This window comes from Tamandua tetradactyla, chromosome 12, assembly GCF_023851605.1.
Source record: "Tamandua tetradactyla isolate mTamTet1 chromosome 12, mTamTet1.pri, whole genome shotgun sequence".
In the NCBI taxonomy this organism is placed as follows: domain Eukaryota; kingdom Metazoa; phylum Chordata; class Mammalia; order Pilosa; family Myrmecophagidae; genus Tamandua; species Tamandua tetradactyla.
In genome coordinates this window covers 83815733-83887821 of record NC_135338.1, presented here as the reverse complement: position 1 = coordinate 83887821, position 72089 = coordinate 83815733, and the positions used below count along the sequence as shown (strand labels likewise).

Below are 72089 nucleotides of genomic sequence, written 5' to 3'. Positions count from 1 at the left end.
AAGGCCTCCCAGGGCCATGTGCCACTGAGACAAAGCTTCCAATACAAGCCCCAAACTATAAGAAGAGCCTGTGGGAAATTTCACACAAAATCAAGATTTCTAATTTCTGTTGAAAAGTCAGAAATCATGTTTAAATTCAATGCATTCCCATGTGGATCAGTGGGTTGGGCTTGGGCTCCCTTAGACGAGGCCTGGCTTGGCCCCAACCACCACGGCCTTAGTGATCTGAATCCTTCCCTTCTCCCTCCACCAATCTCCATCTGCATACCTGCCTGCCATATTTCAGATGGATGCTTTCATTCTCCTTGATGGCTCAAGTAAATACCATGCAATGGGTTGGCTCAAACAATGGCAAATTATTAGCTCACGGTTTTGAGGCTAAGATAAAGTCTGAGTCAAAGCATCATCAAGGCAATGCTTTCTTCCTGAAGACTGGCATTTTGGGGCTGGCTACCTCTGACCCTCGGTCCTGGGCTCCTTTGTCACATGGGAAGGCTCATGATGGCCTCTCCTGGCCTTTTCCTTTTCTTTGTTCTGTTGATCTTCAGATTCTTGTTTCCTCTGGCTTTCTTTCTGAATTTCACTCTGCATATGCAGGACTCCAGTAATAGGATTAAGACCCATCCTGATTGGATTGGGCCATACCTTTACTGAAATAGCTTCATCAAAAGGTCCTCTTTGCAATGGGTTCACATCCACAGGAATGGGTTTGGTTTAAGAACATGTTTTTGGGGGGTATGGACAGTTCCAAACCACCACAATGGATGATTAAGATTGTCTCACTCTTTCACAAAGTGCTAGACAATTTCAACCTCGAAGCTCCTCTTTCTCACTTGTGTGCCACCCATACCCTTCCTTTAAAAAGGCTCTAAAATGGCCCCTGCCAGGGGACTCCCTGAGAGGAGATTCTGTTTTTCCACAGCCTCAAGGAGAGCTGCCTTTGGGTGAAGGGGCTTCTCCAGCTCCTGGAAATCACCCAGGCATTTCCTTGGGGTCTTCACTCTCTTAGTCAACAGAATTTCTCAGAATGGTCCAGGATGCCATCCTACTTTCCTGGGAAGAGAGTTGGACACCACCAGCATCCTCATCTGCTATCACTGGTGACTTCTTGCCTGAGCCAGACAATGACTCCAACAGAAACCAAAAGCACTAATAAAGGAAAAGAAATGTAAATCAAACATTTGGGGAAACTCCCACTGTAGAGACTGCTCAGCTCCGATGGCAGAGGTGCAGACCTCAAGTTCTCTAAAATAGGGCCCCAGGGTTCAACTCCAGTGTGCACACCACTCACTGCCACTGCTTTTTAAAAACACAGATCCTGGAATGGGCATGACAGGTTCTGATTCAATCCCTCTTGGGAGTTGGGGGTGGGACCAAATAACTTCATTTACAGCAAGTAAATGCTGCACCAAATACCCTAGTGATTCATATCCAGGGAGTCAGAGGCCACACTGGCCAAACCCTAGAAACCAAGAGGCAAAGCCATCCCCTTCCAGGCACCGGCCTTCTGCTCAGCTGCAGTGACAGAGGGGACCTATTTGAAGAGGAAAGTCTTTCTGTGAGGTCCCCAAGAAGAGATCTGTGTCTACAGCTGGTGTGTACTGGGCTGTGTCAGCAAGTTTCTCCCAGGGCCAGAGAAAATGAAATTTGAAACATGAGTCAGGGCCTTCATGAGATTGGTAAAACTCCTTGAAGCCAAATTCTGGCTGTTTGTCCACTCTGTGACCCCTCTGAACCAGTGGTCTCCAGCACTGGGGTCTGGATTAAGAGAGAAGAGGAATATATGAAATTAGCAAGAGCTGAGTGACCATAGGCAAGCTGCTTAACCTCTCTGAACCTCAGTGTTTGTATTTATAAACTGGGAATGGTAACTTACCTCAAAAAGATTTTGCAAGTGTTAAATGAGAAAAGGAACATACATGCCCTGGTGATTAGCGAACATTAATGCAAGTTCTCACATTTGTTCCCAGTGTTTTAGCACTAAAGTTGGGGAATTATGTCTGAAACTTTCATCTCCATGCCCTTGTCTCCTGCAGTGTTTGAACATTGCTGAGCATGGTTCTTTCATTGGCCGATAACAGAAACCCATTAAATCTGGCAATAAATAGAAAGAGGTGTAAATAGGTGTGTTTATTATAAGGACACCAGAATCCAAAAGAATGTCTGGGCTCAGGCATGGGGAAGGCCCTGAGAACCCTGGCAGGACCCTTCCCCTTTCTTTCCCAGACCCCATCTCATTGCTTCCCTCTCCACATGGATCTCTGTGCAGACCTGTAGTCAGGTCCGTGGGAAAAGGTGACCATATGCAATTCCCTTGCTTACAGGTAGCAACAGTTAGTTTTGTGTGTTAACTTGGTTAGGTTATGGTGTCCATTTGTCTGGCCTCGTTGTTGCTACGGAGGTATTTCATAGATGGAATTTACATCTACAATCTGTTGATTTTAAGTAAAGGAGATGACCCTTGATAATGTGGGTGGGCCTCATCCATTCAGTTGAAGACCTTAAGAGCAAAGAACTGAGGGTTTTCAGAAAAGAAGAAATTCTGCCTAAAGACTACAAGATCAACTCCTAGCTGACTTTCCAGTCTGCTGGTCTACCCTTAGATTTTGAAATTGTCAGTCCCCACTATCCCAAGAACTAATTATTTGAAATAAATCTATTCATGTTTATGTGTGTGTGTGTGAGCACGTGTGTGTATATCCCTTATTGATTCTGTTTCTCTGGAGAACCCTGACTGATACACATATCTTCAGTTCAATGATACACATATCCTTAATTCAAATGACCAGCGTGGTCCATCAGGCAATTCCAGTTCCATCCCCCAAAGTCTGAACTTGGAGGTCTTCATCCACAGACCAACCAGCTGTGAGGAAGGGTCCCAGTTCAGCCCCAGCATGCTGTACCAGCCAGTGAGGTTGTCTCAGAAGAAGAGGGTAAGAGGCTATGGACACCAGTAAAGTTGTTTCTTAGTTGTTCGCCATGGATGCATAACAATTAGTTAGGGCCTTGTAACTTTTATGGCCTGTTTGAAAGTGTCTGGGGGTGGTGAAGCAAATTTAGCATTCATATTGCTTTTTCAAGAGAGGATAAACCTTGTCTGAGTCTTGCCTGTAGCTCCTATGTGGGAATACAAGAGGGCAATGCAGGAGAAAGGGTCACAGTGGCTTGGGAGGCTTGGGATGAGTTCTTGGGTGGAGTTCTGAGTGAGGGAGCTTGCCCTTAGAGGAATCTGGTATATTGGTAACCAGGCCTTGGCTAACTTAAGATATTTAGGTGGAATGACATTTGTACCTGAGGCTAAAGCCTGGTGCTACCAAGGCTTTATTTCTAGGAGAACTTGTCAAATGACTTCCTAAGAATAGGCTGACTGTAATTTTATTTTCATCCTTTCAAAAGTTTCCCACAGCCCAATGCCTCTGAATGCTAGGAGAATTTTAAGCTAGGTTCAGATCCAGAGGGTACTCCATTCCCAGCTCCTGTTGGGAGAAAGCTTGCTGCTTCCCATTTAATTAGACTCTTGGATCTTGTTCTTTTCATCTCCAGGATTGCTGGGACTGGCACCCCTCTACACCAAGAAAGGCAAGGGCATAGAGTTGCTATTATGCTGTAGAGAAAAGCCAAATGTTGGTTGCTTCTCTAAGGAGCACGGCCTTAGATAGAGTGTTTACAGACCAAAAGTTGGCACTGCAGAGGCATAAATACTTGGCACCAGCTCCTGCTTATTCCAGACCAACACATTCCATAGGAGGCAGGAAATTGCCATTCTGGGACAGTTTGCCTCTGCCAGCCAGGGAACTAGCGACAGGTTCCCCATCAAGAGGACATCTTATGGGAAGGTTGGTGTGGAATCCTTAGAGCCACAGGAATCCAGGTAGCACTTCCTTGCTCGGCTCACAAGGCCTCCTGTGCATACTCCTCTTGAACCTTTGCAAAACCCTGAGAGGAGGGTAAGTAGTCGCTGAGCTGACCAGGGCCAACACACTGCACAAACTAGGGGTACATTCACTTCGTAGTCTAAGTGAATGGCATCTCTAGAGTTGTGCAGTGCACTAACTGTGCAGCTGTATGTGCTGGCCCTATAGTCAACAAGTGACAGAGCCAGGTGGGACTCAAACTTAGGCCATTGGCCTCTAATTCCATCTTCTTTCCGTTGCTTTCTCTTATTTATCGTCAGCCCTTTTGTTGTGTGGGAAACCAGCTCATGTTTAATTGTGATGTTTTAAAACTGTACAATTGTCCTTGCCCACCCTAGCCCCCACATTTAGCCTCTTAAAATGACAAGAAAAGAACAATCACAGGTATAGTGTGTTTACTAAATCTACCCCATCAGTTCCTATTCATAGCACCCAATATTCCTCTGAAATCCCAGACAGACATGGCAGTGGCCAATGGAGTTCTCAGATTTTGAGGTTAGGTTCTCTGACCATTCGGTATTGCAACGGCACTTGTCCAGAACTGGTATCTCCCCACATTTGGGGAAACTTTAAATGAAAAAAGCTTTTTCCCCTTCGAGGGGAAAAAAGACACTCACCCCTCAAAACTCAGCAGATCTGGCTGGGAGGATTTTCCTATCCCATGTATTCAGGGTCAGGATTTTTGGTTTTTGTTTTTTGCTTTTATTGCAGTGGAGCAAGAAACCAAAACCAAACCTGAGTTACAAGAAACAAGACAGTGATGGCTATAAAGGGAGTGACCAGGAACAATTCCTTTAGCCCTGATGTATGTGCTTCACAGGGGGGAAAAACCCACAAATTACAACAGCTAGATTTACAAAACCCATTCACCCAAGGGTGGTGGAAGTCAGGAAGGGGAGGTAGAAGGGTAAATGGCACAGGGAGAAAAGCAAAATATTCTAATCAATCCAGACACAAGGGCTGGCCAACGCTAGAAAATAGCTGCAGAAAAAGCGCTGGTCCTTTCAGACTCACAGTGGTTTTAAAAATCCACATACTGGTGGCAGGAGAGTCTGGCTCACATGCAACCAGAGACAAAAATTCCAATTCCTCAGAGAAAAGAAGATCTGCAGGGGGCCCTTGGAGAGTGGGTCCTGCCCTCCCTGGGTAGGGGAAGTGAACAGGGAAAACGCATCTGCCACAGCCTCCTGCTAATCCCACCCACCCCTTGGCATGGCAGGAGATTCCGTGGCCTGCAGCAGGCATCAGCTTGGCGGGCAATGGATGTGGCGAACAGAACTCCTCTGCAGAGGTTGAGCTACTCAGGGCAGAGACTGCAGATAGACCGTCTTGTGGAACAGTTGGTTGCTTAAGATCACCAAGGATAAGAGGCACAACTGGAAAAGGTATGCATTGCCAGGGGGGTTTGCTTCATTGGTGAATAATGAATGAAAGAAAGAAGATAGAGGAGAGGCGGCCACGGGTAATGGATGAGGACCACATTGCTCTGAGAAAGGCCAGGGGTAAACTAAGTTCAAAGTAGTAAGGCTAGTTCCTTTCTAGATCTGACAACTGCTGGTGCATTTCAATTCCTTTATTGAACCTGCGATATTCAAAGCAGTAAAGAGAGTAGAGAAGGGCCATATACGAGAGGCTAACCAGCTGGCCAACGAGACTGATGGGAAAGAGGCCCCCAAACATCCCCTGGACATGGAAAATAGGCTGCAGCACAAGGTTGAAGAGCATGTCAACAATTATTTTGCTGACACTAGGGAATGGATGAGGCTTTCTGCCTGATGACACAAAAGCCAGATCAGCAATGTTCTGAAACCAAATGGCACTGACGACTTTGCTAAGCACACATTGACATAAGGAAGAATTTCAGCCACCACCAAACGTCTCCATGTAGTGATGGATCACAGTAATTTGTGCTGTTACTGACTGAAGCACAGGAATAAACACTTGATAAAACAAGAGGAGACTGAACCAGAACATTCCACCATTCCAAGCTCAGCACTGGAAAATTCTACCAACAATACGGGGTCCACTCTCCTGCTTCCGTTCTGGGCTCTGCACTGGGCCAAGCCACCACCCACTCCTGGCCGCCGCTGCTCCTGCCTCTGTCACTGGATTCGCGCACCCAGCTTTGAGACGGTGCAAGTGCCCCAGATGGAGTCTGTGACTCCCCTGCCAAGGTCCCAGAGGAAGGTTTTGACACTGTCAGCCATCTCATCACCACCCAAACTACCAACTGCGCAGAGGGAGAAGCACCCCCAAATCTCTCATGGTGAAGGAGCAGCTCCACCCCCACCCCGCATGGGCCCGCTTGGCTGCTGGGCGCCCGTCCCCATAGGGGCTGTCCCCAGCCACCTCCACAGCCCTTCTGACGTCCCTCATTGGATTCGAAAAGATGCCTCATGGCCAAACTCTCTAAAGTCACCTCTTCTGTAAAACAGAGCTAACATGTCTACTTCTTAGGATTGGGTGATGAGTAGATGACATAATGCAGAAGCCATGCCGGACCTGAGGGCCTCGGTCTTAGTGTGCACCGAGGGGGTGCAAGTGGCTGCGGCCACCATTACTGTTGCTGCCGTGATAATAATAGCCCTTGTGATTTTCATTATTATTATTATTATTATTATTATTATTATTATCTCTTCAATGCACATAAACACCCCTCCTCTTGGGACACTGGAGCCCAGGGAGCCTGGCACCATGCCTGCACAGGCTGCGTGCTTCCTTTGTCTTCCTCTTCCTTTCTTAGATGGGGATTGCTGGGTGCTACCTGAGGGTGTGAATGAGATGCTGAAGGAACAAGCTCACCCTTTCCTTGAGGTCAGCTGAGGGAGGAGGAGAACCTCGGGGACACATGAGCGAAATGGCGAACTTGCCCCAGACCCCTCCGCAGCCTTGTCCTCTTTCTGCTTCTTCTGAGCTCCTGGCAAGTCAGGAGCTTCTTGCTTCCCCCAGCATTTTATAAGGTGCTGGACGAGCCTCACTTCCTCCACTAAGCTGGACACGATGCTGTGCCCCTCCTTCCCTTCCTCTCCCCTTCCCACCCCTCTTTGCCTGGAGCAGGCCTGGTGCATGCAAAAAATGCCGGGAGGATACCCGCTCCCCACCGCCGCCGTACAGCGTGGCTGCACTTCTCTCCAGCAGGCACTTAGGGGTGTGTCTGCTCTGTGCCAAGTGCCCTGTCTGGGCTTGTAGGGGCTAAGGGGCCTGTCCCAGATCTGGGAAAAGTGTGTCTTCCATAGCAGAGAAAAATGAGCACCCCAAAAAACACACAAACCCAACAAATGTCAGCAACTCACGACTGCATGAGCCTCGTCCATGCAGGCCCAGGGCCATTAAAGGGGCTGGGGCCCGATGGTACAGACCAGGCTCCTCCCGCCTCCCCTCTCACACGCCTCTGTCCAGTTCGGACAGCTGCCAGGAAATGCCCAGAACACGAACACCAGCGCCATGAGGGGCCAGAGGCCCCCAGCGAGAGGCCGGCAGGCTCAGGCGGGTAACAACTGAGAGGGGGCTGGGGGACGGGGCTGGGTGGGTAGAGTGCCCGTGGGGCGGGAGGGGGGGTGCTGGGCTGTGGGAAATGGAAAGCTGGGGCCCCACCTCAGCGGCCCGCATGCCCTAATCAGTAGCCCCTGGAGGGCTTCTTAGAACTCAGACCGCGGGGACCCGCCTCCTGCGTTTCTGATACAGCAGATCTGGAAAACTTGCATTTCCAGCAAATGCTACAGGGGGCGCTCCATCCGCAGCCCCAGCCCCTGTGACCATGGGGAATAAAACCCGTTGTTGCCAGATCGCCCCATTTTCCAAGAAAAGCCAGAGTGTGAGTTTTAATGTAAGATGTCCCAATTTTTAGAATGTGCAACTAAATCTTTTTAAAATCCAAACCGTCTCGGGGGCTAAATAAAATATTCTTAGGTTGGAATAGACTCACAGACTCCCAATTGGTGATCCGGCTGGGTATGTGCATACAGGGTGGGGATCCCCAAGATAAGTGCCCTGAGAATCCACTATTGTCACAGGTCCCCCAGGCACTGGAATCCTCATTTGAACCTTTGCATCAGCCTCTTTGAGTTGCTGCTTAAAGAGGAAAAGAAGACAGTTTGGCCCGTCTTCCAAGCCTCTCTCACGGTGCTAAGAGAGGGGGGCGAAAAAGCCACCCATTTACAGAAGGATTATGGCAGACTGCTAAACCATGTATAATTCAATGGTGGTACGTCGTACCACGGGGAACCCAGGGCTGAGCTAAGCAAGGAGCCAAAAGGGACCAGTCAAGCGAGGGGCTCCAATGCCTCTGCAGTAACAGCAGCCCCAATAAAATGGCAGGCAGCTCAGCTTTCAGGCTCTAAGGAGCTGTGATGGTCTGAACACCAGTCCAAGAAAAGTCTCCTCCCAGGTTTAGAACTGCTGCACATTGCACCTTCCAACTCCACTTGCCTAAGGCAGTTCATTGGCAAGGCCATGCAGTGGCTTTCCCTGCCTGGGAGCTCCCTTCTCTTCAGCTCTTCCCCTACCAACTTCTTTTATTGTATGCTAGAACCAAAAAAATGGAGTTAATAGCTATGAATCTATTTAGGACTTTTAGGGTCTTTCAGAGTTTTTTGAGCCTTGATTTCTTTTGAGTGATGATTCTCTCCAAGGAAGAAAATACCCAAAATATAGTATTTGGGGGCCTCCTCCAGTTTCCCTCTACTCCGCGCCCCCCCCCCCCCCCACTCCATCCCTCACCCCTGCCCCCTGCCGAAGCCAGCTGGGTGCTGGGTCTTCTGACTGCCTGAGCCTGACAGATCAATTGTGCAGAAATCAGATCCATTTTATAGGCGAGCTTAATAAGAATTCCTTAGTTCTAGATTGTTGGTTTTTTGTATTGGTCTGTTTGATTTTAGCCTTAGGTTTCATACTGAAGCAGGTTAAGGTGGAGAACGAGAGGGAACCTTCCATTCTTCAAAATGTCTGTGAGCAAACCACAGTCTGGCTATGGCAACCTCACGCCACAGTTATCCGTTGCCCGGTGAATTCATGTTTCCCTCTGTTTCGGTGCCATCAAAAGGGATACAAGGACTTGAGAACAGCTTGATCCTGGACATTTTCTCACCCTGGTGCTATAGAGGTTTGTCTTTGGAGAGCAGGACCTCATGTTCCTAACAAAAGTTTCAGAGAGTTTGAGGGGTTTTGAGATTGATGAAAACATGGGCTCCTCCAAGTAAACCTGACAGAGGGAAAATCGGCCACCAGACCCCAGAGGACACATTTTGGCAAGTAAGACCAGAGGGCAGGAACTCGGTGATGCGTGGGGAGGGGACCTCCCAGGGCACTCGGGGAAGCCCAGACATCCTGGCTGGTCCTAGGGGGCTGTCTCACCAGAAGCTGGGAAGTCTTGGGGGAGGAGCCTCAACCAGACCCTTGAAAGTTGCACCCCTGGATCCACACTTGGGCTCTGGGTGCAACATTTTGATACCCACCATCCCCATCTTTCTGAAACGTTCACTCGTGACATAAGTACACCCAGGAGGCACACAGAGGCAGTCACATGGCAACCCAGGGACCACAGGGCTCCTCACTGGCTGCATGGCCTGGAGGTCTGGTTCCATGGTCACCCCTTAAGCAGAAGTGCCAAGGGAGGTACCATTACATCACTTTCCCTTGAATGGGGACCCAAGGTGACCCCCAAACATTTGCCAGAACGGCCCTCAGATGATGTCCAAGGGTACTCATCTAGTCGGTTTAGAGTCATGACGGCCACCCCTTGAGTCACCCCTGATGGCTTAAGACTTGCATCCATTCTTGGGTGCTCCCACCACATCCTGAACCTCCCCATAGAGCAGCCACCCATGGTTTGGTAACTTGCACCATGATGGTTTAATGCTCAGAGGCCCGTGTTTCATTTTTGTTCTGTTTTTCCTTCAGTGCCTGTTCCACCCATCTGTCCCTGGTTCCACTCTGTCTTGGTCTCCAATTCACCACATGGAAGGCATCAAATACCCTTGAGCACAAAAGAAATAAGTTTTTGCTTTTGAGTATCTTCTCATTCATAGAGAGAGAAGCATGCACAGGGGACGGGTCGGTTTGCTCACCCTCCAAGCTAGGTAAGTCTCCTGAGGGCTGGAGGGGGAAGGACGTCCCTAGGAGAGAGCAACAGTCTCCGATCCAGGCATGAGTTTCTGAGGAGGGAACGAGAAGGTGAAGGGCAGGGTCCTGCAAGTGTTGGGAGCTCTGAACACCGTGGGGACCCAGGTCTCCGCCTTGGATGAAGTTCGAAGTGGCTTAGGATGGGGAATAGCTGCGAGATTTAAAAAAAAGAAAAAAATAGCAGTTTGGACTTCTCCCACTGAGCTTCCACAGCCCCAGGAGGGCATCTGAGATCACTCGTGCACTGGCCTGTCTTAGTCATGATTATACCCTTAGCACAGTATCGGGCACTCTGTAGGCCTGAATAACTATTTGTGGAGGAGAGATATTGGGTGAATAAAAAATGTGCTTGTCCAAGGGTCTGGTCCCACAGAAAGCCAACCTCTGTGGTAGATGGTGGTGGCCAAGGGAGTCTGGGGGGAACCTTGTTTTCTCCAGAGGGCGCCCATCTTTCTGTCCACTGAACTCAAAGAAGGTGAAAAGTCTGCTTTTGAAGGACCATGGGGTGATCTCCTTTCTGTCTGTGCAGACACCTGTGGACAGCAATTCCCTAACCAAATGCTCCTTGAATGTCCCTCTACCTATGGGTTCATCCAAAGTGGTGTGTGGAAGTGCAGGGAGATGACAGCTGGTGACTCCTTGCCCCACACAAAGAAGCCCATTGCCCGGGTCTTTGAGTGTGTCTCATGGGAAGCTTCCTTGTTGCCTGATTTAGCGCAGCCTGGAGACCTCAGAAGGCACAGTTGCCAAGATGGGGAGATAGCAGAAGCCAAAGACAAAGCTCTCCTCTTCCAACTCACCAGATGTTGAGTCCTTCTGGTTTGCTCACTTCCCTAGGATGGGCTGTTTCCTAAGCAAGAGGCAAGAGCCTTATTTTTCCAGCCTTTTTCCTGGGAAGTTCTACTCACTGCAGGCAGAATATAGGAGAGAAAGAATCATAAGAGACTGCCAACCACAGCTTTTGCAAGCTCTTGTTCACTTCCCAAAACCATCTGGGAGAGAGGGTAAAAGTACCACAGCTGGAGGCAGCAAGGGGTGGTAGGAAAACCCAGAAGCTTGCAAAAGCCCAGACTTCTCTACCCAGCAGTGAGTCAAGCTGCATCTCCATGACCTCATCTGTGAAGTCGGGGCACTGTGCAAGCCACCTTCCATGGGACAGTGGGCTACACAATTATCCAAGGAAGATCTCTTGCCTCAGGGAGCCTACACTCCACTCGTGACATCTGGTTTCTTGAAGGAACACATGCAGTTCTGGTTAGCTGAGATTCCGCTGTCTTTTTTATGATCTGTTTGTTAGCTTTGACAAAATGTCTATTTAGCATTACTCTCTTTTAGGCATTTTATGTCTTCACATTTTAATGTCACATTGCTCAGCTAATTTTTTTTTTTAATCCTTACTGCATTCGAGGCATTTTGTTAAATGCTGGCAATACCAAGGCGAAAATGTGCAATCTTAGCCCTAGAGTAGCCATCCTCAAATCGTTTGCTTGCAGGATCTCTTTACTCTCTAATTCAATTTTCCAAGACCGGGAAAAGATTTAATGAGAAGAGTGATATCGCTATGCACTTTTGCATATGTAAAAGAAATTTCACTAATCTTTTTCTATGTGCATTTTAATAGAAGACAGCTGGATTCACATTTCTGCTTCTGCATTCAGTGTATTGTGATAAATCACATCATGTAGTCTTTGGAGAAAATGAGACTGAGAAAGGCAAATAACGTCTTAGCATTATTATGAAAATAGTTTTGACCTGTTAGGGACCACCAGGGGTCCCCAGCTGAAGCTTTGAGAACTGCTGGAGTAGAATAATGGTTACTAACATGGGAAAAATGTATGTCCCCTTAGGGGCCACTCAAGTGTGAGAAGAATTTCTGGCTGTCATAATATTTGGGAGAACCATTATCTGAGCCTAGAATGTAGCTCCATTTTATACATAAACACAAAGTAATTTTTGCATACTTTTAATATACATGACATTTTCTGGGAATGCAACTACTATATCAGTAGAGGGAAGAGTGAATGTTGTTTTGTTCAGTTCTTTACTATGAGTTGTTAATCCTTTTGGAAATCATGGGACCACAGTTTGTGATATTTAGATTTCCTACATAACACTCCTGGATCAGCCTGTACCAGAGTTCGTCACTGTTGACTCTATCAATCCATCCCATAGATGCACATACCATGTCCATAACTGTATATGTAGCTTGCATGTTGATTTTTTTTAATTAAGCTCTTTAGTTTGAGAAAATTTTAGATTAATGTGCAATTGTAAGAAATAATACAAAGAGATCCCATGTACCATTTACCCAGTTTCCCCAGTGATAACATTTTGCAAAACTATAGTACACTATCACAACCAGGGTATTGATATTGTTGGAATCAAGATACAGAACATTTCCATCTCCACAAGGATCCCTTGGGTGGCCCTTTAATAGCCACACCTGCTTCCTTCCTGGTCTCACTCCCTTCTTAACTTGTTCAACCACCAAACTGTTTTTCATTTCTATAATTTTGTCATTTCAAGAATGTTATAGGAATGCAATCATACAGGATGCTACCTTTTGGGATTGGCTTTTCTATTCAGCAGAATTCTCTGGCTGGTTATTGTATGGATCAGTGGTTTATTCCTTTTCATTGCTGAGTGGTACTCAAGGTATGGGTATAGCACAGTTTATTTTATTCATTCACCCACTGAGGGATAACTAGGTTGTTCAGTTTTTGGCTCTTATGAGTAAAGCTGCTATAAACACTCATGTGCAGGTTTTTGTGTAAACATAAGTTTTAATTTCTCTCTGATAAATGCCCATGAGTGCAATTGTTGGGTCCTATGTCAGATGCATGTTTAGGTTTTAAAGAAATAGTAAAACTGTTTTCTAGAATGGTGCTACCACCTTACATTCCTGCCAGTAATGCATGAGTGATACAGCTTCTTGGCATCCTCACCAGCTTTTGTTGTCACTATTTTTTAATTTTAGCCATTCTGATAAGTGTGTAGTGATAGCTCATTGTTATTTTGATTTGCATTTCCCTAATGGCTAATGATGTTGAACATCTTTTCATGTGCTTATTTGCCATGTGTATATCCTCTTGGGTGTAATGTTTGTTTATGTCTTTTGCCCATTTCAAAGGATTGTTTTTGCAAATGTTTTCTCCCAATCTGTAACTTGTCTTCTCATGCCTCTCCCATTGTTTTTCACAGAGCAAACTTTTTTTTATTTTGATGCAGTTCAATTTATTAATTTTCCCTTGTATAGAAGTGCTTTTGATGTCAAATATAAGAACTCTAGGCCTAACCCTAGACCCCTAAGATTTTCTCCAATGCTTTTTCTAGAAATTTTATAGGTTTACATCTCACGTGGAGATGATTTAAGTTATTTTTTTGTTATTTTTAATCTCACATGATTTAAGTTATTTTTTTGTATTAAGACACATTGTACTTTCCTTCCTTCCTTCCTTCCTTCCTTCCTTCCTTCCTTCCTTCCTTCCTTCCTTCCTTCCTTCCTTCCTTCCTTCCTTCCTTCCTTCCTTCCTTCCTTCCTTCCTTCCTTCCTTCCTTCCCTCCCTCCCTCTCTCCCTCCCTCCCTTTCTGTACCTCCTTTCCTCTTTCTCTCTTTCTCTCCCTGTCAATAGATAACCAATCGCTTTAGCACCATTTCTTTCCTTTTTTGTTTGTTTTTTTTCTTTTGTTTTTTTTCCCCACCATTTGTTTTAAAGGCTATCTTCATACCACTGAACTGCTTTCTACTTTTTGTCAAAAACCAGTTGGGCATATTTGTGTGGGTCTGTTTCTAGATTCTCTATTCTGTTCCATTCATCTATGCAGATATCTCTCTGACAGTGACGCACAGTCTTGATTACTGTAGCTCTATAATAACTCCTTAAGATGGATAAATTGATTCACCCCCACTTTCTCCTTTTTCAAAAATTTGTTTCAATTATCCCAATTTCTTTATTTTTCCTTATACTTTTTAGAATAATCTTGTCCATGTCTAAAAAAAAATCTTACAGGAGTTGCAATAACTCTTTGTGTCACTTTGGGAAGAATTGACATCTTTACTAAGTTGACCCTTTCAATACAGGAACAGGGTTTATAAATGGAGACATTTATTTAGATCGATTTGAATTTCATTCATCAGCATCATGTATTTTTCTGCATGTAAATCCTATACACGATTTGTAGATCACACCTTAATGTTTCATTTTTCTTTGAGAGATTCTAAGTGGTATTTTATTTTTAATTTCAGTGTCTGAATGTTCATAACTAGAATATAGAAATGTAATTGATTTTTGTGCATTTGTATGTATCCTGTAATTTTATCATGCTTAGTGCTATGGCTCTAACTTCCCTTGGGTATGAAACACTGCATAGATCTATTCAACACTAGCCATAGCTTAAGTTATACTTGCTCCAAAAAGATACTTGCTCCAAAAAGCTTGATACAGAAAATTATGGGTGACTTTGGGTTCATCTTTGGCCATAGTATGACACTTAATAGATGGGGGTAATGAATTTAAGTGTGTGTCCTGACTTTTGATAGAGAAATAATGGTTTTCGAATTGAAAGCTACACACAAAAATTATCCTCTCATTACTCCAGATAAGTTGTGTTATGGTTATTTGCCATTTTGCTCTCAAATTCATCTCCCATCTTACCTGGGACTTCAGGTACTTGGGTGTTTCATTTTCCCCCAGCTATATAATTTACACTTACATGTGAGCCATATAGATGCTACTTCTATTTTTTAAAGTCCTGACCATGAGGTTCTGGCATAGAGGAAGAAGGAGAGGTGGCCAGAAGGCTGAGTGCTTTCTGCAGGCTCTAACCAGTGTTCTCCATAGATGGGGAGTCTATGGCTTCGCATCAGGTACCTGGAGACTGCTGAGATGTTAAGCACAACAATGTTATTTTATTTGAGGTTAGATTTGTAAACATTTTGTTAGGAAAAAGTTTGACCATACAAACCAACAGAGAAGTATAGTGAATAATATAATGAACATCCATCACCAACCCTCAACAATCATCAGGTCATTGCCTATCTTGATTCATCTCCACCCTGAATAGCCTCCTTCTTCTCCCCAGCAGATCGTTTCAAAACAAATCCAAGATATTGTGTCTGTAAATCTATGAACACTTCAGCATGTTGAAGTGTTTAAAAGATAAGACTTTTAAAAGATAAGACTCTTTTAAAAATATGTAACTATGCTACTACAAACCTAAAAATATTCACAATAAATTCCCGATATTAACAGTGGTCACATGCCCTCAACTCTCTCATAATTCATCTTTACTGTTGACTTGTTTGAATCAGGGTCCAAATGAAATTCACACATTATATTGGTTGATGACTCTTAAGCCTCTTTTAATCTGCAAATTTCCCCTGCTCTTTAATTTATCTATTGAAGATTCAGGTCATTCATCCTGTGGAGCATCTTACATGTGGGATTTTGCTGATTGCATCCTCCTGGTGTATTTAACATGTTCTTCTGTCTATAGTGTTCCTCTTACATTTGTGTTTCTAGTGACTTGCTTATAAATGGGTTGGATTTGGAAGGCAAGAATACTTCACCGTGGTATTGTGTACTTCCATCAGGAGACACATACTATCTGGTTCACCGATGGTGTTGTGAACTTCCATCAGTAGACACAGGGTATCTGGTTCTTTATCTCTCTGTGTTATTAAGATTGACTAATGATTTGAGATATTACCAGATTGATCCATCAATTTAAAAGTTCCCCATCGGCTTATCACTTCATGGTTTTATCAGATATTGGTGATCATTAGAGGTTGCAGAATGGGAATATTCTAATCCTACCATTCCTTCTACATTTATTAGCTGGACTACTTCTCTAAAGCAAAATTTATTTTTATGAACAGCTTGATTATCCTGAGGTACAATTCATACAGGAAACGTTGGTTCTTTGTTTACCAATTTTCAGAATAATGAGTTAGCCTTCTATTAGCCCACGAATATGTTTTAGTTTGCTAGGCAGCTGAAAGCAGATACCAAAAAATGGTTGGCTTTAACAACGGAAATGTGTTAGCTTACAAGCTTATGGTTTTGAGGCCGTGAGAGTGCCCAAATCAAGGCATCATCAAGGTAATGCTTTCTTCCCAAAGACCGGCAGCCAGTAATCCTTGGTTCCTCTACCACATGGCAAGACATATGGCAGCATTCGCAGGTCTCTCCCTTCTCTTCTGGATTTCATTGCTTTCAGCTTCTTGCTTCCATGGATTTATATATATATATATATATATATTCATCCCATTTATAAAAGACTCCAGTAAGAGGATTAAGACCCACCCTTGGTTACACTTTAACTGAAGAAACTTCATCAAAAGTCCTACTTTCAATACGTCTACACCCACAGGAATGTATTAGCTTTAGGAACATGATTTTCTGGGGGTACATGCAGTTCCAAACCACCATAAGTGGTAACAATGAGCTTGGACTTTTTGCTTTGTTTGTTAGTTTGAGAATCATTACAAGCTCATGGCTTAAACATGTTTGATATGTTTCAATTCGTTGACGTTACTATTATTTTTGGTGCTCACATTTTACCATATTTGGCTAAAGGGAGCCTTCTCAGTTTGGTTCCTAAGTCCTGTCAACACAACAATAGTCATCTAAGATTACTTCATTGTCCTTAGGTTTGACAAGATGTTTCAAGTTCCTTTTGTACATTTCCTATACCAAGCCTGTATTCCACCATTTCTCCAAGGAGTCTTGTTCCTTAGTGGGAAATGGTGTTTAGAGACCAAAATCTGGGCATTAGGAGAGCTCATTGCTCCTGGGTTGGACATTGTTTCTATATCTTTGTTAGTAAACAGACCTAGGAAATACATTTTTTTTAAGAAAGCACATCATGAGTTTATGCTGATATTTTCCAATTAAATTTTTAGATTACAGAGATGTTATATGGTGCCTCTTTTCTTTTATACTTAAAACCTTGGTTCCTAAACATGAATACAATTATTTATTTGCTTCTTCCTAATACACATACACACACACACATTTATATAAGCTTTAGAATATAAAAATTACTTCTAACAATATGATTACTTACAGTTGATTTCCTTACAGTTATTTTTTTTATCCTTAGTGTAGAACTCACAAGAGATGCCCAATTGAATTACTGGGTTTTAAAATAATTTGTAGTTATACACCTCCACCAGCTCAATATGCATATTTATTTGTTTCAGTTTACTTTTCTATTTTTAGAATTTTTTTAATGTTCATATTTTATTTTATATATATGTAAAACATTTACATGGGTCTGAAATAAATCTACAAAACAAGGTATATTTAGATAAGTCTAGTTTTCATTTCTGTCTTTTCCATTCTGTCCCCTCACCTCCTGTAGGCAATTACACATATGTTTTAAAATCTATTCTTCAAGTGTTTTTCTTCACATAATATATTCTGGAGATCATATCTAGCAATGTATAGAGATATTCCTCTTCCTTTTTAACAGCTTCATTATACTACATTGAATGGAAATTCTATAGTTTATGCAATATTTTATACATTCCCCTATTGATGGGTGTGTGGGCTGTTTCTAGTCTTTCACTATGAAAAGCATTGTGCATATATTTTTTCATATTTTGTCAGTATATATTTAGGAAAGATTTCTAGAAGTGAGATTGCTGGCTTAAGTGCTTATGTAATTTTACTTTCTTTTCCAAATTTCTTTCCATAAGGTTGTACCAATTTTACTCCCACAAGCAATGAGTTTGTTGCCATACTTTTGGATTTTTGTCCAAATATTCAGTGTAGTTTTCATTTATGTTTATCTCATTATGAAGGAGGTTGGGCAATATACATGCATGTGATGGTCACTTGTATTTCTTTTCTGATTTGTTGATAGCTCTTGCCCGTATTTTTTAATGGGATGGTTGGCCTTTTCCTTCTCTATTTTGTTAGAATCTCTTTTTCATAGGCTTACTCCTGGAATTTTCACCTATCTCTGGATTTTCTATTCTTTTCTATCAGTCTGTCTATTCTTGTACCAATTCCATATGGGTTTTTCGCTTGCTTGTTTTGGCATGGGTATGCTCCAGGAATTGAACCTGGATCTCTGGCATGATAATCAACAATTTTGCCACTGAGCCACCATTGTACTGCCCTAAAGAAAAGATTTTTTAATTGTAATTTTTTTGTGTTTTTTTTTTCTGGCATGTGCAAGCTCCAGGAATCGAACCTGGGTCTCAGGCATTGCAGGTGAAATTTCTACCACTGGGCAACCTTTGCATAGCCCCCAACTCCATATTATATTAACATTAAAGATTCTACAATGTGTTTTAATATCTAGTGAGGCCAATTTCACCACATTGCTTCTTACAAGGTTTCTCAGGCTATTTCTGCTTATTTGTTCTTCAACTGAACTTTTAGATCAACTTGTCTAACTCCAGAAAACAAAACTGACAATGCTTATTGGGATCATGTTAAATTTATAAATTATTCTGGGATGAATTGACACCTTTTTGTTGCTTAATCTTCCTATCGAGAACATCATCTGTTCCTCCAGTTCTTCAAGTCTACTTTTGTGTCTTTGGCAAAATTTTAAGTTTCTATAGTTTTCTTTGAATAGGTTTTGACATTTCTTATTAAGTTTACACCATGGGTCTTTTTATTCTCCCTGTCATGAGTGAAATTTTCTCTTCCATTGTTTTTTCTGGTTAGCTTTTGTTTGTAGATCTGAAGGGTATTGCTCTTGTTTATTGACTTTAAAGTCTGATGCTTTATTAAATTTTCTTATTGTGTGTATTAGTTTTTCCATTGATTCATCTGAATTTTCCCAATGTGTGACCATAAAACATGTAAAAAGATATGGCCTTTTAAAATTCTCGTGTTTTCAAATTCTTCTGCTTCTGTTTCCCTTGTTTAATTGCTTTGGCTCATACCTCTAACACAACTTTGTACAGTGGTGATACTGGTTATCTTGTCTTGGTCCTGATTTCAGTGGGAAAGTATTTTTAGCATGAATGAATGCTGCATTTCTCTAATGCCTTTTCTGCATTTTTGGAGAAGACTACCTGATTTTGTCTTTAGCTCTATCAACATATTATTGGATTTCCTATATTGAACCATAATTCACTTGCATTCCTGGAATGAACATCATATGTATTGCTTTCAATATATATTATGGTCTCTTTTTTATCTGGATTTTTATTTAATGTTTTCACATCAGTATAAATGCATGAATTTGGTCTATAATTAATTATTTTTGGTAAAATCTTTGTCAGGTTTTCGAATCAATGACATTCTTGGATTCAAAAAGATTGGAAAGCTTTTCTTCTTTTTCTATGCTGTGGAATAACATAAGTAGCACTTGGATTATCTGATTTTTAAAGATTAACTAGAATTTCCCTGATAAACCATTTGGGCTTGATGCTTTTTTGGAGGCAGATGGAGGAAGGAAGGGGAGCTCTTCACTTTCTCTATTATTTCTATGATAATTGGTCTCTTAGACTTTCTGAAGAAAAGATTTCCTCCCTCTTTTATAGGGGCTACTTCCAATGGGTTATGAAATTTGGGAACCGAAGAAAGAAATGCAAATATTCTTGTAGCTCAGGAGCCATGGAAACTGGTTTTATTGGTATCAGACTTTGTTTTTAAGCCTTGAACACTTAGAAGGAAAAAATAATAATTTTTCTTCACAACTTGACTTTACCACTTCTTGGAATTATAATGTCATCAGTGAAATGTTATGAGACAGATAATGCCCTTCAATCCTCTCTCTCCTTGGGAGCAAAAATTTTGTATAAATAAACTAGTGTGTTCATATCACATAGGAGCCGGCGGCCCAAGCCCACTCACTATGCATTTCCAGGAATTAATTGTTCATTTAAAATAGACTATGATTTGGACTCTGTGCTTGGCATTTGTCAAGTTAGGGTCGTTTAATTTGGTAGGGGGTTTCTTATTTTGTGTGTAAAGAAACTTCATGGGGTTCTAAGTCCCACTTCTCTCTGCTTTACTCTTAAGAAATTGCAATCCTTCCTCTTTCTCTTCACTTACTTTTTCTCTGGCTAATATTTTCCACTAGAACTTTGGGGAAACTAAGCAGATGTACTTGGATTCTTTTATTCAAACTAATGACTTGTTTCTGGACAGAAAAATGTTACCATCAACAGGACATTTTTTTAAAATATTATACAGTGTTTGGTATGGGCCAGAAGTGTGGGATGGGGATTTAGTCTCCGAATTTGCCAAAATATTTATGCAGCAGGAATGCTGCTTACGTAAACCTGGAAGCACTCCTGATGGATTAGCCTTCCTCTTCCATCTCAGGTTTTTTTCATTAAGGCATTGATCTTCCTCTCATGGCATCACATTTAGAGGCTAACAGGACAAGGAAAAATTGTTTAGTGTACAAAATAACCTAACTCTTTGCAAAGCATCCACTTGGTTAAAGGAACCATAAGTAGTTCTAGAAAATAAAGGCTGAGAATTCTCATTAGGGTCTAATTCCTCATTTTCTAAAGCTCCCCAGAAGTGGCCAAACTCAGGTTTGGGAAAAAATTAAATAGGAAGAAATTGGAATAAACACACGAAACACTTTTTTTTTATTAAAAAAAAATACAACCTTTTTTATGGGGTCTGAAATTTCTAAGTAATAGAAAAGTGCAAAATGAGGGCAAATCATAAGTGTCATACATTAAGAAAACATACTATACATTAAACCTGTACTTGATAATTGTGAGGCTCTAACAAAAGTGTAGGATTAGAAGAATCCCTCACATGTATGAAAAAAAAATCCACGTTTATATACCCAATCAATAAAACTTGCATGGGCCAATGGGACATTCGGGGGTGAGAAATGAGACATGGTGGAAAGGCATGAGGCAGCCCTCCCAAACCTCCCTGCTTACTTCATCCTCTGCGATTCTTTTTATGCTGTCCTAGAAGTTAATCATGATCATAAACTTAAATTATTTTAAGCAGATGTGTGTCAGTGCTCTCTGATAAAAGCATGCCAGCACCTTATACCAGTTTGTACCAATGCCAACCCCTCCACAAAACAACAGTCTCTCAGCAGAAATGGTGATGACTCCAGAGGAGAATCATCCTGCAGCCTTTACCTGGGGCCCGCGGGTGACACTGGCAACTCCAAGGGGGAGATTTTTCATAGAAGACATCCTCATGCTGGGTCTTGAAGGATGAATAGGAGTTTTCTTCATGACTCTGAGAATTCCCACCTGAATGGTGGGGTCATAGTGTTTCACTGGACCTGGTCTCACAGGGAGGGCAGTGAGGTGGGGCCACAGTCCTGAGAGGTGTCTCTTGATTGTGTCCTTTTTGTGTCAATCTTTGGAAAAAAAGGTGGGCTCTTAGCTTGGAACTATCATGGTGAGAATAGACCCTACTCTCTCTTCCTTATTAATTTCTCTAACTAATATTTGTTGAGCAAATGCCAGCAGGGCTGCCACACACAGCTGAAAAGTTTGCATATATCCAAGGGGCATCATTCCTATTGTTGATATCGTAGATTTGCATGTTTATTGTGCCAACTATCTGGAGGATGCCAGTAAAGGGTCTCGACTAAGGGATGCCTGATTCCAAGTTGCACAAAGTTACCACACCGTGCACATTCATGCTGGGTGATGGGAATCCAGAGACGGGTGGGACACAGACGTCTTCTCACAGCTCTCAAAGGAGCTAAGAAGAAGAGGACCTTGTGGGGAGTGTTGGGGATCAAATCACGTCCCCCACAAAAGACAAGTCAAGCTTGAGCCACCACCCTACAGGAGTGAGCCCATTTTAAACAGGACCTTTGAAGATGGTATTCTCAGTGAAGGTGGGGACTCATTTGTGAATAGGTCTTCAAAGAACCTTCTTAGATGAAGTCATATTGAATTGGGGAAGCCTTAATCCATATGACCGGTGACCTTATAAAGAGAGGAAATTAGAATACTGCCAGCCAGAGGGAGAGACAGGAGGAAACCAAGGAGACAGAGTGCCATGTGATGGAGGCAGAGATGCAAGCCAAAGAACCCCAAGGATTGCAGTGAGCCATTGCACAAGGATACTACAAACTCTAGGAGAAAACATGGCCTGTTAAGCTCTTGATTTTGGACTTCTAGCCTCCAAAACTGTAAGACAATAAATGCCAGTCATTTAAACCACACTATTGGTGGTAGTCGCTCTGGGAAACCAAGAGAGTGGCCCTGAGAAGAAGGAAAGTGGGCCCTGGATTCTGGGATCATGAACCATAACCTGTATCCTAAAGCAAAGGAAACTCAAGCGTATTGTCTAGAGAGATAACATCCAGCATAAAAATAACAGGAGCCACAAACGCAGGCCACCTATGTCATTTCATACTTTCCAGTAGCCACTTTTTTTTTTAACTTTTTTTATTGTATAGTATAATATATATACAAAGCAAAGAAAGAAAAAAGCAATAATTTTCAAAGTATTCTTCAACAACTACTTACAGGACAGATCACAGAGTTTGTCATGGGCTACCACATGATCCTCTCATATTTTTCCTTCTAGCTGTTCCAGAATATAGGAGGCTAGAGGGCTTAAATACTTTTTTATCATCGCAATTTCTTCTCTTTTTGTGAACAATAACATATATACAAAAAAACTGTAAATTTCAAAGCACAGCACCACAATTAGTTGTAGAACATATTTCAGACTTTGACATGGGTTACAATTTCACAATTTTAGGTTTTTACTTCTAGCTACTCTAAAATACCGGAGATGAAAAGAGATATCAATTTAATGACAGCATTCATATTCATTTGTTAAGTCTTTCTTCTATGTATAATTCCACCATCACCTTTGATCTTTCCATGCCTCTCACTGGAGTTGTTTGGGCTGTGGCCATTCTAAATTTTTTATAATGGAAGGGTCTGTAACTAATTGGGGTGGGGAGATGGAACTATCTGATGTTCTAGAGAGGCTGGGCTAGGTTTCAGGACTTAGCTGGACCAGGAACCCATCTGTAGGTTGCAGGTTTCTGGAAAGTTATTCTAGGCCTGGAACCCTTGTGGAATCTCCTATATTGCCCTAGGTGTTCTTTAGGATTGGCTGGAATGGTCCTGGTTGGGGGTTGGCAGGTTATGATAAGTAGCAAGGTCTGCTTGAAGCTTGCATAAGAGCAACTTCTGGAGTAGCCTCTTGACTCTATTTGAACTCTCTCTGCCACTGATACTTTATTAGTTACACTTCTTTTCCCCCATTTTGTCAGGATGTAATTGTTGATCCCATGGTGCCAGGTCAGGATTCACTCCTGGGAGTCATCTCCCAAGTCACCAGGGAGACTTTCACCCCTGGATGTCATGTCTCACATAGGGGGGAAGGCAATGATTTCACTTGCAGACTTGGGCTTAGAGAGACTGAGGCCACATCTGAGCAACAACAGAGGTCCTTCAGAAGTAACTTTAGGCATGCCTATAGGTAATCTAAGCTTCTCCACTATCTACATAAGCTTCACAAGAGAAAGCCTCATGATCGAGGGCATGGCCTATTGATTTGGGTGTCCCTAAAGTTTGACACAGTATCAGGGGATTCCCTGATGGTTAGGGTTCCGTAGTCTTTCTCTCCTCCCTCATGGAACCACTTTTTAAAAAGTAAAAAGAAATAGGTGAAATTAATTTTCATAATGTAATTTTTTTAACTCAATAGATCCAAAATATTACCATTCAACATACAATCAATATAAAAAAAAGCATTCATGAGAGATTTATGTATATTTTCATGTATGAAGTCTTCGAAGCCTGGTGAATACTTCACATTTTCAGCCCATCTCAAGCTGGACCAGCCACATTTCAAAGGCTCAGTAGCCTCATGTGGACTTCATATCTTCAGGATCTGGCTTGTTATCATTTGAATCCCCTCTTGATGTCTCTAGTCTGAGATAGAGGCCTCCCTTCCTGGAACAGTCAAGTCTTGCCTTGGGTCTCCAAAGGCTCAGAAGGTGGGTGGGTGTTGGGAGTCCACAGGGGCATGAGTGGATGAGTGCTCCTGTCGCCTCTGCCCACCTTCCCCACCATTCTCCCAAGGCCAGTGAGAACTCAGCCCTTCCATGAGACACAGGCAAATAGAAATCATGGGCCCATGCTGCTCTTATTTGAGGAAGGAGCCATTACAAGCCATTTTGCAAGGAGCCACGTGAGTAAGCAACCTCAGACAGAGGGGAACCACAAAGCTGGGTGGCCTTCTGGAGAACACTAATGATGATGGTGAACATGGCTGCCGTGACCACATTCCAGGAGCAGAGTCCTGTGTTGAGCCCTGGGGAAGAGAGGGAAGGTTTGTGAACGTGAGAAATGATCAGAATTGTAATGGGTGACCCTGGGAGAAGAACTAGAGCAACTGTGTGTAGAAACTTTATCTGCACAATATTTTATGGTGGGTAAAATCAGACAATGGGCTGCCTCAGCAGGAGTGAGTTCCCCATTCTCTGAGGTATGTAAGTACATGCGTTGTGACGATTTGGCACAGACAGCATTGACTGCAGATTCAGTGAGTTTTTTGCATTTTTTTTTCATTTGTGTGAGTTTAGGCAGAGGCATGGGGGTGCTGACTTCATCAAGAGAGCAAGAAAAAGGACAAGGAAGGAAAACCAACTGACCTTGGAAATCTGCACGTGAATCTTTTTTGGATTTAATAAACAAAGGAAGAATCTATGTGATGAAAATTACAGAATGCTGATGAAAGAAATCAAAGGAGACCTAAATAAATGGAGGGGCATACCATGTTCATGGATTGGAAAATTCTTTTAGTGAAGATGCAAATTTTCCCAGAGTTGTTCTATAGGTTTAATAAAATTCCTGTCAAAATCTCAACAAAGATTTTTGTAGATGCAGACAAACTTATGCTAAAAATTTATATGGAAAGGGAAAGGCCCTAGAAAATAATCTTTGACAAAGAATTAAGTGGGAGGAATCAGTCTACCTGATATTAAGGACTACTATGGAGCCACAGAATTTGATCCAGTGTGATATCGGTGGAGGGGAAGACACATGGATCAATGGAGCAGAATAGAGGACCCAGAACTTAGTATTTCCTGATTTGTAAGTGTTTATCTATCTCTGGATGACTGACTCATGCACCCCAATTTAGACATGTTCTTGATCTTAATCTATGTCCCTGTAGGTGTGAGCCCATTGTAAATAGGACCCTTTGAAGATGTTATTTTTACTTACTGTGTGTCTGAACTGATAAGGAGCTGAGTCCTTATTTGGGGGTGTATTTCATCTCTCTCACTGAACTTGCAGCAAGAGGTAGTAGCTCTGGACCTCCTGGCTCAAGTCCTTCTGACTATCACCCCCAATTCCCAACTCATATCTGACTTGTGGCCAGGGCTTGGCAGATACTGAGATGCACCAAGCCATAGGGGCTTAGACATAGAGCTGCCAGGGCAGGTGGCCTGAGAACTCCTCTCATTTGGCACATCAGGAAATGCAGGTGCAGGCTGTTGAATTGCCCTGGCCAAGATGGGCACAGCCATGTTTTTATTTCCCTTTCCTGATCATAGCTCCCTGCTTTTCCTTGGGGCACTGGCCCACCCCTGCTATATACCATCATGAGGCTCTGTAACCCCACACTTGAGGCTTCATTACAGAGGAAAGGTGTGACTGAGGCTGAAGCAATCAGCGTATATCAGCTCAGGGATGATCACATAATCTGATTCAGGCCTATGAGAGGCAGCCTCAGGTCCTTTTTGCAGCCCATGATGCAGCCCTGGAGCTGCTGCAGGATTGTTCTATTGAAGAATCTACCTGAGAGTGAAGCCAAGCCAAGCCAAAAGAAAAAGACTGAGCTAGAGAGCAATAGCCCTTGGGTGGTATCATTGGAGAACCTGGATCCAGCTATGCCTGAAGTTACCCCTTGAGCTTTTTGACTTACATTAATTAATGTTTTTCCTTTTTGCTTAAGACAGTTTGAATTGTGCTTCTATTATTCAAATCCTTAAAATTCTGGCTAATCTATTACCCTGGGCTGGAGCGCCTTCCCTCTTTCTTCCTTGGCCAGTATAAAGATGGAGGATTCCTGAGATTACTTCCCAGCAGGGAGCCCCTTCACTCACCTGACTCCCAATCAGGCAGTTGTTGGTCAAGAGAATCTCCTTCTTTGCACTACCCCTGACCCCCCTGTTCTGAAGTTCTACCAACATTACCAGCCTCAAGCTGTATGTAAAACACATTGCCAGTTCCTTGGGCCTCTTGCTCACCCAGGCTCAGACCCTGAGGTTCTCTGAATCCCACATTGCAAGGGGCTTATAATGAGAAGGGGGGGACTCTGCAAGTACCACATCCCAAGTTGCAGCCCACTCTCTGGGTCCCCCCACTATCTCCCCAGGAGGCTCTCCAGCCCTCCAGGACTGACAAGCTGTGAACACCCATCTCTGAGGGCTGGAGAGGGTTGTTTTATTCCAGTGGCTTTTTCCAAGCTAGACAGGGCTGAAATGTGAGCTCCCCCTACTTCAACCACAAGCAGAAGTGCCAGGAGTCTGCACACATCCACAGCAGTGGAAAAGTCATGGGGGCTGGGAGAGGAGGTGGAAGGCACCACGGGCTTCCAGTGTAGGAAACACTTCCACCGGGGGGGGAGGGGGTGGTTTCTGCTACTTTCCTCAGTAACTGAGGCACTAGGAAAAGAATTCAATGTCTCTAAGCCACAGTCTCTATATCCATAAAGTGAACACACGAGCCTCCCCTCCATGGGATGCAGGAGATATTTGACACACACTAAGCGCTCAGTAAATTAATTTAACTATAGCCATGATCCTGCAAGGCAGGTGCCAGGCGACCGATTGCACAGAGCAGCAGGCTCAGAGCAGGTTCAGAGGGGGTGAGCCACATGTCCGAGGTGGCACAGCAGCTCAGGGCTGTGTGAGCAGCACCCAGGGGAGTTGGCAAAAATGGGAAAGCACCCTCCAAATACACAGCCATCAATTGTCGTAGAGGATGCTCTTGAGTAACGTTTGGTGCCTCTTTAGGAGTTCAGCGCCGAGGCTCTGACTGGCCCTCATCTGGGTGTGCTGGGGGAGGGGAGGCTCTAGGGGGACCTAGTCCCTAGTCAGGGACTCCCTTGAGGAGGGCCGAGAAGAGAAGGGCCGCCCCCATGGCTCACTGGCCAGTCTGGAAGCATGGAACGAGGCAGAGGGGGGTCTCCACTGCCCTTGGGGGCCCCAGGGTGGTTCTGAAAAATAACAAACTGTTCAACTCAGGTGAGAGTCAAGACTTTGAAAGGAGAGAAAGTCCAAGAGCCCCAGGACATGTGTTAGTGGGTGAAGTAATTAAGAAAACCTGCTGATCTCCCAGGGCGGCATAAATCATCCCAGAGCCACTGGGGCCTGTCTTGCCCAGCCGGCTGAGCCCCTAATTCTTCACAGCTGGACCTGAGAGATGGCTGGGTGGGGGAGGGGATGAAAGCGCCATGCAGGAAGGGGAAACGGGAGGAGGGAAGCAGGGCCAGGGAAGACGGGGTCAGAGAGGAGCTGGAAAGGGAGACAGGGGCAAAGCCCTGAGGGATACATAGAGAGAGCTGGGAGAGGCAGAGAGAAAGGGAGACAGACAGACAGAGACAGAGACATGTAGAGAGGCAGAAAAAGAGATAGAGAGAGAGATACAGGGAGAAAGAGAAAGCAACAGAGAGAAACAGAGGAAGGAAAAGGGAGATAAAGACAGTGAGAGACACAGGGGCGACACAGAGATGGAGAGACCAGGAGAGACATGTGATCAGCAAAGTAAGAGGATTTGGGGAATTAAGAGGGTCAAGTGAAGGTCTCAGTAGACCAGGGGACCTTGGCCTGGGGCCCTGTGAGCTCCGGGGGTTCCAGACAGGTGGGCCGATGGCTGGACAGGTACGGGGTGTAGGGGCAAGTTACAGGCACAGGCCTTGTTCCCCCTTCCCCTTCTCCCCCGCCTCAAAACAGCCTAACTGTGTTGACCTTGGGGACTGTCTTCTCTGAGCCTACGGCCACATTTGAGTGTTGCACAGCTGACCCTGCCCAGGAGGAGCCCGGGGTCAGACAGGTAGGAACCAGCAGATAAAGCTGCCTTCCATCCCACCCACCGCACCCCCACCCAGACCCCTCTGTCCTGCCCAGAAGGCCATGGGCTGGGGGGCCAGGCTGGGCAGGGCTGCTGCAGGCAGGCAGGAAGCCTCCGCTCCCCGAGGGCCCTCGGCAGCCTGGGCCAAGGGCTGCTCCTCCAGGGAGACCCTCAGCAATGCCCGTTTGAAAAGGACTTTAAAATCCTGAGTCCACAAGCCTAACCCAGCCTCAGGCTCAGGGAGGGAAGGAGAAGCCCAGCTCCTGCTCCACCAACATCCCCAAGGCAGGGCTTATTAGCCCATTTTGCAGATGAGGGAAACTGAGATTTGGAGAGGAAAAACTAACTTGCCCAAAGACTCACAGCTGGTGAGAGAAAGGAGCAAGGGACCAGAAAGAGGATGGATTCCTGCCCTCCTCCTTTCCATCCCTCCTGCACTCATGGAGGTTTCCCTGACTCATTGCTGAAGAATGAGAGCAGAGGGCAGAGGTGAAGCTTCCACGCAGTGCTATTCTCCTAGGGAGGCCGCAGCCACCCAGCACAAACCGGGCAGCGTTAAGCAACAGGCATTTATTCCCTTGCGGTTCTGGAAGCTGACAGAGAGCGGGATAAAGCGAGGTGTTGGCCGACCATGTGCCCTCTGAGCGGTCCTGTGCCCCCCTCCTGGCTCCCCTCCTTCAACCTCTGCCCCCGTTGTCACGTGGCCTTCTCCCCATTTCTCTCTGTGTCTCCTCTCCCCTTCTCACCAGGACACCCATCCCATTGGATTCAGGGCCCACCCTTCTCCAGTGTGACCTCATCTTAACTTGCCTAATTCCATCTGTAATGAGCCTTTTCCCAAATAAGGTCACATTATGAGGTCCTGGGGAGTAAGACTTCAGTTTATTTGGGGGAGTCCCAGCTCAGCCATTCAACACACATCCTTGGGAAACTAAGTGCCCAAGTCCTGGTGTCCCTCAGTGAGTGCCGGCTGCCCGGCTCCAAGCCTAGCCCTGGGCACCCTGGGGAGAAAGCCCCTTTGATAAGGTGACCTGTTCCTCCAAGTCACAGCAATCTGAGCGGGGCAGGATGAAGGGGCTCGCAGGACAGCAAGAAAGGAAGGAGCTCACTCTTGGAGTAGTGAGAGCTGTGACACGGCACGGCCCGTGCGAAGGGGATGGAGGGCAGGGCTGCTGTCCCATGCACAGACTGTCTCCTTGCCCACCTCACCTTTCCAGTTGGGAATGGGGCAGGTGTCCCTGTCTCCAGGCCAGTGGTGCTGGGAGCAACCCTGACCTAGGCTGACCCAGTATGTCCTCTCTTGGGAATCTGAAGGTGCAGAGAGGAGCTGGTCCTGTGGTGGTGGCCTTGTCAGAGAGTGGCGGCCTTGGTCTGAAGGTGTTGGGCTTGATCCCAGGGTGATGGCCTTGGTCTGATGATGGTAACCTTGGTCTGAAGGTGGTGGCCTTGGCCCAAGGGTGGTGGCCTTGGCACTTCATGGAGGATAGTCTGGCAGCCCCTTGCCTGTGTTGTACATCATGCTAAGTGTGGTGGGAAATCTGCTCTGCAGAGAATAGCAGGGAGATCAGAGCAGACTCATGGAGAAGCAGCTCCAGAAGAGGGGAGATGGCAATGGTAGGTAACCTGCCTTGGCCAGTGAGAGGCGGCTGGTGGCTCTTCCTTAGGCTCCTCCTGGCGCCCTTCCATGACTCTGTTCCCATGACTCCTGTACACGGGATTCTGTTTCTCACAAGCAGATCTTCTTGGATGGAGACTTGGGAGGAGGAGACGGCCCTGGGTGAGCAGTCCTTCCCCAGGCGAGGACATGGCCCAGGCTGAGGGAGCAGTAAAGACAAAAGAAAGGTCTGCTGGTTTCTAGAGATGAGGGTGAGGGTGGAGGATACCTGATTCAGACAGTGGGGGTCATGGAGCAGGGGTTATTATCCAGGAAGGAAGATGAGGTCAAATGGTGGCTTAGTGAGTTGGGGTAGGGCTTTGATGCCAGGTGTGGAGTGTGGATATGCCTGGGGCCAAGGGAGATATGGCAGGACCCTGGAATCCTGATGCCAGCATGGCATCGTCCCCTGTCATGCTGGCCATGTGAGAGGGAGACCCTAGCAACTCCCAGACCCTTGCAGTTGGGGATGACCCCTTTATGGCAGCAATCACTTCCCAGTAGGGAGAAAAGACAGCGTTAAGAGAAGGATGAGAATATCATCTGAGCAATCAACGGGGAACCCAAACATGAGCCACATGGTTTTTGAAACGTTTTGAACCTAAATGTTACAGTCTCATTGTACCCACACACAAAGTCCCATTTTCCCTCAAGGGACATACTAAGGAATTATGACAATAATCGGAGCCACCTTGGAAGAAGACAGCGGAGGGGAAATGGGCATGCATTGGGCCATTCCTGAACCTCCCGGCCTATGGAGGTGGGTTGAGTGTGCTCCTGGTTTTCACGCCAGCCCCAGGGAATGGCAGCAGGGGCCCGAGGGCTGAGGGCAGAGGGGTTGTCCTCCAAATCCCCAAAGGCTCATCTGGTCAGGGATGTCCACAGGACAGGCATGAGAGTACTTAGCTGGAGCCCTTCTCTCTCGGCCAAGGCCAGGTGCAGCTTCTCCAGAGCTTCTGTCCTTTGTGTCCAGAAAGGCCAAGCCATGGAGAGGCCACCCAAGGACCCTCTGTCTGTTTATGCATGCCTGAGAGCCAGAGATGCTGGGGCTGGACCCAGAGCCCTTTCCCTGCTCCCATCCAGGCCCAATCCCTACCTGCCCAGTCTGCCTCCCTTTCTGCACCTCCACCCTACCCAGAAGCCTGACGGTGGCTTGTGAGGGGATTTCAGCCCCTTTAGAACTTCTTCTGCTTTATTGTTATATTGCATTTTTTATGGCCCAGACAAGTCCAGCAGGAAAGCATTAGCTCAGCATTTCTGCACGGGCTGCACAGCCAAGCCGGTTACAGAACTGTCCTCCTGGGACGGCAGCTGCCCGCCCATGCGGCCGCCTCCGCAAGGCCTGCCCTCCCAGGGGCTGCCAAAGTGACCCGCCCAGTCCGGCCGAGTCCAGCTCTGTGCGTGGGGCCTCCCTGGCTGCTGGTGGGTGCCAGGCCCTGGCAGTCCCTGCGAGCAGTATCCTTGGAGGAATGCTAGGTCCCCAAGATCCCATCAAAATGGAGCGTGAGGAGCAATCGGCCAGTGGGGAGCCCACAGATGTGCATGAGCTCCAGCTCCAGCTGCTGGGCTCAGGCCTCCGCCTTCCTACCTCTAAAGTCAAGCTGATGACCATAGCAGCAGACATTTATACATAACACTGCCTCCATGCCAGCGTCTCGGTTTAAGCACTTAGGGTCTTTCTCACACTGGTACGGTGACTTGTGGACTAACAGCATCTCTATTTTAACAGAAGGGGAAACAGAGGTGCAGAGAGGGACACTCCAGGTTTTCCTGAGGATCCAGGCTTGGATGTGTCAAGCCTCCAGCAGGGTGCTGGGACCTAACAGAGGCCAGAGTTGGGGGTAGTTGGGGAGAGCCACCGTTATTTGCCCCATCATTCCAGCCCCACCCTGCACCTCCCACCCCCAGTCCTGCACTAGTGCTGACCAGAAAATGAAACAGACCAAACAGCTCAAACATTGGATGATGTCTTCCCAGCCCCATGGCCCCACTGCATCCTCTTCCCCACTCTGGTGGTCCTTCTAGAGGCCCTGGACCATGTCCATCCAGCTCTGTGGCCTCTCAGCCTTGCTTCTCTCTGGTTCACCTACTGTGATCAGAGGCTCGCCAGGACAGAGGCTCCCCTCCAAGTCCACTTGCGCTTTCCCATTCCTCTGGGAGGTCAACCCCTTTGATTTGCAGGCATCAGTTGAATGCTTGAGTTTTAGTGAAGTCACTTTCATTGAACTGCAATAATTTGGAATTTTCAAAAAGCATCAAAGTCAATAAAGGATAGATCTATTTTTCATCTACCCAGGACAGTAGCCCTATTTGAAACACTGCATTGATGGAGCAAGGTTCCCATCCGCTCACTGATGCTGCCCCCGCCTCCAAGGACTGATGGAAAAATCATTGCTTCTTTCCCCATTGGCTGAAAGTAATTGGACCAGAGATGGACATGGAGCACTAGCTGGACCAATCAGAGGCTTCCTCAGGATTTTCAACTTGGGACCAGAGAGACCTTCAGTTCTCCTCTGTTAGGAAAGTAGGGAGATACGTGTGGCCACTGCTGCCAGGGTCCCCGGGCTGTGCCCTGCGGAGGAGGCCTGTCTAAGAAAAAACAGGCTTCGGGGGGGATAGGAGAGTCCAGGTAGTGGTCAACGAGTCCTCGTGCCATCTTGTTGATATGGAAAAAAGAAACTCCTAACAAAAGGAGCATCCATAAAGTTAAAAATGGCACAGGAAAAGTGGATCTTCTTCAGTATTGCTTCATGGAAAAGTGATCATGAAGTAGATGAAATTATTGTGATGGAATTAACTCTAGAAAATAGTTTCTTCTCCAAAGTAATCAATATTGAAGCAATTTTAGCTAATAGCTTTATTTTCATAGGCACAGAATCAAAAAGCCCTCAGGGTTCAGACAGATTCAGGATGTTCTAAATTCAGTTAAATAAAACTATCTTCCTCCCTATCCATTACCACCGCACCCTCCTTCTGAGCACTTTAGCACATTTTTACAAACATTTAATATGCAAATAACACTTTCTCTTAATTATTTTTTTTGGAGGGTGCATGGGTCAGGAATCAAACCCATGTCTCCTGCATGGCAGGTGAGCATTCTACCACTGAACCACCCATGCACCCTACTTAACTATTTTTTAAAGCAATTCTTTATGTAAGACTTCAAGTTATATTGATCTTGAAAGCAATCAAATTGCAACTACTTTTCAAATGTTCTAGAATTCTAAATCCTCTCTTCATGCTTGCCTCCCCCAATTTGGCCAGCTTCCCGAGATTTCCTTATATGAAATTAGGTTAATAATATCTACACTATCACAACTACGCATGTCAATCCAGAACTTACATGAACAGGCATTTCATGCCCATATTGAGGACCCACCCTTCCAGGCCTGTGCCATGCCAGACTGAGGAACCAGCTTGGGTATACAGAGAGGGCACCCCAACCTAGCCCTCTGAGCATGATGCATTGGCACCTCTACTCATTCTGGCCAGAGGAGCGGGGAGGTTCAAGGTCAGGTTGTCATGTGTCAAGCTGGGTTGTCTAAAGTATCTGCTAGGCAAGGAGGGATGTGGGCTACTAATTCAGCAAACAGGCAGACTTCCAACCCCCCTCCCTGACCATCCCCACAAATGACTTTTAATAAGGGCCCACAGTGAGCTACCATGGCTTTTGTCCTGGGCTTAGTTCAAGAGAGAAAAGCTCATTCAGAGGGAAGCATGGGCATCACTAGCCCAAGTGGCAGAGCAGCTTATACAGCAGCCTGGACCTGTCATAGAGCCTCCTCTTGCTCTGGTCCCCATTCAAAACTAGCAGCTTTTCTTGTCACTTGGTAAATGGGCTGGAGTAACACACTCAAAATGAGGATTTGTCTCTGAAATTCAAGAGGCCAACTAGGTATTGTGCCTCTCTTTCAGTTGTGGGGGGGAGAAGGGAGGTAGAGGTATATGCAACAGCTTAACCTTCACTTTAGAAGAGATATCCCTATATGCCCCACACCACTGAATAACTAGATGTTCCACTGAGGTAGAAGGCCTCTGTATTTTTGTTGGATTTATCTCCTAACCTCTGACATGTAAATACCTTGCCAATAAGTCTAAAGTAGTTGCTATTTCTTGTTCCTTAGGTCCAATCAACATGATATCATAAATATAATGGACCAGTGTGATGTTTTGTGGGAGGGAGAAATGATCAAGATCCCTGAGGACAAGATTATGACATAGGGCTGGAGAGTTGATATACCTCTGATATAGGACAGTGAAGGTATACTGCTGGCCTTGCCAGCTGAAAGCAAACCATTTCTGTGGTCCTTACTATTAGCAATTCAGAAAAAAACATTTTCCAGGCACTAGGAGAGGCATTGATCTGCTCAAGTAATGATATCATCTCTGGTACAGAAGCTGCAACTGGATGACCATGTGATTTTCTTTTCCACCATTATCCTTCTATATCATTCTGTTTTCTGCACAGGTCAAATAGAAGAGTTGAATGGGGTATCTGGTGGGAATCACCATCCCTGCAGCCTCCAAGTCCATGATGGTGGCACTAATCTCTACAATTCCTCCAGGAATCTGGTATTGCCTTTGATTAACTATTTTTCTAGGTAAGGGGAGTTCTAGTGGCTTCTACTTGGCCTTTCCTACCATAATAGCCCTCACTCCATGAGTCAGGGAACCAATGTGGAGATTCTGCCAGTGATAGGTATGTGTATCACAATTATACATTCTGGAACTGGAGAAATAACTACAGAATGGGTCTTGGTACCCACTGGACACAGTGTGAGACTGACCTGAGCTAACACTTCATCTGTCACCTGACCTCCATTAGCCCCTACTCTGAATAGTGAACCACAGTGATATTTTGGGTCTCCCAGAATTAATGTAATTAATTAATTGCTGAGCCCATGTATTAGTTGGGGTTCTCTAGAGAAACAGACTCAACAGGAAACACTCACAAATATAAAATTTATAAAAGTGTCTCACGTGACCATGGGAACACAGAGTCCAAAATCCGCAGGGCAGGCTGTGAAGCTGACGATTCTTATGAAGAGTCTGGATGAGCTCCACAGGAGAGTCTCGCCAGCCAAAGCAAGAAGAAGAGACTGTCTTTTCTGAATCTTCCTTAAAAGACTTCCAGTGATTAGATTAAGCATCACTCATTGGAGAAGACACTCCCCTTGGCTGATTATAAATGGAATCAGCTGTGGATGTAGCTGGCATGATCATGATTTAATTCTATGAAATATCTTCATCGCAACAGACAGGCCAGCACTGGCCCAACCAGACAAACAGGTACCACCACCTGGCCAAGTTGACATATGAACCTGACCATGACAGTCCACACCCCATGTCAACTTGGCACCTATACATATCACCTTAAATTATACCTAATTTCTAAATAAAAAGCAATAAAACACATTTTTTCTTTCAACTAACAATACTCAACTGTCCTGCATATAACTGGAAACACATTAAATCTCTCCAGAATAGGGTTCAAGTCCTTGGGTAGCAGTCATTCTTAAACTTTATATCTTGCAACTTAAATAGTATAACATGAACAAAACAGCATTACAGTCCTTGTTTCTGAAACTGATCACGTGTCGTAGTTCATATTTATCACTACCTTCTTCCACTACCCATTCCATGTCTTTATCCTCAGTAAGCACTTCAGCTGGCGTGGTTCTTTGCCTGGTGGGGTGACCCAAACCCTCATTCCTGAAGTTTCAGAGCCATTGGTAGTCCTGCCTGGATTGGGTTGTTGCAGTTTTCCATTGATTTTAATCACAGGACATGGTAGTACTAAACGATGCCCTAGGGGATCCCCTATATTCCAAGAAAACGCTTCTTTACCTCCACTGTGTAGTTGCAGTCCTATTTCCCCCGATAGTCAGGGTCAATCACCCCAGCCAATAATGTAATCCCCTTCTTGGGTAGTTGATCCAGGGGCATGAATAGACCAAAGTGACCAGATGGCAGTCTTAGATTCCAGTTCAATGGAATCGTTGTTTCTCCTGGTGGAAGCACTCCCCTTTTTGGAACTAAAACCTGTAGACCAGCAGAGCTCAGGGTCGCAGGGATAGGAAGCAAAAATTTTCCTAGTGGATCACTAAGGGTAATAGTGAGTGGTACCAGTCCCATTCCCACCCCTTAGCTCCTGGACACATGGATCCTGGCTATGGGAGAAACAGCACCATACAGCGGACGCTGATTCAGAGCATATACAGCTTCCTGGAGAACATTATCTCAGCCCTTCAAGGTATTGCCACCTAGTTGGCATCATAATTGAGTTTTCAAAAGGCCATTCCACTGTTCTATCAATCCAGCTGCTTCTGGATGATGGGGAACATGGTAAGACCAGAGAATTCCATGAACATGTGCCTATTCCCACACTTCGTTAGCTGTGAAGTGTGTTCCTTGATCAGAAGCAATGCTGTGTGGAATACCATAACGATGGATAAGGCATTCTGTAAGTCCACGGATGGTAGTTTGGCAGAAGCATTGTGTGCAGGGAAAGCAAACCCATATCCAGAGTATGTGTCTATTCCAGTTAGAACAAATCACTGCCCCTTCCATGAAGGGAGTGGTCCAATGTAATCAACCTGTCACCATGTAGCTGGCTGGTCACCTCGGGGAATGGTGCCATATCAGGGGCTGAGTGTGGGTCTCTGATCCTGGCAGATTGAGCACTCAGCAGTAGCTGTAGCCAAGTCAGCCTTGGTGAGTGGAAATCTGTGTTGCTGAGCCCATGCATAACCTCCATCCCTATCACCATGACCACTTTGTTCATGAGCCCATTGGGCAATGACAGGAGTTGCTGGGAAAAGAGGCTGACTGGTATCCACAGAACGGGTCATCTTACCCACTTGATTATTAGAACCTTCCTCTGCTGAAACCACCCTCTGTTGTGCATTCACATGGGACACAAATATGTTCATGTTTTTAGCCCACTCAGAAAGGTCTATTCACATACTTCTTCCCCAGACCTCTTTGTCACCAATTTTCCAATTATGGTCTTTCCAAGTCCCTGACCATCCAGCCAAACCATTAGCAACAGCCCATGAGTCAGTATACAAACGCACCTCTGGCCAGTTCTCCTTCAAGCAAAATGAACAACCAGGAGCACTGCTCAAAGTTCTGCCCACTTGGAGGATTTCCCCTCACCACTGTCCTTCAAGTCCTTTACACCAGAAAGGAGTTGTAGTGCTGCAGCTGTCCACTTTCAGGTGGTACCTGCATATCGTGCTGAACCATCTGTAAACCAGGTCCAAGTTTTCTCTTCCTCAGTCAATTCACTGTAAGGAACTCCCCAAGAGGCCAAAGCACTGGTCTGGGAAAGAGAAGGTAATGTGGCAGGAGTGGAGACCATGGGCATTTGGGCCACTTCCTCACGTAACTTACTTGTGCCTTCAGGACCTGCTCTGGCCCTATCTTCTATATACCATTTCCATTTTATAATAGAATGCTGGTGCACATGCCCAACTCTATGGCTTGGTGGGTCAGGCAACACCCAGCTCATGATAGGCAACTCAGTTCTCATGGTAACTTGGTGGCCCTTGGTTAAGCATTCAGTCTCTACCAAGGCCCAGTAGTAGGCCAAAAGCTGTTTCTCAAAAGGAGAGTAGTTATCTGCAGCAGATGGTAAGGCTTTACTCCAAAATCCTAAGGGTCTGCATTGTGATTCTCCTATAGGGGCCTGTCCAAGCCTCCAAATAGCATCTCTATTTGCACTGACACTCCAGCACCATTAGATCTGCTGGATTATATGGCCCAAGTGGCAGAGCGGCTTAGCAGCTTTTCTGGTCACTCAATAAATGGGCCGGAGTAGCACACCCAAATGAGGAATATGTTGTTGCCAAAATCCAAACAGACAAATTAAACATTGTGTCTCTTTTTTGGTCACAGGAGGGGCCAGATGCAGCAACTTATCCTTCACCTTAGGAGGGATAGCTCAACATGCCCCACACCACTGGACACCTAGAAATTTCACTGAGGTGGAAGGCCCCTGCATTTTTGTTGGATTTATCTCCCATCCTCTTACTGGTAAATGCCTTACCAGTAAGTCTAGAGTAGTTGCTACTTTTTGCTCACTAGGTGCAATCAACATGATATCATCAATGTAATGGACCAGCATGATGTCCTGTGGGAGGGAGAAAGAATCAAGTTCCCTGCAGACAAGATTATGACATAGGGCTGGAGAGCTTATATACCCCTGAGGTAGGACAGTGAAAGTATATTGCTGACCTTGCCAGCTTAAAGCAAAGTGCTTCTGGTGGTCCTTACTAACAGCTATTGAGAAAAAAGCATTTGCCAGATCAAGAGCTGAATACCAGGTACCAGGGGATGCATTGATTTGCTCAAGCAATAATACCACATCTGGAACAGCAGCTGCAATTGGAGTTACCACCTGGTTGAGCTTACAATAATCCACTGTCATCCTCCAAGACCTATCTGTTTTCTGCACAGGCCAAATAGGAGAGTTGAATGGGGATGTGGTGGGAATCACCACCCCTGCTTCCTTCAAGTCCTTAAGGGTGGCAGTAATCTCTGCAATCCCTCCAGGAATCCGGTATTGCTTCTGATTTACTATTTTGCTCAGTAGGGGCAGTTCTAGTGGCTTCCACTTGGCCTTTCCCACCGTAATAGCCCTCTCTGCATGAGTTAGAGAGCCAATGTGGGGATTCTGCCAGTTGCTCAATATGTCTATTCCAATTATACATTCTGGAACTGGGGAAATAACTACAGAATTGGTCCAGGGGCCCACTGGACCCACTGTGAGACAGAACTGACAGAACTGAGCTAAAACTCCATTGATCACCTGGCCTCCATAAGCCCCCACTCTGATTGGTGGACCAGAGTGACCTTTTGGGTCCCCTGGAATTAATGTCACAGTATCTAATAATCCCCGAAGTATCTGATCATTTCCTTTTCCCCAGTGTACAGTTACCCTGGTAAAAGGCCATTGATCTCCTTGGGGAAGGCTTGGAGGAAGATTAACAGTATAAATTTGTGGCAGTGTAACAGAGTTCTTCCCCAAAGGGACCTGGCCTCCCCTTCATTCAAGGGGCTCGGGGTCTGTAAACAGTCTCAAGTCTGGAAATTGATTAAGGGGCCATGACTCTGTGTTTTAGTAATTCAGGTTAGACTTCTGTTCACTTGACCTAGAACTCTTTTGTTTTTACAGCTCAAACAAGAATTTAGTAGACTGCCCATCTATTGTATTTCTAGGTACCCCATGATTTACTAGGCAATGCCACAAATCTCTGCAAGTCATATAATTTTAACTCCTGCTTTGAGTTTGCTGTCTATTATAATAACCATGTCTACCCTGTCTTTGGCGATTAAGTGCTTCCACCTGGCTTCTGCCAACTCAGGATCCCATCATCCCCATTGTGTTTAAGGATTCTGGCTCAGTGACAACAGTTCCTACAGTAATATCTGACCTACAGATAATTGCAACTACAGAGCTCTTCAGGGATGATGGCTCTTGTCTCACAAATTTATTTCTCACTGTTCTGGTAAAAGGCGCATCTTCCGGACATTCCTGGGGTGTAAGAGCAGGCTTTGCCTGATAAATCCACTCTAACATTCCAATTTCTGTAAGCCTCTAGATCCCTTCATCTACATTATACCAGGGCAATTCTGGCATTTCAACCTCAGGTAATGTTGGCCACCTTTTGATCCATGTTTCAACCAACCATCCAAACTGTTAATACTTTTTCTAACCCCTTGAACTATAACATGGAATGCAGAATCTCTGCTTAGTGAGCCCACATCAATAAATTCAGCTTAATCCAGCCTTATATTCCTCCCACCATTATCCCACACCCTTAAAAGCCATTGCCACACATATTCCCCTAATTTCTATCTGTATAAATTGGAAAACTCACACGGTTCTTTCGGAGTATAACATACCTCCCCATGTAAGATACTTTGTACCTCACCTTTAGGGGACTGTTGGGACTTTAGTCTCGTTATAGGTCTGGAAGAAATGAAGGGTGGTGGGGGTGGGTCATAAAAAGAATTAGAAATATCTTCCAAGCCATTTGCTTCAGGACATTCATTTGCAGTTTCATCTGGTGAAACAGGATTAATCATTCTAGGGCTGATCCTTTCAGGAGGAGGTTGGGTGGCCAACTCCTCAAGGCAGGCTGGAGGTGGGGTGGCTATGTCCTCAGGGCAGACTATTACAGGGTTATCTAGAGAAGATTCAGCATGACCTAGGGTTTCAACCTCACCCCCGACATCATTATCAATCCATATGTCACCATCACATTTTTCAGGGTCCCACTACTTTCCAATCAATGCCCTCACTTTAATGGCAGACACCATGCAACATTGAGATTTCAGTTTACATTGTATTTAAGTTGATTTTCAGAGATCTCAAGTCTATGACTACAGGAAATAAGATTTTCCTTCAGGATACTCATAGAAACTTCTACATCTATCAGCGCCTAAGCGTCTCATTTGAATCCTTAAGCCCATCCCTTTCACTCTTTAATGTATCCAGTGTATCTATCAACAACTAACCAACATCTCTATACCTCTTATTTCCACAAAACTCCATAAAGGTGTCAAAAATATTATCCCCCAGAGACTGGCTTTGTACAAGCGAAGCATTAGGAGAATTGAATGGTGATATTTTTGACTATTCCTTTTGCCAACTCACTCCATGGATTGGGAGTGTCATTCTGATTATGGGAATCAGAGTCGTTAGTGCCACTGAATTCAGTCAGAGTAGAAAACCATTCATAAAAACCCATTTTTAAGATTCTGTTTCTTAAGAACCACTCCTGGTACCAAGTTGTATTTTCTAGGGTTCTCTAGAGAAACAGAATCAACAGGAAACCCTCACAAATACAAACTTTATAAAAGGGTTTCACATAACTGTGGGAACACAGAGTCCAAAATCTGCAGCATAGGGTGTTAAGTCAACAATTCCAGTGGAGGGCCTGGATGAACTCCACAGGAGAGTTTCACCAGCCAAAGCAGGAAGAAGAGCCTGTCTCTTCCAAAGAAGGCGTCCGGTGATTAGACTAAGCATCACTCATTGGAGAAGACACTCCCCTTGGCTGGGATTATACATGGAATCAGCTGTGGATGCAGCTGTCGTGATCATGATTTAATTCTATGACATGTCCTCATCACAACAAACAGGCCAGCACTTGCCCAACCAGACAAACAGGTACCACCACTTGGCCAAGTTGACACATTAACCTGACCATGGCAACCCATGTCTACTTATCCTCAAAATGCCTGGCCATGTTTTTTCCCTGGTGCACAGATACTCTGCTAAAGGCTGTAGATTTCTTTGGGGAAGGCTAGGAGGAAGATTAGCGGTATAAATATTTGGCAGTGTAGCAAAATTCTTCCCCAAGGGAACCTATTCTTCCCTTCACTCAAGGGTCTCTGGGTCTACAAACTGTCTCAAATCTGGGAATTTATTAATGGTCTAGGACTCTATTTTTGTAATTCAAGTTAGATTTTTATTCACTTGACCTAGAACTTTTCTCCTTATACAGATCAAGTAAGAATGTAGTAGAGTACACATCTATTTTATTTCTTGGTACCCCATGATCTACTAGCCAAAACTATTGATCTCTGTAATTCTATTCCAATTACTGCTTTGAGTCTACTGCCCATTGTGGCAGCCATGCCCACCTTGTCTTTGGCAATTAAGTGCTACCACTTGGCTCTTCCCTAGCCTGGATACAATCAATGACAGCAGTTCCCACAGTAATATCTGAGCAGCTATAGAGCGCTCCAGGGAGATGGAGTTAGTCTCAGAAATTTGTTCCTCACAGTCCTGATGAAAGGTATGTCCTCTGGACATTTCTGGAGTGGGTAAGCAGGTCTTACACAATAAATCCATTCTAACATTTTACTCTCTCTAAACCTTTGGATCCCTCATCTGCATTATATGAGGGCAATTCTGCCATTTTGACCTCAGGCAATGTAGGCCACCTCCTGTCCACGTTTCAGCCAAAGACCCAAACAAACTCTTAGAGCCCTTTCTAACCTCTCAAGATATAACACTGAATCCAGAACTCCTTAGTGGGCCTATATCAATAAGTTCAGCCTGATCAAATTTTGTATTCCTTCTACCATTTTCCCACAGCCTTAATGTCCATTCCCACATGTATCTCCCTGACTTCTGTCCATATAATTTGGAAAAATTATGAAGTTCTATTAGAATGTAACCCACCTCCTCATGTGTCACACTTTGTATCTCAGCTTTTGGGTCCTGTTGGATCTTCAGTCTAGTTATAGGTCTGGAAGAAAGGGAGGGTACTGTGGTTGGGTGAAAAGAAGAACTAGAAGTGTCTTGCAAACCAGCTACCCAGGACATTCCCTTACAGTTTTATTTGATGAAACAAGAATAATCTCTTCAGACAGAGATGTGAGGGTTGTTTGCTCAGGGGAGGTGTTTACAGGTTTATCAGGCATAGCAGGGTTAATCTATTCAGGTGAAGGTTGGATGATAGATTCCTTCCAGAAAACCAGATGTTGGAAATCTGATTCCCTGAGGCAAAGAAGTGAGGTTTATCTGGCAAAGACTTAGCAAAATCTAGGGTTTCAACGTCCCACCACCATCATTATCAACCCATATGTTCTCATTCCTATTTTCTGGGTCCCGTTCCTTTCCAATCAATCCTCTTACTTTAACAGAAGACACCCTGCAAGGTTGGAAATTTAGTTTACATTGTAATCTGCTACTCGCACAATGAAACTCTGGGTCTGTTTTTCATAAATCTCAAGTCTGTGGCTACAGTAAATAAGATTTTCTTTCAGGGCACACATAGGAACTTTCACATCCTTCATGTGGCACTTAAGTTGTGAATTTGAAGAGTTTGCTTGTCCCTTGCTTTCATAACTGTATCCAGCATATTTATGAAAAAAGCAGCCAACATCACTCTACCTTGCAACTCCACAAAACTCTGTTAAGATGTCAAAACACTCTTACCTAGAGCCTTCCTTCATATAAACACTTTAGTAGTCATATCCAGTGGTTTTTCACATATCTCTATTACCAACTCATGCCATGGACTATCAGTGTCATCTTGATTATTGGAAATAGAATCATTAGTGCCTTTGAATCTAATCAGATTAGAGAACCAATTCCAAAGACCTCATCACCAATTCAGAAACCTTATCCTTAAGATTTTGTTTCTTAAGAACCACTCCTGGTACTGCAGCTATATTAGTCAGGGTTCTTTAGGGAAACAGAACTGACAACAGATATGTGTTATTCTGAGATTTTTTAATAAGAATTGTCCCATGTGACTGCATGGATGGGCAAGTCCAAATTCTGTAGGGCAGGATGCAAGCTGGGAACTCTGATGAAGGTTTTCAATAAATTCCCCAGAAGATTGATGGCTCAAGTAGAGATGGAAACTCTCTTCCAACTACCGAAATCATTTCACCTTTTAAAGCCTTTAACTGATTGGATGAGACCTCTCTCACTATTGAAGGCAATCTCCTCAGTTGATTGTAGATGCAATCAACTATAGATGCTGTATTACTCTGCTAAATGCTGCCAGAATGCAATGTATCAGAAATGGAACAGCTTTTATAAAGGGAAATTATTAAGTTACACGTTTGCCATTCTAAGGCCATAAAAATGCCCAAACTAAGGCATCCAGAGAAAGATACATTGACGCAAGGAAGGTCGATGTCTGTCACATGAGGAGGCACGTGGCTCATGTCTCCTGGTCCTTGTACCTGGTTAAATTGCTTCCAGCTTCTGATGCCAGTGGTTTCCTCTCTAAGCATTGTGAGACTTTACTTAGCTCCTCCAGGACACAATTCTGGGTTCTTGCTTGCTTAGTATCTAATGGTGACATTAGCACATGGTGACATCTGCTGGACTTCATATCTCCAAACATCCATCCCTGGGAGTCTGCTCTCTCTCTGTCTGTACTACAAACATCTTCAAATGTCTGCATCTCTGTTGGTTCTGAGCTTTCTCCAAAATGTTTCCTCTTTTAACAGTAAACTAATCAAGACCAATCTGGAATGGCAGTTACATTTCCATCTAATCAAAAGGTTACACCCACAATTGGGTATGTCACATCCCCATGGAAGCAATCTAATAAAAGTTTCCACCCTAAACAGTAGGGTGGAACCCTACAAGATTGAATTAGGAAAGATAATTTGGCTTTTCTGGGGTGCAAAACAATTTTAAACCCACACAGATGCAATCAATTTACTGATTATTTAAGTGCACGAAATATCCTTAGTTTAACAATCAGGCCAGCGCCTGCTTGACCAGACAACTGGAAACATCACCTGGCCAAGTTAACATGTGAACTTCACTATCAGACCAGGCTTCCAGTAGCCATCTGATGAGATGTGGATCTCAAACACTGGAAGAGCCAGATAGATCTCAGATCAGAGATGGGCTTTAAGTCCTTCGGGCTTCAAGTCCTGCAGGCTCCTACTTGAGACCTGGGAACTAAGAAGCAGCCAAGGACCTCAAGTCAGTGAAATGGCCAAGCCACACTTCCAGCAAGGGCAAGAGGCTGTCCCTGGGGTGAGTTCCCTGTAGCACTGGGAGTGAGGACAGGGGAGCAGAGGCAGCTGCCCTTGGAGTGGGGAGGCCCTACTGAGACCTTATCAGCCACACCCCATTGTATGTTTACTCACCACGTATCCCATTAGACAGCCATGTCCTGACGCCAGCTCATTCCTGATCTCCAGAGACTGCTGTTAAAATTTTAGAAGATTTGTGAGCTGGTTGTAAAGCACAGCTATTATTAAACATTAAACCATAAACTTACAATTAAGCTTTATTAAAAGCAAAGGTAATAAATTCTTGAAATTCATCACTTCCTAATCATTTTACTATTAATGATACTCTTGAGTTTATGTCAATTTGCGATCTATCAGATGGAAATACTGTATAATGTGTGCTACTACACCTCTCTTCTCAACTCCATTACCTTAGTTTCCCAGCTGCTATGACAAATACCATACAATGGGTTGGTTTAAACAATGGGAATTTATTGATTCACAGTTTTGAGACAAGAAGTCCAGAATTGAAGCATCAGCAACATGACACTTTTCTCCCCAAAGTCTGTAAATTCTAGTACTGGCTGCTGGTGTTCCTTGGAGTTCTTTGGTGTGTATCCCTGCCTTGAATCACATAGTGAAGTTCTTTCCTTTCTCTTCTTGCTTCCATTGACTTCCAGCTTCTAGATCCTCCCTGTGGCTTTCTCTCTCTATGTCTGAATTCATTCTACTTATGAAGGACTCTAGTCATATGGATAACCCATCATCATCAATTGGGCCACACAGTAACTAAAATAACATCTTCAAGAGGTCCTATTGATAATGGATTCACAACCACAAGAATGCAGATTAAGATTTACAGTGTGTCTAAATTGGGGTACATGATTCAATCCAGGACAGTTAATGATGTCAAATTGGTAGCTTGAAATCAGCCAGACTGGTAATATTTACACCATAGAAATGGGAAAACCCTACAAATCAGGGAGTGCTAGTTGTTAAACATTTTTTTTTAATCCAGGGGCACTAGTTGTCAAACATTTAGTACGAGTATCTGTTTCACTCATCACATTGCCCCACATGTGAGAGGTCCCCAATATATAGCTCAAATATGTCAATATGTATTTAATAAACAAGGTAAAGCCCTGCCATTTTATGTCTCTCATGCTCCCCAAACTTTCTAGGACAGTTCTGATGAAATATTCTACCCTGAAGTCAGACTCCAGAACTCAGTTTATGTTTCAGAGCTGATGTCAACCTCACTAAAGCCACTTTGAGAAGAGAGGGTGATTTACAAACATTTTATTCACTCTCTACCCTCATTCCTATACTACCAGTTACTCCTTTCTACTTTAATTTCACATTTAATACCTGAAATTTAGGTCATCGGTATCCTACCTTATCTTCTTATTTGCAGACATCAAGATTTCATGCTAAAACTTTGAGAGGAAAGAACCATACAGTGAGTTCCAGGTTCATACTTGAAAAGACATACAATTACCACTACTACTAAAACCCTCAAACCTTAAAATGTACATTAAAATACACAATTTAGACCTCGATATCCAACTGACTCATAAACCACGCAGCTGGTGACCCCTCCTCGCTCTTGAGCTAATTACATTAAAAATACATATACTAGAAGATGGCTGGTCTCTCCAAGAAGCAAACCTTGCACACTTCCTCTCCCCAGGCTTAAGGCTCACTTAGCCGCATAAAGCATATAAAAACCCCATTTGGAGAACTACTCTTTTCCCATGTGCCTCTTCACTCAGTGTAATTTAAGAAATGTACAATTGATCTTTGGAAGTCAAAATTGGTGCAAAAAAGAAAGGTTGATATATGCAGTTGGGTTGAAGGATGAGCTGTCCAACCCAAAGGAAAGTCTGCAGCCTAAATAGCCATCAGGAATTGGTGGGGGGTGGTAATTAGAAAGAAGGATGTAAAAATGTTAACTATGCTTATCCCAAAGTGGTAAGATTTTGGATTTTTGGGGTTTTGTTTTTTAAATTTTCTCCCTTTGAGTTCTCCGAATTTTCCAAATGTTCTATGATGAACACATACAGTATTTCTTTTGTGATAAGGATGGGGCATATATTGGATCTGCTCATGAAAACACCCAAATGTCCCAGCACAGGGGCCTCTCAGAGGAGAGGGGAGACACCATCATGTCCCCCTTTAAAAAGCAAGCAAATGACGTTCATTTGTAAATCAACCCTATGTTACTTGCTTAACCATGAGGGCACTAAGGGAAAAGCAAAATGGCAATCCAGATACGAGTCTTTATAAAAATGGCATTTTTGACTTCTGGAGAAGATGGGGGCTTAGTAAGACGCGCGAGTCTTAGTTCCTCCTCCAGAACAGCTACTAGGGAAGGAGAAACAATACAGAACAGCTCCTGGAGCCACGACAGAGACCAAGAAGACAGCGCACCCCATTCTGGAACGGCTGGCTGGCTGGGAGAACCCGCTCTGGTGAGATCGCCAAGGGGCGTGGGCTTCCCCGGGCCGGGCCAGGGTGGCAGGCAGCTGGAGTCCCTCCCTCCCCCCTTCCCGGGCCGGCTGGGAGAATTGGACAGGCGGCCCCTCAAGCCGCGGCAGCTGGCGCCCCCCCCCTCAAGCGCAGCCCCCCGGACCAGCTGGGAGAATTGGATCGGAGATCCCCAAGCCATGGAGAACGGTGACCGGGGTCCCTTCCAAACACGTGGCTTCCCGGTCCGGCTGGGAACGGTGGATAGGCACTCCCCCAAGCCGCAGCGGCTGGCACCCCCCACCACGCTTGGTGCCCCGGGCCGGCTGGATAATTTGGACAGGTGCTCCCCCAAGCCGTGGAGGCCGGCGACCCTCCCCGCACGTGGATCCCCGGGCCGGCTGGGAGATTCGGATTGGCACTCCCCCAAGCCGCTTCGGCTGGCGACACCCCCCTACAGCAAGAGTTTTCCAAAGTTAAAGGAGCCACAGCATCTTTTACTGGTGGGACCCGCAGACAGATGAGTGCCACGAGCGCCACCTACTGGGCAGGATAAGAAAAACAGAGCCCAGAGATTTCACAGAAAAATCTTTCAACCTGCTGGGTCTCACACCCAGGGAAATCTGATTAAATGCCCAGATGCCAGCAGAAGATAACGGATCACGCTCAGAAAATTGAAAATATGGTGCAGTCAAAGGAACAAACCAATAGTTCAAATGAGATACAGGAGCTGAGACAACTAATGCTGAATATACGAACAGAAATGGAAAACCTCTTCAAAAACCAAATCGATAAATTGAGGGAGGACATGAAGAAGACATGGGCTGAACAAAAAGAAGAAATAGAAAAACTGAAAAAACAAATCACAGAACTTATGGGAGTGAAGGACAAAGTAGAAAAGCTGGAAAAAACAATGGATACCTACAATGGTAGATTTAAAGAGACAGAAGCTAGAATTAGTGATTTGGAGGATGGAACATCTGAATTCCAAAAAGAAACAGAAACTATCGGGAAAAGAATGGAAAAATTTGAGCAGGGGATCAGGGAACTGAATGACAATATGAAGCGCACAAATATACGTGTTGTGGGTGTCCCAGAAGGAGAAGAGAAGGGAAAAGGAGGAGAAAAACTAATGGAAGAAATTATCACTGAAAATTTCCCAACTCTTATGAAAGACCTAAAATTACAGATCCAAGAAGTGCAGCGCACCCCAAAGAGATTAGACCCAAATAGGCGTTCTCCAAGACACTTACTAGTTAGAATGTCAGAGGTCAAAGAGAAAGAGAGGATCTTGAAAGCAGCAAGAGAAAAACAATCCATCACATACAAGGGAAACCCAATAAGACTATGTGTAGATTTCTCAGCAGAAACCATGGAAGCTAGAAGACAGTGGGATGATATATTTAAGTTACTAAAAGAGAAAAACTGCCAGCCAAGACTCCTATATCCAGCAAAATTGTCCTTCAAAAATGAGGGAGAAATTAAAACATACTCAGACAAACAGTCACTGAGAGAATTTGTGACCAAGAGACCAGCTCTGCAAGAAATACTAAAGGAAGCACTAGAGTCAGATACAAAAAGACAGAAGAGAGAGGCATGGAGAAAAGTGTAGAAAGAAGGAAAGTCAGATATAATATATATAATACAAAAGGCAAAATGGTGGAGGAAAATATTATCCAAACAGTAATAACTCTAAATGTTAATGGACTGAATTCCCCAATCAAAAGACATAGACTGGCAGAATGGATTAAAAAACAGGATCCTTCTATATGCTGTCTACAGGAAACACATCTTAGACCCAAAGATAAATATAGGTTGAAAGTGAAAGGTTGGGAAAAGATATTTCATGCAAATAACAACCAGAAAAGAGCAGGAGTGGCTATACTAATATCCAACAAATTAGACTTCAAATGTAAAACAGTTAAAAGAGACAAAGAAGGACACTATCTACTAATAAAAGGAACAATTAAACAAGAAGACATAACAATCATAAATATTTATGCACTGAACCAGAATGCCCCAAAATACGTGAGGAATACACCACAAACACTGAAAAGGGAAATAGACACATACACCATAATAGTTGGAGACTTCAATTCACCACTCTCATCAATGGACAGAACATCTAGACAGAGGATCAATAAAGAAATAGAGAATCTGAATATTACTATAAATGAGCTAGACTTAACAGACATTTATAGGACATTACATCCCACAACAGCAGGATATACCTTTTTCTCAAGTGCTCATGGATCATTCTCAAAGATAGACCATATGCTGGGTCACAAAGCAAGTCCTAACAAATTTAAAAAGATTGAAATCATACACAACCCTTTCTCGGATCATAAAGGAATGAAGTTGGAAATCAATAATAGGCGGAGTGCCAGAAAATTCACAAATACGTGGAGGGTCAACAACACACTCTTAAACAACGAGTGGGTCAAAGAAGAAATTGCAAGAGAAATTAGTAAATACCTCGAGGCAAATGAAAATGAAAACACAACATATCAAAACCTATGGGACGCAGCAAAGGCAGTGCTAAGAGGGAAATTTATTGCCCTAAATGCCTATATCAGAAAAGAAGAAAAGGCAAAAATTCAGGAATTAACTGTCCACTTGGAAGAACTGGAGAAAGAACAGCAAACTAACCCCAAAGCAAGCAAAAGGAAAGAAATAACAAAGATTAGAGCAGAAATAAATGAAATTGAAAACATGAAAACAATAGAGAAAATTAATAAGACCAGAAGTTGGTTCTATGAGAAAATCAATAAGATTGATGGGCCCTTAGCAAGATTGACAAAAAGAAGAAGCGAGAGGATGCAAATAAATAAGATCAGAAATGGAAGAGGAGACATAACCACTGACCTCACAGAAATAAAGGAGGTAATAACAGGATACTATGAACAACTTTACGCTAATAGATACAACAATTTAGATGAAATGGACGGGTTCCTGGAAAGACATGAACAACCAACTTTGACTCAAGAAGACATAGATGACCTCAACAAACCAATCACAAGTAAAGAAATTGAATCAGTCATTCAAAAGCTTCCTAAAAAGAAAAGTCCAGGACCAGACGGCTTCACATGTGAATTCTATCAAACATTCCAGAAAGAATTAGTACCAACTCTCCTCAAACTCTTCAAAAAAATCGAAGTGGAGGGAAAGCTACCTAATTCATTCTATGAAGCCAACATCACCCTCATACCAAAACCAGGCAAAGATACTACAAAAAAAGAAAACTACAGACCAATCTCTCTAATGAATATAGATGCAAAAATCCTCAACAAAATTCTAGCAAATCGTATTCAACAACACATTAAAAGAATTATACATCATGACCAAGTAGGATTCATCCCAGGTATGCAAGGATGGTTCAACATAAGAAAATCAATTAATGTAATACACCATATCAACAAATCAAAGCAGAAAAATCACATGATCATCTCAATTGATGCAGAGAAGGCATTTGACAAGATTCAACATCCTTTCCTGTTGAAAACACTTCAAAAAATAGGAATACAAGGGAACTTCCTTAAAATGATAGAGGGAATATATGAAAAACCCATAGCTAATATCATCCTCAATGGGGAAAAATTGAAAACTTTCCCCCTAAGATCAGGAACAAGACAAGGATGTCCATTATCACCACTATTATTCAACATCGTGTTGCAGGTTCTAGCCAGAGCAATTAGACAAGAAAAAGAAACACAAGGCATCAAAATTGGAAAGGAAGAAGTAAAACTATCACTGTTTGCAGATGATATGATACTATACGTTGAAAACCCGGAAAAATCCACAACAAAACTACTAGAGCTAATAAACGAGTACAGCAAAGTAGCAGGTTACAAGATCAACATTCAAAAATCTGTAGCATTTCTATACACTAGTAATGAACAAGCAGAGGGGGAAATCAAGAAACGAATCCCATTTACAATTGCAACTAAAAGAATAAAATACACAGGAATAAATTTAACTAAAGAGACAAAAAACCTATACAAAGAAAACTACAAAAAAATGTTAAAAGAAATTACAGAAGACCTAAATAGATGGAAGGGCATACCGTGTTCATGGATTGGAAGACTAAATATAGTTAAGATGTCAATCCTACCTAAATTGATTTACAGATTCAATGCAATACCAATCAAAATCCCAACAACTTATTTTTCAGAAATGGAAAAACCAATAAGCAAATTTATCTGGAAGGGCAGGGTGCCCCGAATTGCTAAAAGTATCTTGAGAAAAAAAAAAAATGAAGCTGGAGGTCTCACGCTGCTGGACTTCAAGGCATATTATGAAGCCACAGTGGTCAAAACAGCATGATATTGGCATAAAGATAGATATATCGACCAATGGAATCGAATAGAGTGCTCAGATATAGACCCTCTCATCTATGGACATTTGATCTTTGATAAGACAGTCAAGCCAACTCACCTGGGACAGAACAGTCTCTTCAATAAATGATGCCTAGAGAACTGGATATCCATATGCAAAAGAATGAAAGAAGACCCGTATCTCACACCCTATACAAAAGTTAACTCAAAATGGATCAAGATATAAACATTAGGTCTAAGACCATAAAACAGTTAGAGGAAATTGTAGGGAGATATCTTATGAAACTTACAATTGGAGGCAGTTTTATGGACCTTAAACCTAAAGCAAGAGCACTGAAGAAATAAATAAATAAATGGAAGCTCCTCAAAATTAAACACTTTTGTGCATCAAAGAACTTCATCAAGAAAGTAGAAAGACAGCCTACACAATGGGAGACAATATTTGGAAATGACATATCAGATAAAGGTCTAGTATCCAGAGTTTATAAACAGATTGTTCAACTCAACAACAAAAAGACAGCCAACCCAATTACAAAATGGAAAAAAGACTTGAACAGACACCTATCAGAAGAGGAAATACAAATGGCCAAAAGGCACATGAAGAGATGCTCAATGTCCCTGGCCATTAGAGAAATGCAAATCAAAACCACAATGAGATATCATCTCACACCACCAGAATGGCCATTATCAACAAAACAGAAAATGACAAGTGCTGGAGAGGATGCGGAGAAAGAGGCACACTTATCCACTGTTGGTGGGAATGTCAAATGGTGTGACTACTGTGGAAGGCAGTTTGGCGGTTCCTCAAAAAACTGAATATAGAATTGCCATATGGCCCAGCAATACCATTGCTAGGTATCTACTCAAAGGACTTAAGGGCAAAGACACAAACGGACATTTGCACACCAATGTTTATAGCAGCGTTATTTACAATTGCAAAGAGATGGAAACAGCCAAAATGTCCATCAACAGACGAGTGGCTAAACAAACTGTGGTATATACATACGATGGAATATTATGCAGCTTTAAGACAGAATAAACTTATGAAGCATGTAATAACATGGATGGACCTAGAGAACATTATGCTGAGTGAGTCTAGCCAAAACCTAAAGGACAAATACCGTATGGTCCCACTGATGTGAACCGACATTCGAGAATAAACTTGGAATATGTCATTGGTAACAGAGTCCAGCAGGAGTTAGAAACAGGGTAAGATAATGGGTAATTGGAGCTGAAGGGATACAGACTGTGCAACAGGACTAGATACAAAAACTCAAAAATGGACAGCACAATAATACCTAATTGTAAAGTAATCATGTTAAAACACTGAATGAAGCTGCATCTGAGCTATAGGTTTTTTTTTGTTTGTCTGTTCGTTTGTTTGTTTGTGTCTTTTTTTTTTACTATTATTATTATTTTTATTTTTTTCTCTATATTAACATTCCATATCTTTTTCTGTTGTTTTGCTAGTTCTTTTCCTAAATTGATGCAAATGTACTAAGAAATGATGATCATGTATCTATGTGATGATGTTAAGAATTACTGATTGCATATGTAGAATGGAATGATTTCTAAATGTTGTGTTAATTTCTTTTTTCTTTAATTAATAAAAAAATGGCATTTTTAAAAACCTGAATTGACCTAATTTATTTTCAAAATAAGAGTCGGTACATGTTTTCAGCTTATCGTTATACAGAAGACATTTTATAAAGTAATGTGATAGACTTCCGTTTCAACCTCATATAAAACTTCACAGCACAGGAAAGTGTTTGCTGTTAAGTATGAAGGTAGCTAGAACCAGCCAGTCTTTTAAGTTTAGGGAAGACTATTTTTGCTATCCCCTCCTAAAAAAATAGTTGGCAGATTCCTTAACTACCGAGATTATAAAAATCACCTCGTATCCACTTTTTGCCCTTCAATACATTTTAATATCTATACTGCATCAATTAATGCTAGTAGAAAAAAGAATTCGTAATAAGAACCTAAAAACTTTTTAGGTAGCACAATGATTTAAAAGCAACTGGGAAAAGCTCCCTCAAAATATTTTTGCATGTGATTTTCTGTCCGTTGCCACAATAACAACTAAAAAGTTATTATACCCTAAAAACAAGCTAAAGGAAAATATTTCACTCTTCCTTTGAAAACACCATTTCTTTACTCTTAGAGAGGGAAAAACTTTAAATGTTAGGGGAAGTAGAAGAATGTTTCTTAAGTTAAAGGATCAACTTTATGTCAGTTGCACAAATATCTACTTTAGGAAAAAAAAGTCAATATGTTGACTCAAAAGATTCTAAAATACTTCATCATTACAAGAAAACTGTGATTTCAAGTTAAAAAAGAGTAATCTTAAAAAAGATCTAAATCTACCCATTAGCCTGTTCTGTTATGCTTTCACTAAATCCATAATTAGTAACGAGAAATTAGGCAATACGTCTTTTTCCAGCATTTGGTCAAATTAGCTAGCAAACCCTGAGCAAACCATGCAATCCTCCAAGTTTCAAGATCTTTGTCCTATCAGATGAGAGCACTAGACTAACCTCCCTCTCATACCCTTTTCAACCTACAAATTTATAGGGAATTGTCAATTTACATAATCCTTTTGAGAATGACGTGCTTCATCTCAATGTATTTTCCAGATCAATAAAAGTACCCCATTTAGAGGGTAAAGCTATATTTTTAACATTCATAATTTTACTTTACAATTTATTCCAAAGGTTTTTCCCCATCACCTTAGAAGACCATGAGATCTGACTACTACACCATCTCTAAACTTCATCCTCTCTCAGGCTTAGCAGTTGATGGGAGTGACCAGGAAACCTGGTTTGCTGGCTCTAATTCTTTGCAACTCTAGGCCAAACTCTTGAGTCTCAAAACAAGGATAAAACCACATGTCCTTGGGTGGACCACAGTGACTCAGCAGGTAGTGTTCTCGCCTGCCATGCCAGAGACCCGGGTTCAATTCCCAGTGTTTGCCCACGCAAAAAAAACCCCAAACAAACAAACAGTAAAAAAACACGCCGCTTGTCCTGTCTCTCATTGTTTTAATGATCAACAGAGTTATCATATTTCAAAGTTCTGTAAATACAAATGCAAAGGATTGTCGTGATAAACTCAAGTTCTCCTGATAACAAAGTCTGGATATTTCTATAAAGTAGTATGTTCTTTGTCAGTAGTTAGGGTTCTGATCTTTGATCTCACCTATTTTCCTATAGTCATTTTGTTCTAATTCTAATTTGCTGCTTTGTCTTTTAATTGTACTAGAACTGAGAATTAGTTTGTTTCTCTTAGAGCCTAGAAATCTAACCTTTAAATAGGTAGACACCAAAACCCAAAGAACTCTCTGTTGCATTAGCAAATATGGTATGACTATTCATGTTTAAATAATGGTATCCTAACTAAGCTAGGCATCAGACTCGCTGAGGAAGATTTTTTTAAACTGTAGTTCCTAGAGATTCTGATTCAGTATGTCTTGGAAAAACTGGAAAAACTCTTATTTCTCCAAAGCTCTCCCATGTAATTTCAATAATCGATTAGTTTGGTACTCATGACTTTGCTCTCCATTTCTTTCCTAGAATTTTAGTAGTACCTAGTTTGTTTTCCTATAAATGTTTCCCCTTGTATTAATCAAACACAATTAAGTAGATTGCCCATAACCCTGGTTTAGACCCACAGAAACCTGTTCATTACGTTCTTTTGCGAGAAAATTTTAAAATGATAAAACAATTTTGGAGCTAAGATGATGCATGTAGATGTTGACAAGAGGCAGCTTCTGTACTTATAAAACAATTCTTTTCTGCTTTACTTGTAGCTGGTTAGATACATGAAGACCATATTATTACAGTTGTCATGTGAAATTAAAGATGGTGGAACTCCTCCAAATAACAAAAAGATGGCTAAGCCAGCTGTTTTGGTTTGCTAAAGCTGCTGGAATGCAATATAGCAGAAACAGGTTGGCTTTTACAATGGGATTTATTAACTTACGATTTACAGCTCTCGGGCCATGAAAAAATGTCCAATGCAAGGCATCAGCAAGGTGATACCTGGACTCTGAAGAAAGGCTGCCAGCATCTGAGACACCTGTCATTGGGAAGGCACATGGCTCGCATCTGCTGGTCCTTTTCTCCTGGATTTCATTGCTTTCAGCTCTTGGCTTCAGTGGCTTCCTTTTTCAGTTTCTGTGGATGTGTCTTTGTCTCTCAGCTTCTCTGAGTTCTTATCCTCTCACAATATAAGGATTAAGAACCACCTTTAATGGGCTGAGTCACATGTCAATTGAAATAACCTAACCGAAAGGTCCCACCCACAATAGGTCTGCACTCACAGGAATGGATCAAAAGAACATGGCCTTTTCTGGGGTAGATAACAGCTCCAAACCACCATATCAGCTCATCAATATTATTAAGAAAATGTTTCTAGCAGAAATAAGTGAAAAGTATTTTTAAAAACCACACAACTTCCTAAAGAAACCCAAAGACTTCCACACTTCTGAAGTCAAACAAAAAGGAAAGCTGACCAAAATACAGTTGTTCAAGTATATGTTCAATGAACTGTAAAAATAAAAGTTTAATTCTTTAGGAGGTTTAACAGGCATAAACGGAGTTCATTTTCCATTTAATCTACCCAAATAGTTAATTGTGAAAATGACGTGAAATATTTGGCAAAATGTAGCTCTGAACACCTTCCCTCCCAAATTTAATACAAAAAAAACACAAAACACATTTTAGATTTTTGTGTGCTCAGGGTAAATAGCTGGGCACCATGGAACGTTGTCATGTCCTTTGGCTCTCTGCTCAGGACACACCCATTGCCAGCCTCATGGTTGGTGTTGTAAAGCTTCCACGAAGCTTTGTTGTATCCCAAGAATCTTTCTATTGATTCCATCAACAAAGCTTTAAAGTAGATAACCGTATCTGTCCCACAACACTTAGAGAGAATATAGCTTTAGATTTCTTTGGCCAGGGCCACTGCTTGTAATGTCTCAATATGAGGCCAGGGTGCAGAGGAGTACGTGTGGTTGAAGAGAATGCCACGCCTCCATGGTCGCTCATCTTTACAACCTACTCCTCACCATCTAGAGCGATGTAAACCTGAGCGGGAGGCAAGCCCCTTTGTTGGCAGCATGGTGTTCCAGAGTGGCTCTCGGGGCCTTCATTGAAAAGTTCAAACACCAGGTGATAGAGATAGAATGGGACATACACCACTTGAATTGGCTATCCTGGTGATTCTGCATTTAATTCTTCAAGTTCTAGTTCAGGAGAGTTAATGTAATACAAACCCCATAGATGACCAGCATTTTCATGGTCATTTTTAATAACGAACTACATCACAGTTTGGATTTATGTTTTCGATGAGAAAGACTTCCTTTGCCTTTTCCACCAAATAATAAATAATGTTGATTAACATTCTAATTGAAATGTGACTCATGTAGAAACAATCCAAAAAGTACTGAACATTCTGGCCAGAGCCTTCCTCATATTCAATCACACCCTGGGCCACGATGAGGATGATGTCATCACGTTGGTTTCCCATTCATTATCACAATATCTGTAAATTCATAAATAGCTTTAGCACCTTTAGCACTTTTGCTCTTAAAATCCAGAAGCTCCTGAAGACTCTGGATATACCAGCTTTGTACCAATGGAACTGATGGCATCTGAGAAGATTATCTGGAAGAGATAATGTCTTTCATTATATTTGCCAATCAAACAGGCAACTCTTGCTGTAGCAGTATAAATGAGGACTTTTCACAAGCATTCATGGATCAGTTGAGGCTGTGAGAATGTCCAAATCAAAGCATCATTAAAGCAATGCTTTCTTCCTTTAGTCTGGCTGCCAGCTATCCTTGGCTCCTCCGCCATGTGGCAAGGCACATGGCAGCATCTGCTGGTCTCTCCCTTCACTTCTGGGTTTTGTTGATTTCTGCTTCTTGCTGTGGCTTTCTCCAAAAATTGCACTTCGAATGGTAGTAAAATATTTGGGGGGGGAGGGGGTTGTGATGGTTCAACCAGAAATTGAACCCAGGTCCCCCACAATGCAGGCAAGCGTTATTTACACAACTCAAGCATTCCCACATTCATCCTCCACCAAGGGCGCCTGGCCCTTTATATCCACTGTGTACTGCTGGTTACCAATCTAATAGCTATTCTATTTTTCTTCATTGCTAACAGACTCTAATTTTGCTTAAGGTCTAGCAAAAATTACCCTCCACTCCTGAATCTCTTGCACTGGGTGACCATGGGAGCAGATCAGGAAGAGGAGACAAAACGAGGAACTCGGTCAGACCGCCACCTTCCGCCGTCTTTCCTGCCTCCTTCATATCTACAAAGTGGGTGATAGTCTCTTCAACCACACGTATTCCTCTGCACCCTGGCCTCATATTGAAACATTACAAGCAGTGCCCCTGAGGTGTTTACTTTTACACTGTCTCAGCTGCCCCATCCCAGAACTGGACCTGCCTCCACCTGATGTAACTATGTTTTTGTTTCCCAGAAGGTGAATTCTGCTTCCACCTCTGGCCAAAAGGAAATGTGCTCTTCTGGCTTGTAGCTTCTGGCCACTCAATTTCCAGCTCTGCTGAGACTGAGAGCCCCCTCATACAGAGAATTGATTAAGGATCCTCTAGCTGCTCAGCTTTGGCCTCTCTAAGTCTCCCAAGGTTGGGGATATGGGTCTCTGGGACCTATTCTATGCCTAGCGGAGATTCATTCATTGATTCATTTATTCTTTCAACGAATGCAGCGGGCAGTTGTTCCATGGTGAATAAGACAGAGAACATTCTTGCAGAGAAGCTAAGTAGTGCTCAAACAAACATAACAATTTCAGGTGACGACAATTCTGTGGTGGAAAATAAAACATGGTAGTGGGATGGGAGACGTCTTTAGTGGGATGGAAGAGGTTCTCTTAGCTAGGGTGGTCAGGCAAGACATCCAAGGAAGTGATACATGAGTGAGGACCTGATAAAAGTAAGTGCATAGGGGAAAGAAATCAGGCAGCAGAAACAAAATATTAAGACCCTTAAGAAGGGGTCAAATAATAACTGATACTTTGTGCAATGTGCCGGGCATGGTCTTTAGAGGTTTAACTATTGTACTTATTTAATCGTCACAGAAACCCTAAGAGTTAGGTGCTATTATTATCCTCATTTGATAAATGAAAGGCTAGGCCACTTGCTAAAGGCCACACTGAAAATCAGCAACCTCTCATTTTGAATTCCAAGGATCCAAATACTGGATTCAGAGGTAATAAGCATTCAATTGTTTCTTTATTTAATATCATGCAAGATATCTAGGCCCTTGAGGTTTAGGTAAGTCATATTATACTAGTGTCTTCTTTGGAACAGGTGATAGAATCAGTCCTGTGTTGCCATAATTCCGAATATCTGGATGACAGCTGGAAAAAAACATAAAACAATATAATTATTGAACCGTATCACATTCCTTAATTATATGGGATGGTTGGATGGGAAACAGGTTGGAAATTGTGAAAAGTCCTGATCCTAAAATACGTTGAAGATGCAGCTTTCTTTTCTTTTCTTTTTTAGGTTTTTTAAAGCAGCTTTATTGATGTATAACACACACCGCACAGTTCACTTGTGTAAAGTGTACAGTCAGTGCCTTTTACTATACTCACAGAGTTGGACATCCGTCACTACAATTATTTTTAGAACATTTTCCTTACCCCAAAAAGAGACTCTACACCCCTTAGCCATCACCCTCCACTCTCCCCCCACCCCCAACCCCTAGCCCAGAGCCACCCCTGGAGTCTCCATACATTTGTCTATTCTGGACAGTTCCTAGAACTAGGCTCATACAACATGTGGTCTTTTGTGGCTTCTTCCACCTACCATAATGTTTTCAAGTTTCATCCACATTGTAGCATGTATCAGAACTTCATTCCTTTTTACGGCTGAATACTATTTCATTGTATGGATGTACCACATTTTATTTATCCATCTTCAATTGATGGACATTTAGTTTTCACTTTTTGGCTATTATGATAATGCTGCTATGAACACTGGCTACAAGTTTCTGCATGGACAGTTTTCACTTCTTTTGGGTATATGCCAAGGAGTGGAATTGCTGCACTGGTAACTGTGTCTAGCCTTCTGAGGAGCTAGGACGCAGCTTTATTGTTTTCAAGGTTTACCCCCCAGCAGCTGTGCTCACCCCTTCAAGGAGCAACTGCAAGTCAGCTCCAGGAAAGGGGGAGGGGGTGATCATATGACAGAAAAGTCACTTCTCCAAAGGTCAATTGGCCTTCCCTGATCAGTTCCTTTACACTGAAACATCGTTCTCAGCAAATTGATGGACGAGGGATTCTAATTAATGACACTTTATTAGGAAAAAATATTCAGGGTGATTGGTGCCCATTTTGCTTCCTTTTAAAGTAGTAACCCTACACACACACACACACACACACACACACAAATACACCCTTTGCACACATATATATTCCCTACACACATGCACATCCTACACATCCTACACACACACGTACACCACACACATGCACACATACACACCCTATAACACACCACACATGTACACACCCTACATACACACCACACACATACACCCTACACACACCACACACCACACACATACACACATGCATACCCTAAACACACACATCACACATGTACACACACTCCACACAAACACACTACACAAGTACATACCCTATACACACACCACACACACATACATGCCCTACACACACACACCATACACACAACCTACAAACACAGACCATACACATACACCCTATGCACACACACCGCATGTGCATACTACACACATACAGACCGTGTACACACACCACACATACAGACCGTATGCCCACGATATGCACATATACACTACAGACACCATACACACACCACACCCATCACACACATGCAGTGCGCCTCTGGGAATCCAGGCCTTCCGGGTTAGCCGTGCGGTGGGCCTCCTTGAGCTAATCTCAATGAGAAGGGTGAGAATGGAAACAGGAATCAAGTAGCTTTGTTTCTACTCTTCAGGGTCCCCGGGAACCTGCTATTTGTCTGCCATCACCTGCAGCCGATGCTCCATGAAAACGGCCAGGACACGGGTGTCTTAGGAAACCCAGGGCATCTTCCCCGGCTGCGGCCACCAAGCTGCCAGTTCCCTGGTTCCAGGGCTCTCCAGAGCTGAGAAAGACCCAGAACAGACTAGACAGACTCCGCCATCCCCTCCCCCTCCCCAGGAACCGCTGGGAACACGTGTGTCCCTCCTGCCGGGACAGCGCTGAGGAAGTGGGCTGGGCTTGGCCAGGTGCTCGCTCTCTCCCGTGTCAGGGCTGTGTGGAGCTGACGGCCGACTTCCAGGTGGAAAGTGCAACATCCTGGAGTCTTAGGGGCCATCCAAACAGCCAGATGTTTGGCATCGACAGCCCCCAAATTTGGGTGATTGAAACTGACACGTTTTTTAATAGAGTGTAAGCACAGCTGTGCAGGCGAGGCCTGTCTGTATTTCCTCCTTCTCTCCCGGCATGAAGTGAACTTTGAGCTGTTATTCCAGGCAGCCTTTTGGCAGCTCATTCTTCCAGTCTTACACACAGAAGAATCTGAGTCCTCCCAACCCCATAGGAAGGAGAGACGCTGGGTGCCTGGCCTGGTTGCTTGAGGGTTGAAAAGGAGGGTGCAGATGAAAATAGCGCTCTGGGATTTGGGGAGGGGGTATCCTGGCCTGGATGGAGCTTCAACTGGGCAATCTTTGAAGTCACACTCCCTTTAGGCTTTCAGGATCCCAAAGAAAATTCAACAGACACCCTCCCCACTCCCCCACCCCCCCACCCCCCCACCCCCGGCCCAAGAGACATTGCCTTAGGCAGCCCCAGACGGGGCAGGAGACAAGGAGAAGGATGGGACTGAATGAGGACCCAAGGGAAAATCCTGCTCAGCATCTCTCCCCAGCCATTCTTCTCCCAGCCCCTCCAGCATCCCTGGGGTCCCCATCCCGAACCCACCACCTGCCATTTCCAGGACATCCTGGCCTCTGTGTCCCCTCCTGCCTGTGGCCTTTCCCAAGCTCCCTCACAGGGCAATCCCCAGCTTTTTCATAAGCCCACTGGACTGGTGACAACCTTCTGAGGTGCTGGCGATTATCCATCCGCTGGTGTGTGTCTCTGAGGACAGGGACAGTGTCCATTTGTCTTGATAGCACCAACCCCAGTGCAGAGCCCAGACGTTCAGGCAACAGTTGCTCAGTGAAAGTGTGATGAAATGAAATAGAATGGAGTGGAATGGAATGAAATATAATGAAATGAAATGGGAATCTGCTGAAGGGCAGAGATTAGACCTAAGTCAGGAAGTGGGGGGCAAACCAGTGGTTGTAATCCAGAAGCCTGTGGTAGATTGAATCACATCCCTCACAGAGGCATGTTCAAGTCCTAACCCAAGGTCTACTGGGTGGGAAACTTTCTGGAAATGGAACTTCGAAGGTCCTATTAAGAGAAGCCAAACAGAATCAGGGTGAGCCTTCATGTGGTATAACTGGAGCCCTTAGAAGCAAAGGAAATGTGGGCATGGGAGTACAAGCCACGGGAGGAGGCAGAAAGAGACAGGCGGAGGTGGAGACTGATCCCCAGCTGGTTACCACCAGAGTACTCCAGACTTCAGAGACACGACCTGCAGACGCCTTGATGCTGGATCTCTAGCCTACAGACTGTGAGCCAACCAGTTCCTGTCATTTAAGCCAACCAGTCTGCAGTATTTGGTTGAAGCAGCCCTAGCAAACAGAGACAGAGTCCTTAGCTCTCCATCCTCGGATGTGTTTAGAAATCAATGAAGTCATCAACTTTAAGCATCAGGAGATTGTATTTTAAAACCCAGATATTCAGTTACTAGTTTAAAATATATCATCAAATGATTGCAGCAAGAGGATGACCCTGAAGGGAAAGAATCCCCCAAAATCTTACTTGGGACTTGGCCAGGATTCTTTTTTTTTAATATTTTTTATTGTAAAATATAACATCTATACAAAAAAAGTAATAAATTTTAAAGTACATTTTAACAATTAGTTGTAGAGCAGATTTCAAAGTTTGGTATGGGTCACAATTCTACAATTTCAGGTTTTCCTTCTAGCTACTCCAAGATTGTAGAGTCTAATCAAACATATCAATATAATGACTCAGCAGTCATACTCATTGGTTAAATCTTAACTTCTCTGGTATAGTTTCTCTTACTCCTTTGATCCTTCTCCAAATCTTTAGGGATATTTAGGCTATGCCCATTCTAATTTTTTTCATGTTGAAAAGGGTTATCAACAATATGGGATAAGGGGATGGAACTGGCCAGTGTTCTTTAAGAGACTGGCACCTCTGGGTTTCAGGACTTATCTAGCCTAGAAACCATCTAAAGGTTTTAGGTTTTTGAAAAATAAACTTAGTGTGTGCATCTTTGTAGACTTTCAGATAGGGCCCTGGGTGCTCTTTGTAATGATGTTCATTGGATTTGGCAAACCATGGCAATTAGCAATATCTAGCTGAAGCTTACATAAGAGTAGCCTCCAGAAGAGCCTCTCAACTCTACTTGAACTCTCCTAGCCACTGATACCTTATTTTGTTAAATTTGTTGCCCCCCTTTTGGTAGGAAGGCAATGTTGATCCCATGGTGCCAGGGCCAGGCTCGTCCCTGGGAGTCATGCCCCATGTTGCCAGAAAGACTCATACCCCTGGACATCATGTCCCTCAGTGGGGGAGGATAATGATTTTACCTGCAGAGCTGGTCTCAGAGAGAGAGAGAGACGCCACATCTAAGCAACAAAAGAGGTTTCCTGGAAACAACTCTTAGTATTAACTATAGGTAGACTTAACTTCTTGGCTACAGAAATAAGTTACATAAGAGCAAGCCTCAGGATCAAGGACTTATTGGCCAGGATCTAAAATCCATACCCCAGGTCTGCTCTTTTGCTTCCTAAAACAAAAAGCAACCCCAGAGGGTAATTAGGCGTACTCCCCAGAGTCCCTGTGGGCCCGAATATTCAATGTTCCTAGCAGGAGGCAAACCTAGCCCTCAAGAGTTCTGCTTGGCATTGCAGTGATAATTATCCTGCTTCTCAGAAAACTGGGGCCGGCAGCCAGCTGCTGGACAGGTAGTGCCTCTCCCCACGGTGTGTGTGCTTTCTCTACAACCTTTCTTCCTTCCTCTCACTCCTTCAGTTCCCACTTCTTGCCCATTTTTGTTCATGTATATCCAGTGGTTGAAATTAACTTTCTTTAGTTTAAGAAACAGAAATAAAGCAAGAATCAGGGACTGGAGCAGGGGGAGATGGGAGGGTGTGGGGGAGGGAAGTATTGCTGAGTGGTGCCAGGAAACTTTCAGGGGTTAGGGACATGTGCACTCTCTTGATAGCTGTGAAGGTTTCACAAGTGCCAATATATGTCAGTGGCCAGATTGCACACTTTTAACAGGCACAGTTTATTATATGTCTATTATACCTCAATGAAGCTGTTAGGAAAAGGAAAGCAAGAAGCACCACTTGATTTTAGTTAATAGGTGGCTTGCTTCAACATGGAACTATAAACCTAATTTAACCCAACTGATTCTCATTTGGACCATGTATTTGGTATTTGGAAGAGCAGGCATAAGGGCAGAGATGGGTTTAGAGACCCAGTGGCCACTTCTGGTGCTCTCATAAAACCCCACTTTTCCCTGTTGGTACTGACTTTCCCCCAATCCTCACACCCTCCTGGGGCTTTATTCCCCCTTCCACTCCTCCCCATTGAGAGCCTGGTGAGTTAGTAGCTCCCTCCCACCAGGAAATCCTGCATCCCAGAGGCCAAAAGGGTTGGAGGGGCAACATCTGACTTCACCTCCCTTTCTCCTCTTTGATGACCTCCTCTGCTCTCTGGGGGAGACAGACCAGCTTTGGCTCATGGACCATTACGGCCGCTCCGAAGCTGGTTCAAAAAGGGGCAAATGGGATGACAGAGATTTGGCATAGCTCTCAGGGTTCAGCTTTTGTTTTTGCTAATGCACAAGGCAACGACAGCATCTGCAAAGAAAACTGTCTAGAAAAATAACAATAAGCCGCTCTTACGCCAGCAACAAATGATTAACTTCACTGAGCAATCTTCCCTCCACCCCCTGTCCCGGCCCATCCCAGGCTTCTCCAAGGCACTGGACCAGCCTGGGGGCTTGGCCTGCCGGGCAGACCTTTCCACATTGGTTGCTGTGGCCAGCCTGGGGCCCATGGCTCCCCAACTCCCAGTGAACTCGGATTCTCCCAGAAAGCATTGGATTTTGTAAAATGGAATCTGGGAAGGGGAAGGAAGAGCGGAAAAGGAGGGATGAAAGGCCCACTGTGGCCATCCCAAGGGGCTCCCATGGCAGGTGAGGAAACCTGGTAGAAGGGGAGCAGGTGCTAGGTCTGCCAGGGCAGAAGACCAAAGGCCAGAGGGAGCTGATCTTGCTGAGGGCCCCTGACTTCAGGAAAATGGAAACAGCCCTGCTACCCATGCCCAAAAAAAGTCTGATGCACTTGGGGCATGGTTCCAGGCTGGCAATGATGCCCAAGGGGTCTGGGCTGCTGAGGGTTAGGCTGGGGAGAGGGGCTAGCATTCCAGTTAAAGAGTGAGAATGTGGGACCAGGGTACAGCCCTGGGCTTTTGGGGAGGAAAGGTTGAGGAGAGCAGGACCCATTGTCAGCTGGAGTTCAGAGGTTACCATCAGGGGCTTGTCTGCACTCCTGGCCAAACTGACGTCCTGCCCAACAGGCTGATTGCCCACCCTTGTTGCACTGGCCACTGCAAGGGCTCCAGGACCCCCTTACAGTGTTTAGGACACAGCAGTCATTCACAAAGGGGGGATCGTATTTCCCCCCATGTCCTCTTTGCCCAAATTCCCTCTGCCTCTGTCTGCTGGGAAGTCCTCCAAGCACATACAGATGGGTGCTCAACATTGCTGGCAGAATCAACAAATGAGTGTGGCATTGCAGCCAAGAGGGCAGAGGTATATGGGAACAGAAAAGAGTTCCCATTTCAAGGGGAAGTTGAAGGCAAAACTGTGAGTCCTGGAAAAGGGATCCCTCTCAGGCAACAGGCATGTTCACAGGCCTCTTGTTCTAGAACTTTCCCTGTGGCATCCCAGAGCATGTCCTGAAGGACAGCTGTCACAACAGGCCATTCCCTGTCCCCAGAAGTCTCCTAGGTCCCATGCATCTGCTGAGAGATGCCAACTCAGGACCATCGTTTTAATTTGTTAAATGCTACTGGAATGCAGTATACCAGAAATGGATTGGCTTTCATAAAAGGAATTTATTAAGTTATGAGTTTACAGTTCTAAGGCCATAAAACTAAGGCATCCAATGAAAGATACCTTGACCCAAGAAAGGCTGATGACTGTCATATGGGAAAGCACGTGACTGGCGTCTGCTGGTCCTTGTTCCTGGTTCCATGGCTTGTAGCTTCTGATACCAGTGGTTTCCTCTCTAAGTATCTGTGGATCTCAGCTGCACAGGGGCAAAATTCTGGGTTCTTGCTTGCTTAGCATCTCATAGGAAGGCACATGACAATGTCTGCTGGGCTCTGCATCTCCAAATGTCTGTGTCTATGTCGGTTCTGAAGCAACTCCAAAATGTTTTCCATTTTAAGGGCTCCAGTAAAATGATCATGACCCACCTTGAATGTGCAAAGTCACATCTCCATCTAATCAAAGGCCACAACCACAATTGGGTGTGTCACTTTTCCATGGAAACAACCTAATCAAGAGATCCCACCCTACAATATTGAATTGGGATTAACAGAACATGTCGGCCTCCTGCAAGATTAGATCAGGATAAAAAAACATGACTTTTCTGGGGTACATAACAGTTTCCATAGAGCAGAAGAAGGTACAAATAGCCCCAGAAAATCCAGCGAGCAAGGAAGAAACAAAGTATAACATGACACTCAGCCTGTGGTTTCTGAGCCCCTGTATGTGCAGGGTCCCTTTCTTTGTGCAGCAGAGATGGATCCCATGGCCCTCACCTCCCCCAGTGAGTTCACACTCTAGATGTGGGGTGGGGGCTTGGAGACAGACCCCAAATCATGCTTTAGAGTGAACTGCAGTTGCCCTTGCTAGAGACAACTTCCTCCAGTAATGATTAAGTGGCAATCACCTTCAGGATTTTATGTACTGTTGTGTAGGATGGGGGGATGTGCCAAAGGCTCCCAGTCTAGGGAGCAAATGACACCCAAACTGGTGCCTGAGAGCTGCACCCACGGGTGGGGGCAGGGTACCTCCTGTAACCCACTGAAGTCTCTGTCCATGTGCGAGGGGACTGATGAACCTGCCCTCCTGGCTGCCTGTGAGCAAAGGCAATGTCCCAGTACAGGGTCCCAAAGTTGCTACAGGTGACGCTCTAGGTGGCCCACCCCACCCTGTCTGCCCATCTTTTCTGTCCCACCGCCCTTCTCCTTCCTCCCTCCCTCCCTCTCTCCCTCCTCTCACAAGTCCCAGCCATGAGGGGTGCCATGGTTTGGCAGAACCTGCACGAGATGCAAATCTGGAGGTTCCCAGAAGGAAAAGCAGCTGAAGAAGTTTCAAGGTTGTTGGGGAACAGCCAAGGGAGGTCTCTGGAGGACCCACACACCTACACGAGTGTACAGAATGGCCCTGTAGATAAACACCAGGGAGGACATCTGTCTTTCTGATGAGTACAGGATAAGGACAGTGGCATGTCAAAAGGGCACAAGGCAGGAGAGAAAAAATTAGCAGCAACTAAGGCATCTTGAGGCTGTCCCACATGCCTGCCCCTGGCACACACACATCTCATTTACCTGTAGAACTGGGGACCACTGGCCTCATGCTACATAGAAGGGAACCAAGGCTCCAGACGTTGAGTCCACTTCCCCAAAACACACAGCTAGAAAGGGTAGTAAGGGGCAGGACCCAACTTTAGACCCTGGCCTGCCTGTCTTTCCCCTACCCCCAGACCTTAATATCAGTTAGCATGCACACCCACACCCACGCACACACACCTGTCTGGCTTCCTGCTCCTGTGGTGCAGGGGAACCTGGAGGCTGGGCAGGTTCCTTATTTTGGTCTCGGTTCTTATGTCCCCAGAGCAGCTGACTGCAAGCCCCCTGGGGTGGGGAGGGCAGCAGGTGTGGCCTGGGAAGGATCCCAGCCTGTGCTTTATCAGTTATGACAGCAGAGATGGCACACAATTTCTACACATAGTACAAAACCACAGAGGTGTTTCTGTTGGAAAGTCAGGTTGCCTGTCTCGGTTGCCAAATGAGGATTTAGCAATGGGGTAAAGAAAAACAGACGTGGCTGGTGTCCCAAGCAGCATATTCAAAGAAGAGAAGGGGTGGACCCAGGTCTCGTCTGCAGCAAGAGGGAGTTCCTGGGGCACTAGGTCACCCTTCCCAGTGAGTCCCTGCTCTGGCCACAATTCAGAAGAAAGAAATGCACTCAGCCTGGACCCCATGACCCAATGTGCTGTTTCTTTCAGTCGGGGGACGGGGGGGACCCAGGCATGGTTCTAGTTTGTAGCTGGAATTGAGACGCAAGCCCCATAGGCTCACCCCACTCACCCCACCTTTCCCTGGGAAAACACAGCCTCGGTTGTGGCAACAGGTCAGTAGGAGCTGCGTGACCTCAAGGAGGCCACTTCACCTCCTGGGGTCTAGAGAGGGGAGGTTGAGCCCGTATGGTCTGGAAGCTTCCTCTCCACCCAATGGAACATCCCCTGAGCAATCCCTGCAGCACAGGGGGAGGATGTGGACGGGAGGTTCCCAGGGAGCACCACAACATCTGCAGGCTGGGAGGACTGACAGCTGCATTGGGGGCTACATGAAATGAGTCTGCCCAATTCAACAGCGGTGTGGCAACCACACATGTGCATGACCTGCACTCACACACGCATGCACAGATATTCAGGAGCACACACATGCACACTCACACAGCCATAAATGTGCAGCACACCCATGTGCACTCACACTCACACACACACACAGAGATCCGTGAGCACACATGTCACACACACGTGCACAAACACACTCTCACACACCCCAGAAAATGTACCATTTTACAATCCCACCAGCCACGCACAAGAGTTCTAGTATCTCCACATCCCTGCCAACACTTTCTATTTTCTGTTGTTTGAATAATAGGTAGCTGAGTGGGCGTGAAGTGGTTCTTTGCCTCTTTTGTCGTGACTATTTTGTCTTGGATCAATTTAGCTCCTGTGTATGGTGCGCCTGCTGCGTGCTGGGCCCTGTAGCTTTGTGTATATATGATCTTATCAAATGTGTGCAACCGCTGCCCTTCAAGGCAAGTCCTATGATTCCCTCTGTTTACAGGAGAGGGATCCGAGGCGCAGGCCTCACCCAAGGCATCACCGCTGGGAAGCGGGAGAGGCAGGACTCACACCTGTGCCATCTGACACAGACCACTGCCGTGCACAGCAATGCTGCAGCAGGGAGGCAAGAGCACTGTGGAGGACTGGACCTGGCCCACAGCCTCTCACCCCACCACCGCTTGAGGGGCCGGCCCCCAGCACGACGTCCTGCAGCCCGCTGATTAGGTGGGCCCCTCCCTGGAGAGCTGAGGGCCCCCCAGAAGGCCCTGCACTTCCACCTGGCTTCTAGACTTCCCAGTTCCTGGGCCCCATGAACAAGTCCTACAGGTTTGTTATGCTAAGGGCACAGGAGTGCCAGTTTGGGCATTTCCGCTAGGCAATCGAAGCAGACTGGGAAGGATGTGCCTGCTTTTATTTTATTTTGTTTTTGTCATAATCATCCTCATTAGTAGTTCAATAGTTCTTAACCAGATATTAATCTTTTGTTTCATAACTGAAGTGATTGAGAGTAATTAATAATTGAAGCCTCATCATCAGTCTGTGCCTCCACTCAACTCTGCAGGGCATTTTCTCCCGCGTGGCGCCTGTGACAATTGGTCCCACGGTGGAACCCTTCCCGCGAAGGTGAGCAGGGGCGTTTTGTCTCTTGTTCGGCACGGACGGTGCAGCTTGTGTCCCGGGACCCAAAGCCTCCTCCCTGCCCCTCCTGACCTCACACGACAGCGGCAAGTTCCCACACACACGTGTCGCAGGCATAGCTCAGCAGGAGAGCCGCCTGTCCTCGCTGGAAGGTGCTCACGGTGAATGCGTCTCTCCTTTTCACAGATGGAGAAACTGAGGCCTAGAGAGATTGTGTGGCCAGCTTCCCATCACACGGAACCGGGAGGACAACCCAGGGGTTCCATCCCCACAGCCAGGGCTCTTCCGTGCTTTATTCTCCTGACCTGCAGCCCTCCTGCTGAGATTCCTTGGTGCATGTGGGTCACGGCTGAGAAGTCATCATTCCTCGGCTGGCACCTCCCCGAAAGGCCTTCTCCTCTCTCCTGCTTGCCCGGTCGTGCCTGCTTTTCTGACGAGTGGACCGAGTGCTTTGTTGGAACAGATGGCACGAGAGCAGGGGCAGGACCAGGTGATTCCAGAGTCAGGCCCAGCCCTCCTTGGCTGAACTCGGCCTCCCCATGTACCTGGCCTCAAGAGCATCAGCTGTGCCAAGGAGTGAATGACCCGTCGCAGCTGCCCCCCACCCCCACCCCAATGCCCATGGAGACGTGGGGTTTCTTTGAGAGGGAGAACGGGGACTCCAACCCATGGATGGCTCCGGAATGCCGTGGCATCTGCCATGCGGCCTTGAAACCTCAGCACTCAGGTTCAGATTTAGGGAGAATCTCTCACTTGCCCAGTGAGGCCTAGACGCTTTCACACGCTTTGTTCCACAAGGAAATGGTTGTCCACATTCTGCAGATGAGGAAATAAACCCAGAGGCAAAAGAGGGGAAGGGCGCGAGGAGAATGACCTCACCCACGTCTCTCCGGACCCGACGCCCCAGCAACTCACTCTGCCCCAGCCCTTGCATCGGGCCACCCGGGGTGTGGGTGAAGACCCAGATCCTGAGTGGGGACCACATGCCTCTGACAGAGGAGCCCACTGCACCTCTCCAACCCCCCACTCCCACCCCAGCCTCCCCAGCCCCTGGAGCCAGACTGCCTGGTGACATGAAGGTCCCTTAAGATCTCTGAGCTCCCATTTCCTCATCTGCCAAGCAGAGGTGGGCACAGCTATGCCCGAGTGCTGTGAGAAGTGGAGGCCAAGACCACAGCAGGCTGGACACAGTGCCCAGCTCATCTGTAGGCCTTCTAGAAGCCCTCCATCAGGTGGAGAGTTTTTTACAGCAAGGGCTTGCAGCCATATTCCCATTCACCTGAGGCTCCCTTTCTAAACTGGCCCCCACCCCTTGTTATCTGGTGGCGTCCCAGGCAACTAGCAACTTCCTTTGCTGCAGAATTAAATAGGTCACCTCCGATATCCTCTTCTACGTAATACCTTCATGGGTCCCCTTTTATGAATGAGCCACGTAGCTGCCCTTTGCAGTGGGTGAGGGCTGGGGACGTGGGGGGTTGTCCCATTGGCTCGCCTGGCACAGGAGGAGGATATGCAGTCTGGTTTTCCCAGGTTTGGAACCAGCTGAATTCGAAAAGCAGTTTTCCTACCTGGGGTGTGAGGAAGAGCAGAACCCACCCCGGAGTACCCTACACAGCGTCTCCACTGCTTGTTCCCCACCCTTCATATTCCTTGTGGAACAAAAAACTCAGGATTCCTCCGGATTTTGTCTTCAGAAAGGGCAAATTATATCATCCGCCCACCTCCCCACTCCTGCCCCACTGCAAGCCTACTTTCTCTGCACACACTCTGTCCTTCCAACCCTCCTGCATGCCGGATGGTCTCCCAGCTGGCAAAAAAAAAAAGGTTCTTTAGCTCATAAACAAAAGGCTTTGGTGTTGTCTGCGGGACAACTTCCTCTTCCGCTCATAAAATTCTTTGGTTGAGGCTCCTCTTGGCAAGGCCAGCTTCATCCACCTGCTGGGGGAATGCAGTCATATTGCTTATGTTCCATTCCAGGTATGTGGGAAGTCTAGAAACTCGTCCTGGGCCTCACCCCCTACCCCAGCACTCCTCCTGCCCAGGAGGGGACATTGTCACATAGTGTCAGTTTTGTTTCTGTAGGACAGGGAGAGACCCTTACTTGGCCGCTGCCCCCTCAGGTGCCAGGTGTGCATGCGCATCCCAGGTGCCAGGGAGCACTCTCCTCACAGCTCAGGGAGTGAGGATTCTAGCGTGAGTGTTTCCCTCCCCAAGGTCTGGGGCTCCTTATGTAAATGAATTGCTCAAATCCTGCCTCCCAAGCATAGGAAAGGGTCCTGGGAGAGACAGCGCCTGTAAGCGCTCCTTTCCCCAGGACAGCTGGGCCCTCTGCCCTTAGCTGAGCATGGTTAGTGGGCCAGGCCAGAAACTCCTCCCAGAGGAGCAAGGAAATGTCTGGAAGGAAGGCCAAGAAGAGGCAGCAAAATGGAATGAAGTTGGAATCATCCTTTATGATGTTTGGAGGTCGCTTCCCTCCCCAGTCCACTTCCCAGCACCCATCCCCCTTTCTCCATCATTCTGACACCAGAGACCCCTTCTACACTGTGCTGTTGGGAGGAGGCGGGTGCAGAGGGAACACAGGCTCAATGTCTTGCTTCAGAGTGCTATATGGGCTCTTGAAACACACCCAATGACAATATAGCCTGAAAGAACATCTGAGCTTTATTAAGTAATTAAAAACTTGGCTTCAGATCACCAGAGCCTAGGGGTCTTGAGAGCACCTTCTAGTCCAGGGACCAAAGAGTAGAGACGGGCCTGGGAGCGCTGGGCTGCTTCCTGCTGCCGCTGGCTAGCTTGAGAGCTGGGCAACACCAGGTGCAGTTGCCTTTCTCTTGGATGGGGAGGAGCAAGATACTCTGTCATGAAGCTGTCCCTCCAGTCCTCGCCTTCCAAACCAGCTTGCCTTCTTGCCATCAGCTTGAAGAGTCCTCTCTTGGTCATCTCATGACGTTTCCCGTGTTTATTGTGGTGCTCAGTGGAAAGAAGCAGGGCATTTGCCATATATACAGTCTTGTTCGGTTCAGAGGTCCTTCTGAATGCGCAAAGCCAAAGACCTCCCTTTTCCAAAAGCTATCTTTTTAACACATTTGTTGGAAATTCAGGTGTGAATTCAAGCAAGTACGAAGCTACAAATCA

The 72089-nt window shown here is 44.8% G+C and overlaps 2 pseudogenes; both read right to left on the bottom strand.

The window, feature by feature from the left end:
* Positions 1-5268: 5268 nt before the first annotated feature.
* LOC143651641 (etoposide-induced protein 2.4-like) lies at positions 5269-6121 on the bottom strand (annotated as a pseudogene).
* A 25373-nt stretch (positions 6122-31494) lies between these two features.
* LOC143651469 (pyruvate dehydrogenase (acetyl-transferring) kinase isozyme 1, mitochondrial pseudogene) lies at positions 31495-56764 on the bottom strand (annotated as a pseudogene).
* Positions 56765-72089: the final 15325 nt, after the last annotated feature.